Source organism: Parus major, chromosome 4A (assembly GCF_001522545.3).
Source record: "Parus major isolate Abel chromosome 4A, Parus_major1.1, whole genome shotgun sequence".
Lineage (NCBI taxonomy): Eukaryota > Metazoa > Chordata > Aves > Passeriformes > Paridae > Parus > Parus major.
In genome coordinates this window covers 13,554,738-13,626,826 of record NC_031772.1, presented here as the reverse complement: position 1 = coordinate 13,626,826, position 72,089 = coordinate 13,554,738, and the positions used below count along the sequence as shown (strand labels likewise).

The 72,089-nt window shown below is 40.2% G+C and overlaps 2 long non-coding RNA genes across 2 annotated transcripts; one reads left to right on the top strand and one right to left on the bottom strand.

The window, feature by feature from the left end:
* Positions 1–35,241: 35,241 nt before the first annotated feature.
* LOC117244354 lies at positions 35,242–36,960 on the bottom strand. The gene is made up of 2 exons (XR_004497278.1): positions 36,827–36,960; positions 35,242–35,405 (listed from the first exon to the last, which is right to left on the bottom strand). It is a non-coding gene; the product is annotated as an uncharacterized LOC117244354 (long non-coding RNA).
* On the top strand, positions 36,003–38,119 carry LOC117244353. The gene is made up of 3 exons (XR_004497277.1): positions 36,003–36,084; positions 36,776–36,858; positions 37,159–38,119. It is a non-coding gene; the product is annotated as an uncharacterized LOC117244353 (long non-coding RNA).
* Positions 38,120–72,089: the final 33,970 nt, after the last annotated feature.

The following is a 72,089-nucleotide window of genomic DNA, read 5'->3' as shown; positions in this document are numbered from 1 at the left end:
GGTTTTCCATACAAAACCTAATTTGTCTCATGCTTTGTAGATGAACATAAAGAAACTCATCAGTGCTGTTCCATCCTCCAATGAACCTGGAGTTAGAGCACACCACCATGTTTCTGGCTTAGCAATCACCTCACAGAGGGCAATGCCTGAAACACTGTGTTGTGCTCTAACACCAGGTGCCAGGGCTTTTTTCTGCAAATTGAAGGACCATTCTGTGACCATGTAAATGCACTCATACACTGGTTGAATTCTTACTGCCTTGCTTGTCACTCCATAAATCCTGCAAAACAGTGCCACAACTGTGAAGTTGAGTCTATCCAGTTTCAGATATCCATGGTTTGTGTTTTGCAGCAGGCGGATTTCGGGTGATTAATATCTGGAGTTTCTTCATCTTCATGATAGAAAGTTGCTCTGTCCTGACTTTGTTCTCTTGCATTGCAGAATTTGGGCACAGGGTGTCTGAAATGGCAAATTTCAATCTGTTCATGAGAAACACCAGGGATTTAACTGGCCTTTTATTCTTCACCTAGAGAAAACCTGGACCTGTTCTGCTGGAGTGCAAACACCCATTAGCAGCTGTAACTCAAGACCTAGTCTGGATTTTACCCTCCCAGATCTCAATGGGTTGCTGGTGAGCACTCATCCCATACAGAATAAATAGGAAACATCAATAAAAAAGAAGCATCTTTACTTCAGTTTTTCACAACATTTTTCCTGTTAATCTTGTATTCTGTTCACTGTGAGTGAATGACATGTGTGTAAAGCTATTTACACAAATTTATTACCATGAAAAAGGAAAATCCTACCTCTGACAAAATCTAATTGTTAGACTGGAGATATGAGTGCTCATTTCAGTTTCTAAACATCTTTAAGGTTCTTTAAAGCCTGATTTTCTCTCATATTTATTTCTAATTGCATTTACAAACCTTGAATAATTAGAAATAATATTTGAAACAAAGACCTTTGGGGCTATATTAATCAAAGAGAAAAGTGTTACTCATGAAATTTTATGGGATAAGCACAATTATCAATAGATTATTCTTGTATTATTATTATTAATAATAATAATAATAATAATAATTTTATTTTATTTTAATGACTCATGGTTACATATTTTTTCATTGCACAATGTATTCCTAAAATTAAAGAAATATTGTGTTTAACCTCACAGTGTCTTTGGGGGAAAGATTGGTTTCATTCAACTCCTATTACATATGGAAAGTTGCCTGATTTTCAGGGCATATGGCCTAGGAGTGAAACTGCATGTCTTGAATGAGTTCCAGAAAATTTCATGTGCCCTTCTTTTACTGCATCTTTGTTGTTACAGAGGAAAAATAAATTCAGTCTTCCAGGAAAGTAACTGAGTAGATTGAAAGAGTGCCTGACTCCTCTTTTCCTCCCTAATCATGATTTTCCAGGGTATCTGCATTCCACTGGGCATTGAAGTCTTCAAAAATAGCCATAAATTCATGAGCACATAAGAGAGTTTTCTTGAGGAGAGGCCGCACTTTTGGAATACTTACGAGAGAGAAAAATACGATCAGGAATTTTGATATATTGAAAAATATCACCCAATTTCTTTTTGATTATTCTCTTCTATGGCACATTTTTCTCAGCAAATTACTGCTGGTCATGTGTTGCCTTCATTCCTTTTCTTACCTTTATAGATTAAACAAATGGAACAGTATACTGTAGAAAAAATAGAAATACGTGGAGAAAGAGAAGATTGCAGAAGCAACTTGTCGCAGAACGACAGTTTTCACCATCTGTTTATCAATTTTCAAACTGAAATGGAACACATGAAGTACATATGAAAGAGGAGAGAGGTTCTTTGTGGGAGGTGCTACTGAACTTACTCAACAGCAGCCTTTCAAATACAGTCTTCTTACTTTTCATCCTGAGCTTTAGAAGGTAAACATTTGGGTTTACAGATCTACAGCCAGCGTTTTAGGAGTGTATGATACTGCAGTATTTCTTCTGCTTATCAGCTCAACCTGGAGGAATAGTTGGACTTTTTAAATTACTGTCTTCACTGCACTCAGCTTCTGGACACTGATGTATTTTTGCCTTTGTTTCTAAGAATCATCCAGTCTCTTAAATGCTTTTACAAATTAAGCTTGAATGCAAGCTTTCACCACTATCTGAAGTGCAACTTATTATTTCTGATGATCCTTCCTCCTTTTGAAATGCCACTCAACATATCTTTACTGGAACCATTAAATATAACTCAACCAAATAAATAAATAAGAAGACTATTTCTGGCATGCAACCTTGACAAATTTATCTGTTATATTTCAACAACTTTTCAGTTGATAATGAAATTCTCATCTCTGTGTCTTATTATGAAACTTGTTGTGAAGTTTCTTTTCACACTGTTGGTGGTGACGTTACCAGGATGCTTTATTAGCTAATGACTGTTGCATTTATAATTTATTCTAAGCAATTTAAACTGTTGATGGAAAATAGTGTCTTCTGAAGTTTAATGAATATAGTTGAAGGTATATGAATAATTTGAAACTATATATTAATGGATGAGACAAAAATAATGGAAGTCTTGATACTAGTTGTCATTGGAGTGACACCTGTTAAAAATCTCACTTTTTTTGGAACCTGTTGTGATATAGACATTAATTTTCCATGAGTGTTCAACAGAAATCCTACTTCATAGTAAAGTGCTTCTTCTCCAAATCCAAAAGAAAGATTTCTTCCATTCCTTAAATAAAAATATGCTAACCAGATGTTAATTAATTGCATTAAAATTTAAGAGGAAACATGTAATTATAGTACACAGGTGCAAAATTATTAGCCAAATTTTCAGTATTATCTACAGCTTGAAAACTGAATCTCTCATCATTATTTATTATTAATGACTGTGCAGTACTTGGATGCTTCCAAGTTTGAGTTATGTAGTAGTGAATAAAAGCTCTACCTTCTGCTGGTTTTAATCACCCTTCTGTATTTTAATCTGTGATCAGGCTGTGTTTTACACAGAGACTTTGTTTTCAGTTTTTGTCCTGAAGATTTGTGGAGATAAGATGCATAACTTCCAGCTACTACTGGAAACAGAGCATAGGACGGAACCAGAATTTTTCCAACTTCTTAATAGTGTTGTTATGCCAAAAAAAATTATTTGGCACCATTAAATTCAGGCACACTGAAACAGGAATATGATTTTTTTACAGGCGTTTAGATACACAAGTTTAAGGGATGCTGCTCTTGCTTCTTCAGGAAGTCCAAGTGCAACAATCACAAATGCTAGACTTGGGTCACCAGTGTAATGGTGAGATGGCACAAGGTGGGAAAGATTTATGGATGGTATAAAAGCACCACTAAAGTTTAGGAACACATTGAGACTCCTGCCCTCTACCCATGTTTGTAGAAGATTAACATAGGTAAGAGGACATGAATGGAATTGACACCTGAGCAGTCCCACTCCCTGCTTTTAGCATTCTCTGAAATCCTCAGATCAGATTCTTTTGCAAACAGTTAAAATTAATTCAAGTACAGTCATTAAAAATAATGTAAACCAGGTTTGATTGAAAAAACTCTCTACCTGGACTCAGCATCACTGAAGTGATGTTATTTATTCATGTTCTGCAGATTTTATACCCATGCAGTAGAGTGGAGAATCACAGACAAGGTTATTTTTCTTGACTTAGCATGTATTGCACCTTTCTGTAAAAGAGCGAACATCTGGAGAATCACCGGCTGTGAATGTCGCAAGTTTGCAAATGTACATATCTAAACTGAAACCTTCATTTCTTCCATGACTTTTGGGAAGATCTGCACACTGCTAAGTGAAGCTTCTTGTAATGTTTGTTTTGATGAAGTCAGTAAATGTGATTATTTTCCCTTCGTAAATGGGTAAATAGCTGGAAGAGCCAGGAAATGCTGCTCGAGTGGTTTCCATTGACATACTCTGTGCAGCTTTTCCTTTCCATGCAAACTTCCCTGCTGGCCTCTGAGATTTACATGAGAGAGTACAGTTCTGGTACTGAGTTGCCCTTTAAACAGACAAACTGTAATTAAACACTTTGTTTTTCAGAGAAAACAAGTCAAATTTTGCATGAAAAGGGTTGTTATAGTATTGGCTTAAAACTGGTCTTTGGTCTCTTCTCTGCAATCCTAGAAGAAATTGTGAGTGTGTAGATTAAACTTCTATATATAATATTGATCAGTTTGTTTGCTGATGTTTAGCTCATTGCCATATTATTTCAGAACCCGAGGCCTGAAATGTGTCTGTACTTTCTGATCTGCCTTATTAAGACTGTAAAAAATGAAGAGCTGCTTTTTGCCCCTCTCACAGCTCACTTGTAAGATTTCTTTTGTTTCTCCTACTTTTTCTTCATCACTTCAATAGTCCAATGTGCATTTAATTTCAAGCTGAGTACCTTGCATTCCCCTTGCATACATTAAAGAGTAAATTCTGGGTGATTGGACATAACTATTACTTACTGTAATAAGTAGCATATTCATCTCTTCCACAGTCAGATAATTTCATACTGTGCAAGTTTTCTGCTTTCTGAAATGTCACCATTTAACTGCAGCATGGTTTTCCCATGAGGACACATTGAAAAGGCCTTTCCTGAAACACAGCTTGGAAATGTAACCTGTAATGTTATATTTAAACCAACTTAATAGCACTCAAAAATTGGATCAACAGGTACAATACCCGTACAGTAGAGACAATGTATTATTTTTATTTTTTTTCCTAGAAACTGGTCCTGGATTTAATGAATTTTGAATTTGAATTTATTTTGAAGTCACTTGCCTTCTTGGTGAAGGCATTTCTCTATTATTAGGCTTTGCAACTGCAGAAATAGTTACTTTCAGATATCTCTTTGAGATAGTATGCATCAGAGCAAAACTCAGGTACTGCACATGTCATTTCCTAACCTTGAACTAAACAGTGCCAAATTCATCCTGGTGTTCGTTGAATCATGACTTTTTAGGGGAAAGCTGCTCTTATTCTGGTGAAAGATGATGAGGTGTTTGTTTTACAAAGAACTCTGTGAAGATGGAGAAGAGGGAAAATGAATAATCATGTTTAATCTGAAGTGTGTTTGATGCATTTGTCTTGGTTTTTAAGTGAACCACACAGCACTGAGTCTGCAGATACCCAATAGAGCAGAGAACTGTCCTGAAAAAAACTCCACTCATTCTTCTTGCAATATTTAATAAATCCCAGAGAAACTACCAGAAACAGTTTGGAAAAACTCACTAGGAGGAAAACAAATTACAAATTACAAATTAATTAAAAAACAATATTGAATTAAAAATACAAATTGGCTGATTTCTGTCAGCTTCAAACATGGTTATTAAAAGGATCAGCACCAGACCCCACCCCCCCCCAGCATGGCCACTGATGTTCCTCAGAAATAAGTTTGGAAAACTTGGACAAAATATGACATCAACCCCTGCCAAGTAAAGCCAGTGAGGGTTTTTTCTTTAAATTCCTAGAGAATGCCAGATTAAAAAAATTTCAGTCTAGAACTATTCATCATATGCAAGTATTCTTAATGGATTTGAGTATATTTTTCCTGTGTAATAAAATACAGAAGGCACACACTTTCAATTATCTTTGTAATTAATTAAATGGAGCCACCATATTATTTTTCTATAGCACCGAAAAGGAAGAATGAACCTGTTTTCTCTGTGGTATTTATAAACTTTCAGTTGGATTAATGATCAGCACACAAAAATAGGACTAAATTTGAACTGATCTGTCAGCTTGTTGGTTTGGGTTCTGACAGTTGGTATCAGGCAAAGGAAAATTGACATTTTATAAAACTGTGTGACATTGCTCTGGTTCCTTATTTGAAGATGAGTACCATGTCATGTTACAAGTAGGAAGAGAAAACATTGTATATTTGTCACACAAATTACATAAATTACAAAGACATGGCTAAATCACTAATGGTCTTTCATCAAGACTAAATTCTACCCAAAATGTGGAGACCTACAAAGGACAAAGCTCTTTATATGTGGGTTAGATTACCAGTATTCCCAAAACGTTGGCATTCCCATGCCAGCACTGGCGGCTGGCTTATACTTCTGAACCCAGCACTGCACAGAAAAACCTACCCTTGCAGATGGGCTGAACCAAGGGGCTATGAATTTGGGTCACATGTGTGGCCTGACCCAAAGAGCCAACCAGTGAAAGACCACTGAAGTGTCACCTTGGGGTGTAGTTTTTGTCACACAAAAATCACACGAGTGATTCTAGTGCAGCACAGTCACTCATGAGCATGAGATCCTGGAGGAGTGCCAGGCTGGATCTGGCTCTTGTTTTGCCTGTTTCCTTGGGTAGGTTGAAGTTCTTCATGCTTGACCTCTCACATTAAGTTTCTCTCTCCTTGATAAAACCCAGGGATAAGTCAGATTAATGATTTTGGTCTGTTTGTCCATTTTTGACAGGAAGCAATTATAGCTAGTGAATAATATGTAGTGTCCTATGTGTGCTTTTAGTCTGTGTTTATGGTTACCAAAGGAGATTTCCTCTCCACACACTTCCTTTCACTAAAGGAAGAACAGTCTGACATGCAGTTAATCCTTGCAGGTTTAGTCATTTAACTACTGCCATATAGCACTTATTTCTTTTATCTGGATTTATTCCTTCTCTCCTCTGTTCTAATAACTGAACACCTCCAGTTGTGTGGTTATGTTTCATTAACTGGCATTTAAGCTGTAAGTGTTCATGGCTTTAATGGAGAATCCAGCATTGAAAACAAAAGGGGCCTGTGATCTCCATAGGACTCAGTGGCTGGGAGAATTCCAAGATACCAGAGAGCTTCATGCAGGAATTTGTAGGAACTGTTGTCTAGCCCAAGTGTTGGAAGTAAGTCTGTATGACTGTGAAGTAAAAATCAGGGGTGGGATTCCAGAAACATTAAATCCTACTCAAAGCAAGAAGTATTTATACTTTTAGGGCTCTATCTGCCATGAAATCAATGCAGCTTTGGCAGCATGGCATTAACCCTGAATTAGTGCACCTTGAGATGAGCACCCACAGCTACAAAGCTTCTAAGCACTCATCAGTGGTTTGTCCACAAGAGGTTGTGATGGTGCACGGTACGTTGTCTTCAACTTTGGGAATCTTACAATCTCTTTTAAGGTCCATGGAAACTTTCCAACCCAAAATTTCCAAAGGTTCCTAGGACTGCCAAATATTTCATACTTTCCACATGCAGTCAGGTGAGCACTGTATTAGATTTTATTATCCACACTATTGACACAATAATCCATAACCATCTTAGAAGCTGGTAGTGCTGAATTAAACCTAGGACAGTGCTACTGTCTGTGTCTTCCCAAGCCCTTCCAGGGAGCATGTTCTCCACTGGGATGTGTGACACCTACTGCTGCTGAACCTGCTCTGCAGAGCCCAGGACCTCAAAAGGCAGGTGAGTGCATGAACACACCCCTGTGCCTGCATAAATGAGCATCTCTGTGTGACCACAGGACACACGTGAGTGTGTGCTGAGCACACCAGCTGGTCTGGCAGTGCAAACAGCCCAGCCAGAATCTCAGAAGTTGTACCAGTGCCTGTAATTTAAACAACAGGCTCCAACCACTTCAGTCTCTACTGGATTTTTGTTTCCCTGCCTATGCATATGTCAGCTAACCCATGATAAAAGCAGTAGTTTGTTAATTCATCCACCCCGCCCTGCCTTGCCAGAGTGCTAGAAACAGTGCTAGAAACAGCAGTAAGAGTTTAAATTACTCTGGTTGAAAATCCATTTCTGCAAATTACTGGGAGTCTTTTAAACAGATAAATAATGTTTTCCTAAGTGCACATCTGTACTCCAGAGACAGAAAAGAAAGAGTGTAGAAATATGTAGGTCTGATTTTGTTTTCAGTGTCATCCTTAGCAAAATTTCTATGGCAAAATTCTACAGCAGCTTGATGCCAACAGTTTGCATCAAGTGTACTGTATTTGAAGCAATTGAGCTAATGTTTGAGATTCTGACAATCAGAAAAATAGGTTGGCATAATTATATTAAGATATCTGAGAGTATCATGTACTTTTCAAGACTGAATTTTAAACTGTTGATTTAAATTAATGAAGATTCAAGAGTTTATAATTTGTTTATTTATTGAAATCAAATGCAGTCCATGTTTCTAACTAATTGAAAAGTATACTTGTGATAGAGAAAGTATTTAATTTGGGCAGGCAAGCTACCAGACTTCCAAATAAAGATGATGAATTGCAAATTCTCAATCTTAATCCGTGTAGGCTGACAGTTACCCCTCTTAAAGCAGAGTTTGAGTGATATACTATAGCTGGTAATAGCACACAGCTGCAGAGTAGGAAATCCCATTGATACTTTGCAAAGCTTTTGTTTTGCTCCATTCATTATTTTTCAAAATTATATATTCCTTATTTAGAATAAGCAACTTTTTTTTTGCCATTGTGAGTAGACTAGGCCTTTAAAAATCTGTTAATTTTCTGTATGTAAAAATACCTATGATCAGCTCTGGATTTTTCACTTGCATGTAGCATTTTCAGAAGCACAAATGCATGTGTGATTTTTGCAACCTCATACCCCCTCCAAGAGTAAGTAACACGCCTCTGTTATACATCTCAACATTCAGCATACAAGATCAAATGTAAAAAGGTTTTTTCGCTCTCTAATGTATAAAGCATGCGTCCAACAACAGCAGCAAAATCAGTGCCAGAAGAAGCAGCCCATAGGGAAGCAGTAATTTCTGTGTCTGCACATTATTCTGTGTCTATGCACATATTAACCCTGGTATACAGTAAATTGTGTTACCATGGCAGCCCTCACATGGAAAGTTATATACTAGTAGGGTATGTCTAACAACCACCAACAGGAAATAAGCATGTTCTGGCAAATGAAGAAGGGTGTCGTTTCTTTCTGTGAGGAAACAATGCACTAAAACTGAGGATGGAGAAACCAGGTTGCAGAAACAATGAAAAAACACAGCATTTTCCCCAAATGTAAAAAGTAAAATACAAAAAACCCTCAGAACTCCTTCTCTCCCTTCTTCCGTGCATCAGCACCAACATGACTCCCAAGGGCTGGAATACTGTAGGCTTTGCTCAGACAAAGTTCCCATTAAAATCCTGCCTTATGGTTTTCATTCTGTATACTTTTCATTGAGGCTTTTACAGGGCACTTTGCTTACATTAGTTTTTGTGTCCAATTTTGAGACTGAACTTCTTTCTTTATGACGAAGCTGGTTTGTCAAGGGTGAGCTGCTACAGTTCATCAACACTGCATGCTATCATATGCTGTGTTATATTTTTAGTTGTATATACAACTTTGCCAAACTTCAGCTTTATGGCTCACATTTTGAAGCAGATGCTATTTGCCTAAGTTCTTTCCTTTTTTAAATGATTAAACAAAAAAAAGGTTCAACCACTTAGAGGAGTCAGATTAGAGGAAAAATATTTTTTAACCCCATTAGAAATTTTTTGACCATTCTTCTGGAACATTTCACACCTGCTGGTTTGAGTTGGAGTCTCAACATTAGAGATACACATATGGTAACAGCATCACTCAGAGAGAAGGTAGAATAGAAATGAGAGCCCATGACAGTGTTTCATGATGCAAAACTCAACACTGAGTAAAGGGTCAGCAGTTTGCATGAGTCATCAGTGGTTTAGAAAGAAGAGAAGAAAAAAGACATGACAAGATAGAAACTCCCAAGAGCTACAGGCTTGTTGTATTGGCTGAAGTTTAATGAAAAAGTGGTGCTCCTGTCAGCTGGTGTACTACATAATAATGTTAACACCACTACAAACAGGTTGTGGTTTATTGCTTCAATTTCTTATGTACTGGCAAGAGAATTAACAAGATTGATGCATTAGGATCTTAGATCTCAGTCAAATTAGGTGACTAAGAGGGTGATGAAAAAAATGCTTGTTCTTTGAAGGAGCACAATTCCATCAGAAACTTGTTACATCCTAGCATCAGGCCATTTGATGAGCTGCTGATTTAACAGCACACTTAGCAGGCAGTAGTTACATTGAAAGGGGCAACTACTTAATCAGTGCTTTAAAGATATTATGTTCAGAGTGATTTAAAGGGATATTGTGCTTTAGTAAGTGTGCCATGAGTATGAATATTTTCTGCATGAAGTGAATACAAAAATGAGGGTACAAGTGTCATTTATATTGTCGACTTCTTTATTTGGATATATGTTGAAAAAAGAAAAAGCCAGTAAGTACAAAACAAATACTAGCATTTTGGAAATACACTTACTGGAAGGAAATAGCCATCAGTGGAAGAGAACAGGAAAAGAAAATAGCAGTTATTACATTCCATGGATGTCCACAGTAGATGGAGAAAATAAGGAAGTATTATAAAATAGAGGAGAAATATTAGGAGGAAAGTTAACAAAGTGCTTGGTTTCCACTGCTGGGATACTCTGGCCTTAAGCTGAGACAGGGGAGATTCAGATTAGATATTAGAAAAAAGAAAATTTTGCTGTTTGTGTGGCCAGGCATTGGAATAGGTTGCCCAGGTAGATGGTGGAATCACCATTTTTGGAGGTGTTTAAGAGGTATCTGGATCTGGCTCTGGGTTATGTGGTTTAGGGGTTACAGTGATGGTGCTGGATGGATAGTTGGTCTGGATGATCTTGGAGGTCTCTTTCAACCTTGATGATCCTGTGACTTGGGAGACTTCCCTCATCACCATGAATTTATCCAGGAATGCTGACTACCTCTCAATGCCTGCCTGTTGCAACAAGTGGCTCAAGGAATAAACCATGTTTACCTACTGAAACAAGGGCAAACCAGCTTGGTACAGAGGCAGCTGTCAGCACTTTGAGATCTGATACTGCATTTTGTATCTGATAACTATCTGTGGAGAATCAGCATGGGAACTTCTTCCTGAAGCCTCATGGACAACATTTAAAATAACACAGGGAAAAAAGTGAGGCAGCAGTATCAGTGTATTTGGAATATCTGACACTGCAGATATTGGATGGCTGAGGTAAAGGGTGTTTCATGCCAAGTGACAGATCCAAGTCTGACATGACCACAGCTTTTACACAGATTTTAGTTTTGGGCTAGTGATTGTATTCTGTAGCTCACCTGCCTCAGTTTATCAGGGTGTGTAGATTAGGACCCCTTCATGCCCCAGGGCCCGCATGTCCAAGGCTCTGATTTAATTCCCCTCAGCATGCTACAACTATCTGCCTTTGTGTTGCAATTACCCACTTTTGTGCTGCCTGGTTCTTCCCAGTAATATCTGGTCACTGCTAGGGCACTGTGGTGCAGGGGGCAGAGCTGGGGCTCAGTACCAGGGTCCCACAGGTAGCTGTGGTACTGTGGCATGATGGAGCTTTTGCTCAGCACTGAATTCACCAAATTTTGAAAACAGCCGTGTCTTTAACATCCATTACAGAAAGCACAAATATAAAGGAGGGAAAATAAAAACAGGCTTTGATTAGGGCAGGGGATCTATTTATTTTGTTGGGGAAAAAATGAAGGAAGGCAAAGTCATTAGCAGGGCTTCTTATGAAAGCAGGAGTTGCTTGGGAAATTGCAGTGCCATTGACTAGAATACATGGAGCACAAAAGGGAGATATAATAAGACGAAAGCAGTTATGCACCTAAGCCCTGAAATGTAGCATTACATCCATCCTGAGAGGTAATCATTCCTGTCATTACTAAGCTGTAAGATCACTCAGTCCTAGCATGGTAGAAATCCAGGAGCTCAACACATCAGTCAGGTAGCTTTTCATAACTCTCTGCTTCTGTGGCTCAGCTGGAGTTAAAAACAAGCCTCAGATAGTGGCAATCACTCTTATGGCTGCTACCAAAGCTTGTAAGTAATAACTCATAAACCTTCTTAATTGAAATAAATTTAATTTTATCTTCATTACTGCTTTGCTGAGTTATCTGAAAGTGCATTGTTTCTTGTTCAAGAAATGATACATTGGTACATGCACATGTGGCTCGGGAACAAAAATTTTGGGAACAAATGATATATAGTATAACACAGAGTTCTATCTTCTTTTAAGTCACCACTGGTGTCCCCTCCAATTGCCACACAGTTTGTAGTTTGTATGTTCATGTATTACACAGCTGAACCACGTGTGTGCAACTTGTGCAACAGAGGCAGCAGGTGTGACACTGCCAGAGTGAAGGTGGCAGCAGTGAGAGCTGGTGGCTGCCTGAGCAGGGTACAAGGATGTGTCTTCACCAGAGATGGGCAACAGAACAGAAACCCTCAAGGGTGAGTGTTTGACCACTATATTGTCTAAGCACAGCCACTAATGACTTTACCAGTCTTACCCTTTGAAATTGTCTTGTTCCCTGCTATAGAAACCATTCAAATCATTCCTTGTACTGCCTTACAGGACTAGGACATGATATACTGGCTTGGAGAAAAGGTCCTGCACTATATCTGTGAAGCAGCCAGCAAAACAGGAAAGTAAATGTTTGAGTTATTTACCACAGAGTTTGACAAAATGCAGAACCTTCTGACATCCTTAGAGGATAAAAAATTCTGGCAATCCCTGCCAAAATACAGTCTTGGAGAACAAGATGGAAAATCATGTTTTGCTGAAAGATCCAAAGTAAAACTGTGACAGAAAAAATACTGCACGGTGAAGCAAATAATTGAGGATTTCTCCCAAAAGATGCATAGGTTCTTAAAAATATCTTGAACTACTGAGATGACCTGAAGATTACTGGCACTGCAGAGGCATAGACTTGCCCCCATTCATTTCTATGTCCAATCTTTGCTCTCATATTGTCCAAGACAACATCCCAGAGAACAGATATACTTAAAGAACTCAGATGCTGAGGATCCAGCTGTGGATATCAGCCGTGTCTCTTCATTGTCACTATTTATTACCAAAAATATAAAAACTTCTTTCCTCTCTACATGGAAACCTGATTTCTGTGTTTCCACTAAAGCTTTTTTTCCCTAATAAGGATTATTTTTCCTTACTTAAGGAGTATGAGTGAATCATCCGCTGACCTTCTGTGGCATAACCTGAACAGACAGAGTTCAGGTTATGCGACAACCCATCAACAGCAGGATGGGTTCTGGCATCCTGAAATCTTAGAAAAATGTTTCTGGATCATTTCCAGCTTGTCAACAAGCTCCTAAAATGTGTGGATTGAATACTTAGAACTTTACCCTGTATCAGAGGGTAATTTACTAATTTTCTATATCCTGTATCTATCCTTATCTGCCGTACATGCAGCACAGCTCAGTTCCCCAGCTCCAGAACATATAAGTGAGGCAGGCATCTGCTCCAAACACCTGCACCCCAAAACATCTGCCCTCAGCAACCAGATGTGCCTGTCCATAGATAGACACAGAATGCCTGTTCTTTTTTGAGTGAGAGTCCTGTCCATCTTAGGCCATATGCTAGGGAGAAAGAGATCATTTACATTTTCCTTTCTGATTTGTTGACTGAGAACACTAAAATGACTGCTCACCTGGAGAAGGAGATGGTACTGAACCTCATCCCTATGAGGTTTTCCATCTTGGATGCTTGCCATCACTGCACATAGCTTAAGAGGGCCTGACCATCTGTGGAAGGTGGGAGTGTGAAGTCTTAATAATGCTTTGTAAAGGCCAAGATGGCCACCTCAGAAGGGTGTTCACTGAGCAAAAGTTACTTATACCAACCCTCAACTGAGATTGTCAAGAATGTGTCTGAGCTCCCCAAGATGTTGAGAGCTTCAGCTCTGTGCTTCAAGCAAGTCCTATATATTTCTATCCTTTCCAAAGATAATCTAATGTAAAATGTCTGAAAAATGTTGGGAGTGCAGACTAAAAGTCCTCCCCTCTTTAGGGCATCTGAGTCACATATGTTTCAATTTTCTTCCTTTGGAACAGGGAATTGGAAATGTTTTCCTGCACTGAGTTGCAAGTTTAGTTTTAAGAGTGGGAAGTCCCAGAGCCTAGAAGGGGCATTGGTACTCTTGCAAGATGGGAGGAAGGGTTTTAAACTCTGTTTCCCAAAAGGCTGTTTAGCCTGGACCTCCCGTGTGCCGTGCCAGAGGCTGAGCAGAGCTGTGTAGGCAAGATGGATACCACCACCCAGCTGAAGGAAAGCTGCCCTCTCTGCTGGGCTTTTTTGTGCAACTCATTTGCATCTGTACACGCTCAGTTTGGGTTGGGTGTCTGGCTCCAGCTCCTGCAGTGATTTGGACTGTGGTCTGACAAATTGGAGAGTCCCTGAGCAGATGAGGCACCAACTTACTGTGCTGTTCTGGGAGGGCAACACTTCTTGACAGGCAAGTTAAATGCCTATGGACTTTAGAAATGCAAATTTAGATACCTGGGGATTCCAGCTAGGCTTTATGTAGGACGCTTTAGGAATTACGCTCTTCTACATAAATGCCTAAATTCCACACATGTTCCACTTCAGGCTTGTTAGTCCCTCTGTGGATTTAGGCCTGGGAAAAGAAAAGGCAGGATGCAAGTACCGCTAGACTGTACTTAATAATGAATCTCTGAGAAGAGAACACACAGGCTTTGGTTTGAGGTCCAGCCAAAATTGGAGTAAAATAAGAAGAGAAAACACATGTCTTTTGGGATTGCAAATCAGCAAATTGGTGAATAGCAAGAAAGCAATAGAAGAAGCAGCTGAGACAGAGGAGAAGCCAGGGACTTAAAGAAAATTGTCCATTCCCTGACAATCATTACCAACATTTTCTACAAGTGGGACTCTTAAAATGCACACACTCAAAATGTTTCTTTTTGTTTTTCTTGGTAGTGATCTTGAAATTGCAATTTTTATGCATGATGAATGCCTAGTTAGAAACTGCCTAGTGACACTGAAATACTTCACACCTGGATTTCATAAATATTTCTTTATACAGCTGCTTTCCACCAGAATAGCTAATGAGGTGAAAACTTGGAACCTCCTCTCCAGTTAGTTTTATATTGTGCAAGGAAGGGAGTTTCCAATTCAATGGCAAGAGGGCCCACGGTCACGTCAAGGTCACTAGAAATGTTCACCCACTGATTGGAATGAAGCAGCTATAATCCAACCATAAATGCCCAGCTAACGTTTTCCATCTGGAAATGCTCATCTACAGTGTATTTTTACCCACTCTATACTGTTTCTGAGCATTGTTGCCTGCAACTGTGGCAGTAGCCTGCTTGTGCTGAATTGGGAACTGGGAACATCCAAATCAAGGGTGACTTTCCCACAAATCCCCATCTCCCTTAGTCTTTTAAATCAAGTGAAATAATAATAACAATAATAACAATAACAATAACAACAAGAACAATAATTATATTAGTAATAATGGAATCACCAAACTAAGAGCTTTGTTCTCATTTTGTGGACTTTCAGGCTGATGTTCCAGTTCATGCTGAGCAACGCTTTAAGCTACAAATGAACTTGAATTAAGGTAATTGAACAGAAAGCGATTACTCAGAAGCCCTGTGGGACAGCCACCATCTCTGTGCTGTGTTTGCATAACACTTAGAGTCACCAAGGTCCAAGGCTCCTCTGGGGGATCACCATCTGTGCTGAGATAAACTAACTAATCTCTGAGGCGTAATGCCATCAGCACTGGAGAGTCTATTTTCTCTCTTGATTTCTCCTCCACCATTTGTTCAAATACCTTCACCAAAAGCAGGGAGAGTAACAAACACAAGGTTATACAGGAGAATTTTCTATGGTTTTTTGGAGGTGTTGATGCAAAGGAGGGCATCATCTTCAGCTCTGTGCTTTCATTCCTCATAATTTTTCTGCCATTGGTAGAAACCTAAGAGAACATAAGATAGCTGGGCAACTCTTTCCTTTCATGACTCTGAAATTTAAGAGGTCAGAAAAAGATATTAGAGAAATTGTCTCATTGCTAAGAAGCAAGCAGAAATGTCAAAGATGTTTCAGGAAATAAAATGCTAGTTGTCTTGGTCACTGGAGAATAATTTAAAATCTATTTTGTTTTATGATAGCTTACTGTTGTGCGGTTTTCAGTCACTGATTGAATGGCTTTTTATGAGAAAGACTGCATTTTTCCAACAACAAATGCCACATTTTATTCCTTTTAACCAATAAAGAGGAGTATGGATATTAGAGGCATTGAATCCTCTCAGTGTTTGGCCTGTTCCTACTGTTTGCTTTGAAACTCCTCTAACTCTTTAAGTCATAGATCCATAGATGCCATAATGCCAAGATAGAGTGAAATTCAAATTCGTAGGAGTTTCACAGCTGTCCTCATAAATTCAAGTTATGGCAGTATGCACATGTTCTAGGGAGGCCTGGAACTGAATTGGGTGCTGAACAATTGTGGGAAAGGTGATTCCTCATCCTTTCACTACAGGATTATCTAAAGAGGAAACAGAAATACTTTCTTGTGATTAAAATTACCAACAGACCAACAAAGTTTAAATCACAGATATTGTGTTTCGTAGCTGATCTTCAAAATAAAGATTGTAAACAAGTTAATATATACACATATTGTCAAGTTAATTCAATTGAATAATTGGAGAAAATCAGTGTGTTTACATATGCTCTATGAACAGAAAGTATTAAATCATGTAAATTATTCTCTGTGAGCTGTTTACTCTTTTCTAGTAATGATGTTATTTGTCACCCCAAGCCCCTGTATGTGGATGTAAACCAAAGCAAATCTTAGAAAAAGGAAATAACTATACACAACATGAGCTTTTCCTCTCTGAGAAGTCTAGTGCCGCACATTTACTTTGTGGCCTTAATTAAGCAGTGATTGATGCTTATTTGGAGAGCTAAAGATAATTACTACATTTCCAGCGTGAACTGGCTATTCCTTTGACCCCAGTATTTTCGCCAGAGACCATTGTGGGGAGTACAGTTATTTTTTTAATGCAAAAGAAAAAGTGCTCTTTTCTGTTCTTGTCTTGGGTAAGTTTCCCCTTCACCCTGACAGGTGAGTTTCCTGGCTCCTGTGGGACACAACAGAAGGAAAAAGTGCTTCAGGATGATACCTTCTTAAGATGAAGGAAGATCTACATAGACACTGGTCCCCTTCCAAGAGGGGAGAGAAGGAACATCAAAATTTTTGTCTGGTGCTTCTGCCATGTGTTTGGTTGTATATCAAGGCAGACAGAGACTGCACATGGAATGTCCTTACAACTGGCTTTCAAATTTTTTAAAAGTTGAGCACTATCAGTTCCTTCAAAGAAACATCATTAAGCCTCTTTTCCATTTCCGTTACTGGATTTATTTTTTTCATAAATGCACAGGTGTGTTAATGTCTCAATTTTACGGCAAGAAGGAATAAAAAAAAGATTTCACAAGTTTTCTGCCACCATTTCTGCCCATCTGTTTGCTTGCTGTTGGCAAGAAAATAAACTTCTCTGAAATACAATCTCTTTTTCCTCATTCTTTTCCTTTGTTGTTTTCTATATTGACATGATGTGAGGCTCTACAATGGCTATCTCCAAAGCTTGAGCTTCTTGCCTTATCTTGATTTACATTACATGCAGCTAGATGGGCTTTATTTTAAAACATCTGTCTGGAGAAATTTAGCCACCCCCAGCTTGCTTCATGCTTCAAATAAAATATGGCAGACATCTGGGCCAATGACACATTTTATCATTCCAATGGCCATTTCCCGTCCTGATAGCAAACAACTTCACAAGTGCCATCATGCCACCAAGAGTGATGAAAAAATTAATTTGATTCTGATCAAAACAATGGATTGGGTTTTTGTACAACAAGCTATAAGCAGGTTAATTGACTTCTGGGCATCTTCGAAAGTCATGAAAAATCTTTGTGCTTGATATTTTACTCCAGTGTGTGGTTTGCATGCTCCCCTCCACAGCAAAACCTGCTTGCATTCCTGAAGTGCTGTGCTGACAGTCTAAGAAAACACCTCTTTTCAAAAGCACCTTGGGAGATCGCAAATGCTGTGATAAAACAACTGTGGGATAAGAAATTAGAAATCATACCCTAAGTACTCAACTAGGAGTGCTTGAAAAACCTTGGAAGTCTGTGTGTATGTATGTGGAATCATTAGAAACCATTTGGATACCTTCATGATAATTTTTTTTAAAGTTCTGTACTCCTCATTGCATTCTGAAACAAACAAATGGGAGCAAGAGCAGCAGATCCCATCCACAGTTAGGGATGGGACTTAGGGAAATGCCAGTCGCAACCCCATCTCACAGAAGTAGAGGATTGCATTGTACAAGCAATTAGAGGAATTTCTGGAGTTTCCACATGCACTCTTTGATTTGGCAGCATGGCAGAATCAGAGAGATTTTAATGTTAGTGCTGAAAGATTGTAAAATCATGCCCTGTGATGTAGAAAATGGAAGTTCTTTTGCAAGCTGCATTAATGAACTCATTTTACTAAACTTCATTAAACCAGCCATATAATCTGTGCAAACTTACTCTGCTTCTCAATTACATGGAAATGGAGTGTGCTCTGATGAGTTAGGAGCCAGTGGCCATTACTGATTGTGTCATGCCAGGTAGGCTAAGCTGTTGCAGATGTTTCATTTTATGATTTTTTTTAAGCTGTAGGTGAAGAATTTGGCTGAGAAAGGTGGCACGTGGCTGTGGGTGGATAAAGGACCTGTGGGACATGGGGCTGTTGCATGTGTGGGCTCTGAGGCTGAGGCAGACACAGCAGCACCATGTTTGGGCTGGTGCTTGAGCTGGTTCACAGGGCACAGCCTTTAGGGGCAAAGGTGCAAATGGGCCAAGCACAGGGGTATTTCCAGTTCTCATCAGAAATGAACTTAAACCTGTAAAGGTATTAGGAAGATCCTCCGAGACAGTGGGAATGAATCAATATATCACTTAGAAAAAAAATGCAGGCAAAATTCTGTTTAGCTGAACACACTGCTGTTTATCTCCCTCCTACCCTATAACCTCTGCTATTGTCTCCTGGTGTTTTGGGCAAGGGATGGGGGGGTGTTAGCATTGTGCATCCCTCTGCAGAAGGATCGAGGTCCAACAGATGCTCTTCTCTGCTTTATGGGGTACTGTATGGGGTAGATGATTTGCAGGAAGGGTTTTATATCATTTCACATCCTTGAGAGATGCCAATATATCAAATCCAAAATGTTTTGGAAAGAAATAGAGTGTTATGAAACTTTAGAACTCAAAACATTCTTGTCAAAATATATCCCTATTACTGACAATTTTCTATTGTGAAATTTGGGGGATTGACTTAAACTGAAGTAGAATGGAGTAACAGACAAAGACTGAAGCCAAAATATTGATTTAACCTTAACCTTTATGGTTTTCTGACTTCAGTTAGCAAAAAAATTCTGGCAACTAAAATTTTCATCCCATTTGAGGGATTTATTTGAAACCTGTGACATGGGAAATATTGGAAAGAAAGCACTGAAAAACTCAGGTGCCCTGTGAAATGTTCCAGTCCTATCCCTATTGGTTTTCTAGACTAAATTTGTGCCTTGTAATTTTGGGTAGACTATTGTTCAATTGTCTGTTTATTCAAACTGTATTCCAGACCTATTTTATGTATTAATCACTAATCAGATAATCCAAATATCAGGAGCAAATGTGGCTCACTTGCCTACTTTCCCTCTTATTGTATCAAAATGTCCTTTAAGTGTCCAGGTGTTTTTCTTTTCATTATGTACCAGTTGTGCCTTATTCCATCTTGTGGGACACAATGTACTGTAAAAATTAACACCAGAACATCAAAGTTGACTCAGCTTTTATTGGTGAGGGGATCATCATCTAAGTGGTAAAACAGAACTGGGATACCAAAGATCTCCTCCAACCAGAGTCAGTGGAATCAAGGGACATAAAAGAGAACTGGTGACTTGTCCTTTTTCTCAATGTCTTTCAAAGTGACTTAAATAAAAATTGTAAATCTGATACAAGTGTGACAAAATATATAAAATTTAATAATTACTCAATGGGCATAAAATAGTTAAAAGTATCTAAACCCATTTATTGGTTCAGAGATCCCAACGTCAGACACTCAAAAGGGAGGCAGCTTTTAGAGAGAGTTAAGCATCTGTCCATCAAAAGCTTTGCTGTCACTACAGTGCTGAAATGATCTGTGCCCTGACTGTGGTTAGAGACATTGCAGGGTGGCTGATAACTGACAGGCCTGGTGGCCAGCCCTGCACCACACCATGGGCAGATTCACCACAACACCTCTAGCCAGAACAAGTTACATATTTGGGTACAGCCAATGTAGTAATGCAGCCTCCCTATGGAGGATTATAGTTCCTATGCTGCATGTGGTCTGATTATATCCTTAAAACACACTGTATATGGAGTTTGGTCTGATGCAAATGTTGGGAAGAGAGCCAACATTTGCTGAGGTTATGTAAATGAACTGGCTATGCCTGTTCTGCCTGCATGGAGGGTGAGTGGTTTGAGTGTTATTTCCAGAGGAAAGGTCATGTCTTACTGAGAGTTTGAACACAAGATGCATTTAAGGACTATCTGCAAAGCTCTGTGTGCTGTTCTATAAGCCCAGGATATGCACAGCATTATAGTCACGTGTTGTGGCATTATTCATAGCATTAATGTTAGGACAGTGACAGCAAAACTGGCTTTGGAAACACCACAAGGCCACCAGAACAAGGGGAAACACACAATATTTGGATTGGGACATTTTTAAGTCCTTTTAAAACCAGGTTCCTGCACCTGGTTCTATGCACACAAGAGATTTAGGAAGACTGTTTGGAGAAAAGGGGTGGAAGAGAAAGACTGAGAGCTGACCCTCAGGACAGGGTGGCAGAAATGAGGCAACAGTTAAATCATTCCAAGATTGCTCTGGGCCTGGCACAGACTGGTGTATGAAATGGGGAAACTGTAACTGGCTTGTGCTATTCCTCCAGGCCTCTGGGCTGAGCAGATCTTGTTCAGAAAAGGCTCTCGTTGAAGGCAGTAATTATCCAGTAATTAAAGGATGCTGTTGCATATGGTAGATTTCCAAAGTTGGATTGTCCTGGATTAATGTAAGCTTATAGATGAAGAAGGTGAGTGAAATCTTGCAATAAAACTTCCATGCACTTTTTTCTATGTGCTTTCTATAATATAAAGCCAATGTTAAATGAAATTGTAAAGTGAAACAATCAGCTATTTGGCAGTGGTTCAGGCAAGATATACTTTTCAAGGCTAAATTATGTTATAAACATGAAACATCTTTTCTGAATGTCTGTGTTCAAAGAAAAACAATAGCTGTAAAGCTAATAGCATTGGATACAAGGCAAAACAGCATGTTCAATGTGCAATGTGAGTAAACTTCAGAAGCTGATGTGTTAGATATCGTGGTTGTGGAGTGTCAATAAGATATTAAGATCTATCATGAAACTGCTTCACCATCTGCAATTTTTTCCAGAGCTCTCCTGGAATTTAATTTTTTTTTTTTTTTTTTTCAGCAGCAGCAGCAGCAATAGCAGAAGCACTTGCATAGGTTAGTCTACACAAGACTAGATCCAGGCTAGCATGTATTTTTGAACACAAAATGTTAATTTTCTCAAGGCAATGAGATGTTCAAAGACTGGCCTCAACCTGCAATTAGAGCATTTTTGGGTGGTTTCTAATTTTTACCTACTGCAGAAATCAAGTACAATTTACATTAAGAATCCATATTATACTTCCTTTTCTGTCCTTCCAGATAAATAGTGCATCCAACTGAATCTTCCAAATTTTTTTCTTTCTTTTTATCTTTTTTAAATTTTTTAATCTTTTTTTTTTTTTTACTATTTCTAACTTTTTCCACTCTGAAATATTGACATGATTTCCAACACTATTGGATCATTATTTTGAAAAAAATTGTGTGCAGATATAAAGGTTCTGAAGGTCTGATATAAAGTACTGAAGGTCTGAATCAGTGGAAAACTCTGTTCCAGTCCAAGGATTGAGATGAAATGTTTTTCCCAAGGCCCAAAGCCTCTCAGTAACGGGTCAGTTCTAGAGATGAGTCACTGGGGTTGAGCAAGGGCTGACCAAAGTACAGCCAAATCATGCTGCTGATGCAAAAGTGTGTAGGGAGTGATGACAATTTGGGTTAAGAAATGAAGAATGAACTATTCGCTAATCCAATTTTATTCCCAAAGAACAGTACTAAATATAAACCAAAAACTTTCTCAAGAGGTTTATTATACTGTTCCTATCCAAAACAAAGTAGATATGTTGCTACTGAATAAAAATCTTTCCTTTTCCTACATTCTGCAGTGCAGTTTTAATTTCCCAGTCAATACACCCCTTGTTTAGAAAATGCATAATTTCTCCAAGTGTCGGCCACAGTTGTTTAGTTCCTTATCATCTGTGGAGCACAGTCCCACTTCAAAGAGGTAAACTGGTCCTCTGCAAAACATGGGGTGCATTCCTGCAGTTTCTCCTCTGTCATCATGCACAATTTGTTTAGGCTTGGGTTTTCTGCAGAATAATGAGATGGAATACAGACTATGGGCAGGTTTTCAGAGTATCCAGAAAAGTCAGTGCCCATGGCTCCAGCCCTAAAGGCACCTGTTGATAACCCATGTTGACTGCACTAAATGTGGAAATAGGGAGAGGGCAGAAGACCTGGACTCTGCTCCCTACTGATCACAAAACTCCATCAAAAGTCTAAAATCAAATTAAATACACTATCCTTCTATATTCAAATTTTTGTCCACATGGATTGCAATGGCAATGGATGAGGTCCCACTGAAAGCCTTCCTTTTACTCAAATGTCCTGTTAAAGATCAAAACACTTATGGACTGGAACACTTGAAGACAGACACTCCTCAAAGGGTACTTAGACACTTTGGTAGGAGCAGAAGTCAGAGGACTCCAGATCTTCCCTGACCATCCAGGGGAGTGGAGAGAAGAGGATGGGATGTGGATTTTAAAGAGGAGGGACATTTGAATCATGCTCAGCCCTCTATCAGAGAAACAATGTTTTCCCTGGAGATTTAGGGAGATGAATTAAACTCTCTGTGTTCCTTGCTTCATTTTAAGACTACTTCCTGATAGTCTATTTTGGCTTGAAGAGTGAATCTGTACAATTAATTCTGCTGTAATATTTTTTGTTTTTCTATTTTCACTAGTGTAGCTTGAAATATCTAGCAATAAATAACAGCTCAGTAAACTCTGAGCTCCCTCTCGGTGAATCTCTTTTAGTGCCATCTGATTCATTTCTAAGGCTCCAGTTTCTCATTGTGGCTTATTATTACATTTTACTGTTCTGAAAGATGATGTAGGTAATTGTACTGGTCCCTTACCTATCTATAGATTCCTTTTAATTTCTTAATAATAATGAAATTCCCATAGATGCCTTACTATGTTTTTCTTCAGAAATAAACATTTAAGTAGTTCACACAAAGTAATCCTGGGCTGCCCTGTGACAACAATTATAATTAAAATGTAACTGATTATGTAATTGAAATTTCTTCCATTTGATTAGCTTGGATCCTTTCCATGGCCATACCCCTGTTTTTGAAGAGCTCAGCCTTTGTACACTGTACTGCAGGAAATTTACTGCAGTCACAGGCTGAAAAATACCTGCCTGTTTCAACCCACAGGTAAATACTTGTATGTAAGAAGAATTGAATAAAATCTAGTTTGTGTATAATTATATGGCTGCAGAGCTGTACTAGAAATACAGGGCCAGTGCTTAAAAAAACCAAAAAGGTGAAGAGCAGAGCTTGGGTTTCTCCACTCCACCAATGACTGGTCCAGCAGCATGTTCAAGGAGTTATGCTCTCCCTTGCTCATGGGTGTTTTTTACTCCTGTATATATTTATCATCAATAGAGGTCTAGAGATAACCTTCAGAGTTCATCTTGTCCATTACTTTGCCCAAATGGTAGAAAATATGGGCTGCCTGGCCCTCTTTCAGATCTGCCCTGAGAGCACTGGTATGATGTAGTATGGCATGGCATGGCATGCTCCCTGCAAGACAGCCAGAGAGAAGCATCTTCTTTGTGCACACCAGGGAGCTTTAGGGAATGGAGCAACACAAATTTATACACCTCTGGAAAGACTGAGGCATTGCTGTTAGTGGAAGACTTTCCCAGTGGAGCCCGAGTGGACATTACATTCCCCCTCAACAGCTGTGTGGTGAAAGTGTGTAATGTTTAGATTTAGGGACCTGAATATAACTCACCCCAAATCATCCCTGAGAGTAGAGCCAAAGGGCAATTGTTGCTCTTTTACCACAGTACAAGCGAGCTCAGAAACTGTGAAAGGACACAGAATGTAGAGAGTCACTGATTATTTAATTTACACAGTTTGCAATCAAATCAGGTTTATCTGGTAGTAGAAACATAGAGCAGCTCTAAATATTGCTAGAAATGCACAGAAGTAATAAAAGAAATTTGACAGTATAATTACAGCTTCTCTTTATGATTCTATCAACATTATTTAAGTGTATATTAACCTGTGCTTTTACCAAAAAAAGCTTTATAAAAATCCAAAATTGTATTGAAATTTAGAAGAAAAAGAGAAGTCAAAGTCTATGTTTTGATAATTTTATAGTGAATACAGACAGTCTTATCATAGTGCACTGCATACAAATCATGACAAAGCATTGATTAATGATTTCTTCATTTTGTGACAATCATGTAAACAGAAAAGTTGTAACTTAACAAATTAAATAAAGAATTGTGGAACAAATTTCAATTCAGGTTGATAGTTAATAAATTGAAATGTCAAGTCAATCATTTTAAAAACTAGAATTCAATAGTTTAAAATCATTCAATCATTTTTATAATTATTTTGTGACAAGAAAGGAGCAAAGGGTCAAAATATAAAACTGCAAGCATATTTTGGCTAATGTGAATATTGGAATGAATGGTTTAGTTGCATTTCACCTGAAGTACATTAGTAACTTTCCCAATGATTATTTTTCTTGCTTTCAAGGAAATTAAATAATCACCCAGCCAAGACAGTTCTAAAATAAGCAGTGACTTGTCACAGTATAGAAGGATTGATTATTCTATAGTCTTCATTTCACTTCACTAAATACACACCAGAGCAGACCAGAGGAGTCTAAAGGTTAGCTCAGATGTTTTGAGCCCCAGCCTCAAGGCTGTGAATACATTCAGGTCTCAGTGAACTTTCTAGAAGTGAACAAGAGCTGCCGAAGCATCAGCCCTTACTCACCTCCAGACAGTGGCACACTACACGGCACAGCTGTCCCCAGTGGGGTGGGACAGGAAGAATGTGTCAGGAGCCCACAAGTCCTTTGCTTTGGAAACATAAATATTAACAGCCTTGCTAGGAAGTACAAAAATGCCAAACTGTAGCAGGAGTCACCAGGTTGCTTATTATGTGTTTACCATCTTCTAAATACGAGTGGTGATTAATGGAGGAGTGAAAGGGTTGGCTAATCTTCAGTGCAGAGTATGGAAGGAAAACCACATCAGCAGGCTGGGTAGCTCTCAGGTGCTGATGACTTCCTGTTGCTCCACTCAGTAAGAGATGAAGCTCTATTTTTAGAGAGGACATTGATACTACTGCAAAACTTCTGGAAATTTATTTGTGCTTTGCCAAATGCATGGGGGTAATATATTCTTGGTAGTTGCCTGTATAAGAAGAAAGGGTCAGCCACAGAGGGATATCCTTGATCTGTGCTCTGCATGCAGAACATCCAGGGAATTCAGAGAGATCTCTGTGAGGGGCAGCTGAGCTTTTTGCTTGTTAGGGCTCTCTGTGTCCTCCAGTATTTAGAGAACAAATACTAGAGAACATCAAAACCATGCTTTTGGTTTTGTTCTGTGTGGGTTTTTTTCAGAAAAAGAAATTGAGATTTCTCCCTAAGTAATATGATCTCTGACTCCAGTGCTTAGTACTGGTGGTGATATGGAGTTTTGTTAATAGTGGACAGCAGAGAAAATAGCAGGCTTGCTTCCTGGGTACTGTATGATATAATTAAGGATACAACCCCAAAGAATAATTGTCTTTAATGATGATTGGGTAAAGCCAGACTGGTAGTATCAGTACCCAAGCACAGGAAAGCAGAAATGCCCCCCTGAGACAGCAAATGAGATGAACAATCTGAGATACCATTCCATGTGACATCCCCCACCCCAAGACTGTCTCCAGTGTCATGGACAAAAATTAAGTTCTATTGTACAAACCCACACCAACCAATAGTCCCAGAACAGCTTGTATTTGTCTTGCTGTGGTCAGTTTTGGTAATTCATGTATCCTCCACAAATGCTTGTGCTATGTGACAGCTTACAGACTGCATTTAGGAATGACAGGAATTACAGATGGAAAGGAACTGTTAACCTTGGCCCCACAGGACTGCTCTCCACCTCATATTTTAATGCAATGTGCAGTTGGCCCATTCCAGATGATCTGATATACATGTTACTGTCACTTTCCCTCTTAGTCAGAAGAGCTCATCAACGACAATGGGACAGATTATGTTGCTGCCATTAGCAGCAGCAATAGGAGAAATGCCTGCTGAAAATCTGCACCACGAGTCCATAGGTTCTTTTCAAGGAAAACGACTTAATTATAGGGCTAGAAAATTGCCATGCAATAATTAATATGCTTGGTATTTACACTTAGGAATGTGATTGTAACACATAAAATACAGTATTAAATTGGAATTAGCTACACTTATTTCAGTTACTAATATAGCACTCTCCACACCACCTCTTGTGTGACCTCTCTAACATCTGTTTGAAAAAATGAAACCAAATCAGCCCCCAGTTTCTGCATGATCTAATTGTAAATCTCCAGTAACTTCTTGGGCTCTATCCAAAACAACATGAGTTTCAATTTTTTCCAGTTTTTCCTTTATGCTGGGAAGTCAACCACCCATGTTATTACTGGGAAACATGACCCTGTGTTATGTTCCCTCACTGAGGTCCTTGAGTCAATAATCCCAGGAGTGCCTCGGCATTTTTAGGAGTCCTGTTCTCTTCTTTCAACATGCCTTACTCTCAACACAGTGCCAAATGTTACAACAAGTTTTTGGAGGTGCCAGAGTTATGATAATTAATGCTAAGAGAGTCGTAGAAAGGTTGTAAAAGCTCATACCTCTAAATTTCAAACACTTTCCCACTCACAGACATTAAGATGAACCCATGGGGGGTTGGGGGAGGGGTCCAATTATTCTCTTTTTGCCAGAACTGAGATTTCTTATGCCTTTATCCAAGGGACCTGGTTCTGGTTGCTATCAGAGACAGGAAACTGGACTAGGTGGACTCTAGTTCTAATCCCATCTGGCAATTCAGGTGATGGGAAACAAAAAAAAAGTGGGGACAGGCTTGTTCTGTAGCTTGTAGTTTTTATTCACTCTATCACACAAATAGCCATGGCAGCTGCTTCCACAGAAAGGAAAGGCAGCTGTACCAGGTCATTGAGATTTCCTACCCAAAATTTTCAGTTTCACTTCAAAGTGTACAGACCAGTACTTCTGAATTCCCTTTTTAGCCACATCTTTTGCATGTTTAAATGGTTTTGCTCAGAAGACAGCAACCAGAAGTAATTCTGTGAGGAAACAAACCCTGACTGCAGTTTGCACAAGTCAAGAGCCTGTACCCCTTTTCCTCACACCTGTAGCTGTGATGCTCATTGAAGAAGCCCCCGGAGTCTGCCAGCACAGGAGTTAAATATTTTCTCACCAGGAGTTTGCTGCCTTTAGAAAAGGGCTTAACATGTATTTCATATTTGTTTACCTTTTGTGCTTGTCTTGCTCTTTATCAAGCCCCAGAGCAGGTCCTGGTGATGATATTGCCTTTCTCAGGGCCTTTTCCAATGAGAAAGTGCCCAACATATTGTACCAGCATTAGTGGGGAGGGAACCTCCATCATAGGCTGAGGAGGGTTAATCTCTTTGGAAGACTTTCATTTTATTACAGGGTGAGTTCCAACAGTTTTTCAGAATTGAGAAAGAGGTTGTGACCCTTTCAGAAAATTTTGGCTGCAAAATGAAATTTCCTCTCCATGCAGGAAACCACTGGAGAGAATATTTCTATAATACTTCCATTCAAATAAATACAGGTATTCCAGTAATTGTATGGTCTCCAGTAAAAATATCAAATAAACCTGTCATAGGCTTTTCTCCCAGATGCTCAGATAGTCTCCTTTCACTGTGTAGCACAGCCTGCAATGCCAACAGACATCCAAGGTTACACTTCTGCAGCTCGGGCTCCATGGCTTGTCCTGGAAGGAGACAATTGTTTCACTGTGCTCCAGGGGCTGCACCTCAGCACTGCTCCTGCCTGCTCACTAAACAAGGTCAGAGCAGCTCACTCTGCTAATATCTTGGATAACACAGCCTCTGGGAGAGAGCAGTTTGAATGTGAAGCAATCAAAGCTCATCACTATATAATTTATTAACTGGCTTTGTAAGGCAAAACCTGCACGGTATAGAAAAGGTGTGCTCTGCAAGGAACACACATCAGCCACATACAACTGTCTAATAAAATGTTTGTGCTGTTGGAAGGGTTTGCTGCAGAGGAAGATAAAAGACAAAGATCAACAAAATGTAAAAAACTTTACTGGGAAGCCCTCTGTCTTAAGAGGAGACAGGTCTACTTAGCCAAGGTGTGAAGGGCTCGTGTTCTTGTGGCCACCTTTGTACTGAGCCTCAGATCTCGCTGTCTTTGCTCCCTTCAGGGTCACAAAATCTTGTCTTCACCCATGCCAAGATCTTCCAGTGTCACACTCTGATAGAGTTTTTTTGATACGTTTTGAACATTTAACTGACTGTTGGTCATTTCCTTCAATTTGCCTCCACAGCAGACCTCTCCACTCACCACCCAAATGCAGAAAGGCATTTTTAGCCTTTTACATGCGGCTCACAGCCTCAGCACAGCACCACAGTCTCAAGCCCCCCAAACATTTTAAACAAACCACAGATGAAACACTAACACAAGTAGTAAATCTCAAAGACAGCTCAGTGATACCATGTGCTGCTTTAACTATGACATACAGTAGCTTAAAAAATTAGAATTAGTTACGAATAGTAGATTTCTCACACTACCAGACTGTATCATTTATCATACATAATTTACTATATCATTTTCTCTTATAAACAGCTCAGAAGCCAAGACTCAGTTAAAAACAAAACAAAACAAAAACCAGAAATGGATTTAATATTTAACTGTTCCTTGGGACCAAGCTCATTCCTGATAGAAGAGTTTGACCTACTCTGTCCAGTTCCCATCAGCTCTAATAAACTTTATAATAAGTATTTTTTAATAAATTTTAATAAACTTTCCTCAGGGCTGGGCTCCACTCATTTTGTTTTTCAGCTCCTCTCTGGATAATATCCTGTTAAAATTAAAGTACCTTGACCTGCACAGGTAAGAGACAAAAGCCCAGTGTATTTTTCTTACTAATTGGCATAGCCATAATAACTTTCATTTCAATGCAAGCACTTTGGAAATATGAATTGATAGGAAGCAAAGTTCATTGATTAGCACTTGTGTGCAGGCCCCTTTCCTCCTGGTACAGGTTTTGCACATAATCACTCAGTGGTAACCAGCACTTACTTATCAAAGAGAAATCCAGAAACATACAGCTGAACATCTACATGCAGGAAACTCTCATCCAACCACATACTTGAGCATTAATTTTACATAGAGGAAGAGGGATTCTCCTTTTGATGGGGATAGTTCCTGTAACAAAGAGATGGAATGGTCAGAATAGTTTGTACTATTTATTATTATGAAGTAGGCAGGAGAAATTGAGTGACCTTCTGGGTTAATAAGAATTTTGAGCAATGGTTTTATTGAGATATAATTCAGTGTTCTGGAAGCATAAGCCTTACACCTTAATTAATAATATATAGATATTTTAAAATAACATTTTAGGGGTATTAAATCTATTATCACAATAAGACACTTCAGTGTGTGAACCAGTGGGAATTAATTCACACCTAGTTGTATGGATGGCTCTTAGCCCTTTGGCCTCCTACTTGACAATATGTTAGGCTTGAATTAATGCACTGTAATTCACAGCTTGTCATGTCTTTCTGCTGAAGTGGCTTCACCAAAATATAGGCTGGCTTCACACCTTCTCCCAGAAGAATGGCTTCAGCTCCTCCCAGTCACTCCCCAAAGCTGTGACCTCTGAGACGGGCGTCACACCTCCCACTGCCGTCAGCTGCCGTTCCCCATTCACACAACTGCTGCTCCTGCCTGAGCAGCCTCGGTGCTCAGGGCTTCCTGCAAAAAAAACCAACAAAAAACAGACTGCATTCAGCCTCCTTGCTTCCAACATGGATGGGCTGCTTGGAAAACTACAGACTCATTGAGACATCAGACTGTACCTGAGTGGAGCTGTGGAATGTATTGCATCAGGGCATGATGATCTGAGGCAAATCTGAGGGCTTACAGACAGGGGAGAATAAGACTTCTCCATTCTTACTGAACAGAAATAATTCTGAATAAACCAGCCAAGACAGACAGTGACTCATCCACTGCAGGAATTGCTGAAGAGAACTTCATTTTTTTGTGTGGGAAAATACTACCCCTCTAATACTACAGACTGCAGCATCTTCATTTATCCTCATTCTAGAAGCACAAGTGTTATTTTTTGCATCCACCTGAATGGTGGCCTCACAGAATCTGCTTAGTTTTTTGCTTATTCATTTGTTTAGTCAGCTGGCTGGTTGTGTTTCAGATGCAGTTGATTCCATTTGACATTGCCAATTTGGAGCTTTATATGAAAGTAGCAGAGTTGCTCCAGCACCCCAAAAGAGTAGAAAATATCTCAGTTTTGTAGTAAGTCCTCAGAAAAACAGCTTCACTTCAAAGTAAAGTCTGAGAAGGGAAAAAAAGAGAAAGGAAACATGTAAAAGCAAAGAGTTTGATAGGTGTGGTGATAAATCTGAATAAATAGATGAGAGTTGCTGCAAGACACAGAGGTAGCAGTTTTGCTGAGCTATGTTGGAAGAAAGCCCTGATTGTGTGCCAAGGCAAGAGAGCAGCTGTGAAATGCTGGGTGTGGGTACTCAGCAGTAATCTGGTTTAACCCTCTACATAATGGTATAATGCACTGTCCAGTGTTAAAGCTCACTAAGTAGGTACCACACCAGCATAAAATATGAATAACCTGCTTGTTTCCTTTTTCAGTAATCCACATGAAGACAGTATTCATTCCTCTGTCCATTTTGGGAACCATGGGAAGATAAGGCTGAAGTCTTGGTGTGATCAAATCCTCTCTCCACACTGTGTCACAGGGCTGTGCTCTTCCCTGGTGCTCTCCCCAACATTTCCATCTCATGGATCACCAAAGCTACCCTTCAGTAACAGAGTGAAGATATCTAGAAAGTGGTAAAATACAACTACTACAACAACAGAGTTTATTAAGTTGCAAATTCTACAAATTCTACAGACATATGCATTTTACCAGGAAAAAAAAAAATTACAGTGGAATTATTCAAATATAAGGGCATTCACAAGGTTTTCAGCTCTGGTTTTTGTTGTTTTTGAGTTGTTAAAATCTGTTTTCAAATGTTCATCTACAAAATAATTTATCAGCACCTTAATATAGATGGTTTTATTTTTCCTAAGCTGCCACTGATATCACCTGTACAGAAAGTAAAGACCTATTTTGTTAACAAAATTAAGTACATATTTAGAAAGATGGTATCGGGTATTTTGTTTTGAAAATGTTGTTGACATTGTTTTTGTTTCAAGGCACACCCCTGCTAATGCAGTATGCATATACAAAAGACTATATATATCATGTCTGAATATATACACAACTTCAGTATTTCTATTTACAGGGTAAAGTAATGCAGTCGGTCTGATCTGTGAGGTTCTGCATGTAATTTCAGGGAATCTATGTTTAATTTAATAGGTCATGTATCTGTCTCAAGTGGGGATTACAGTATCTGGTTTAAAGTGATCTACAGTATCAGGCTTATTATGTAGCTTTTATTTTTAGCAAGGAATGGATTTAACAGTTGACAGTCCTACTTAAGTATGAAATACATCAAATTTACAACCCAGGCCAGCCTGCTGGCTGTATTACACACACCAGCTTACAAACAACCTTGGGACCTAAACTGGCTGGGTAGTTAGGGGCAGTGGGAAGTGGCAGGCTGGAGTTATAAAACCATCATGATCCTGCGGCAACCTGGGCTGATCTATGGAGCAGTATTGTTGGTGAGGTTGTAAAGCCGATTGGAGGACGGGTTGATCACTGCACTGGGAAAAGTTATGAAACAAAACAGGGCAGAGGGAATCCAGAGTGAAAAATAGTTCATGCCTGAATGCCCTGAAAAAGTGTATCGTGCACTCTGCTTTATGCCTGATACAGCCAGAGCTGGGCTGCAGTGAAGGAAAGAAAAACAAACAAGCAATAAAGAAATAACATGGGTATAAGACGTCTGAGGGCTGAAGGGGAACATAAAAATGGTTGCAAGGCACATCAGGGCAGAGTGCAAGTTTTCATATGATACTGTTGTTCTCAGTTGCAATGTTTAAATGATTTGGATACAGCAAAAGATCAAAAGATTGTAATATTTCCTGTGATGACTGGCCACTCCCTGTATCTCTCCTTGTCTGTACCTGTCTATTCTTCATTACATCCATCAATGTAGATGGTTTCCAGCTAGAAACCCATAGCAGGAAGCTGAGTGTGGTACAGTTTTAGCATAATGAGATGACTTTCATTTTGCTCATGTAATAAAAGTGGCAAAACAGAGGTAAGTAGTAGTGTTCATCTGTATTCTAATTAACTCAACTTTTGCTTCTGGCCTGGTCTGAAGGTTTTGTTGGCACAGGAATGAATCCTCTCAGGTGCAGAGAGAGAGGAGTGTAATATCTAGTCATCACGATTGCACCAGTGAAAGCTGCTATATAAACAGAAATATTCTGCTAAAACTGCACTTCTTCTAGGAAGCTTATCCTATTCTACTTCTGCAAGTGGCTTCACCAGAGTGATATGAAACTTTCCTTGTGTGGCCTGCCCACATGAAGACTGCTGTGGCAGGACTGAAAAACTCTAGCTTGCCCACATGAGCAAAAGGCTTCTATAGAAAGCATTACTTTGGACATCAGGATAAAGTTTAGGATTTTCTTCCCCTTTATTTTAATTCATATCTAGATGAAAAATCAATATCTCATGATGAGAAATAGAGCCACAAAATTTCTAATAAATCCATTTTCAAGTGAAAGTTCCACTACTGAAAATGATTCTGTAACAGGTTCATCACACAGTTCCATGTCTATCACTGAACAAATATTCCTCATCTGCAATTAAAATTTAGCTTTTCTAGTTGCCAGCTGCAGCAGCTCTCTACCCAGCCCAGCCATGGTCAACCTTCTTCACACATCTTTTCCAGGCAATGACTTTCCAAGTAGCATTCTGCCCTGCCTTAAGTGGATTGTCGAACAGATGCACTGAAATAGTGAGAATGGATGGGGCATAATTTCAGCTTTCACATCTGTTTTATACAAAAGGGAGTAAACCTGGTTCAGGTGCCTCACTTCTTTGGCTTGTAAGATTTATTCATTGACATATCTAGTCAGGCCCACTATCTCCCTGGCATTGACTCTCTGAGATACCACAGGCAAGGTGGCCAGTCTATTTCCATGGGCTGATCACTTTGACAGGGTCAGTCATGGGAGCAACTGAAATCTGTCTTTAGTCTTCTTGTGCTCTCTGAAAGTATACAGCCCTAAATTGATGCCTTCATCATTATGCATCAAACTAAACTCCAGTTTCCCAGGCAAGGGGCTATATTGGTGGCAGGAGGACACTGCCAAGCAAATGATGTCCAGGAAAGTTTAATTGGCTCCCCACAGGTCCTATACTTCCAATATCGCTTTTGTAATAAATCCAAAATGTCACTTGTTAAATAACCCGAGACCTTTCTTGTAATCACACAGGATTACATTAGAACATTATATCAGACATAATTGGACTGTCCCATTTAGACATAATTTTAAAGTAAAAATAAAAAAAAAATAAAAATCAGACAGTAGTGTATTAATATGTAATGAGAAATTTATTGCAGTTCCAAAAATATCTTCACTGAAAGTATAAAGAAATTTACAGGCTAATTTTGTTCAAGAATATAGAAAAAAATAACGAGTGTTTTAATCTGCAGCACTCTTTCTGACACAAAAGGTTTGTTTTTACTAACAGCAATTATATCTTTAGTCACCTGTAGAAGATAATATTCAAATGTTCTGTTCTTCACTGGTCTTAACTCTTTAACTTACACTTTCTACTTGTTCTTGAAATAGCATCAACATTCCAGAATCACAGAATCACAAAATGGCCTAAGTTGGAACAGACCTTTGAAATCATCAAGTCCAACCTATGACCTATCACCTCCTCGTCAACTGAACCATGCCACTGGGTACCATGTCCAGTCTTTTTTTGAACATGTCCAGGGACAGTGACTCCACCACCTCCCTGGGCAGACAATTCATTGGCTTGTATATTTTGACATATAATCAACATCACAAATGGTTTCTCAAATGAAGGGCTTAGAATTAAACTGGAGCCTGTTGAACTAATATGTATAAGAATATTAATTTCCTTTCTGTAAAGTTTATTGTTATTTATAATCAATAAATATATACATTCACTACTAAACTGGTGCAACTGCTGCAACAGAGGTTGAGAAAAGGCAGAACTAGTAACTTTGCCTGGAAATTTATGTTGTGTAGGTATGTTCAGAGGAGTTTTTGACAGCGCCATCCCATCTGAGAAAATGAGAATGATCAGGTATAGGAAACTATTCAGCCAGAGAGACATTGTGCTCCCAGGGCAACTCTGACACCAGTGTGTGTGCACAGGATTTGGCAAGTCAAAAAAATGCTGGCAGGATGTCCTGGGCCATGTCACACCAGCAGTGTCACCTCGCAAGGCTGTCCCCACGTGGCACCGCTCCTTGTGGCACAGGAGCAGGGTGGGCACTGGGACACTGAGAGGATTCACCTGAGGATGCCCCTGTCCTGGTGGGGTAATGCCTTCTCACGACGGTAAAACTAATCAGTGTGCAGGAGGTTTTGCTTAAGGTCTCATGAAAATTAAACACGAGCTTGATGGCCTTGTATACCTGCTAGTCTCTGCCTTCAAACAGTTTTGTTGAAATGTGGCTCGAAGAGAAAATCTGCACTTTGGGGAGAGTACTGACACTTGAGTCTTTTTCTCATGCTTTCTCTTTTTGGTGTGCTTTGCATTAGTTTTAAATGAGGTGGTTTGGAACTTATGAATGTACTTCCATCTGTGTTTTACAGTCTGAAGGTTACTAAATGCATACACTTCATATTTATGTAATAAAAAAATTTATAACCTTGTGTTATTATCATTTATTCCAGCTTGGCATAAATCAGGAGCCAAACGAAAGGGAGGAGAGATATTTTTGAGGGTTTAACTAGGTTGCTTCACGTTGCTTGACATTCTCCATGACTTTATTTAAAAGCTTCCCTCCAGCTTTGACAGGCAGTACTTGAATAACACGTGCACACACACATAGGTATGTATGTATTCATTTGAATTTGGGCTCTTTCCCACCAGTCTCTGGTAATTATGATTTGTATCTGGAGAGATGAACTGCCTAAAAAATAATAAATAAGGGGCCATGAGAATTGAAAGCCAGTGTTCAGGTTCATCTAGAAAGAAATTAGGCAAATCAAGTTCAGGTTTATAAAGGGAAGCAAATTACCCTGGGGTCTCCATACACACTGGACTGACTTGACATATTTAATTATTTTGCGGGTTCCTGCCCTTCTAAATAAAATTGCACCACTTTTCCTACAGCCACCTGGGGAGGTGACAACGAGGTTATCAGGCAATCTAGAACTGCTGCAATTGCTCCTTAAATACACTCAGCCAGGGAGGGTTCCTCGAGCTAATGACACCTCCCTATAACCACAAATTAAAGCCCAGCTGGCCGTGAACCACCCCATCACTGACTGAAAGCCTCAGCCTTTCACAGGATGAAAATCATTCACAGGATGCTTCCTGAGGAGATACAGGAAGAAGAGGTGGCTGGCAGCCAGCAGCGGGAGAAGCTGTAGATCACTCGAGATGTGCCTTCCAAGGGGCGGTGGGCAGGCGTGGGGCCGCCGCTGCCTGCCCCGCCGGGCTGCGCTCCCAGCCGGGCTGCGCTCCCAGCGCTGCGCCTGCTGCTCCGGAATGCTGGGAATGCCGTGCTCCCAGAGGTATGCAAAGGAGATGACTCAACACCGCTCCGATCATGATCCTACAAGCACCTTGGGGGGTTGGTCTTGATGGTGAGCTGATTATTATTTTATCTCTTACCAAACTGCATAATTCACAGCAGTCTAATATTTGCATGTTTTCATTGTAAGCCGCTCTTGCTATTTCATTAGTAGCTGTGCTAAAAGAGAAAAATACCTTTCCTCCCCGCAAAAACTATTTACTCTCTTTCATGCAGACCGCTCCCAGCCTTTCTACCTCTCCACAAAACTCCGAGCCCTCTTGAAGGGTTGTATTTCTGTAATCACTAAACAATCTATTTCAGCTGGATGGAGAAAACCATCTTTGATTTCAATTCCCCCTGAAGTGACTTAACTAGGCTCCCAGTTGAGAAAATACTTTTAAGAGGTGTCTAGAGTGGTTTTCTGAACTCAGCCACCCAGATGAGAAAGCTCAATTTAAAGATGTTTGTGAGTGTGCCCTCACAAGCCCATAGTCACCAGCTGCAGTGAGGGGTTAATTGCCAACATCTGCATGTCTCTATCTCTACTGGGTGCTCTGAAGCTCAGCAGCATCTCCCCCAGTGCCTGCTGAGGTTTTGACCTTGCTTTTGATAAGAATTTGACTGAAGTAAATATGTAAGCAAATAAATTATTGATGCAACCGGTCTTTGCATAGTTACCTGGAGTGAAATGATGATTCTGGTTATTTAAGGGTTTGAATGTGATACAGATTTTTGTGTGTGTTTTCAAATTGTGACCTAAGGTGTTACCTGAAGCAGTGCAAATACGACTCCTCAGACAGTGACCCGCTTACCTTGCTTCAAGGAGAGGAAGGAATCAGACAAGGTATGAACCTGTGTGTTCTCAGGCTGTCCAGGCTGCACCGTCACATTTCTCCTGCCTTCGGTTAGTGATGCTGATAATATCATGACACCTTCTGTGAGTGTTCACACTGATAAATAGTACTTGGTAGTTATTTTAACAATATTTACCAGCATCCAAGGCCAGGAAATAATCAGTAGCAATGTCCCTGTCCTGCCACATGTTTTGGTCTAAGACAAAGAGGGGGTTTTCTGCAGTTGTTGCCTGTTTTGTCAGTTCAGCAGCACAAGCAACAATAGTTCACAATTTTCCATCTGAATGCAGGATCAGAATCTGCCAGCTGAAGGACCAGTGACAGGGTCTATGCAAAAGGAGGAATAATGAAGAAGCATGGCCACCAACTTTTGCTAGTCAATACACTTCTGGTAGAGCCAGGCTTTGAGCACAACTTTTGGATCACAGTTGTTTTCATGGGGTTTTCAGACTCTCAAACTGCACCAGGACCCTGCATATTTTGTGGGCAAAACTGTACTTTTCTTACCCTGCCTGGATTTCGATGTTAAGGTCAATTTTTAAAAGCATGCAAAAACTCCCAGCCAACCTATCTAAAGGTAATTTAATCTGCTTATATGACCCTATGTGTAGAAATACTTTTTTTTAAGGAGAGTGGTAGTGTCCAACCAGAACCACCAGTTTCAAACAACCTTAAGTATCTCAGGAAAGCCCTCAAAATTCTATCTCTGTTGTGGAATAGAAGTTACCTTCAGCTCAGGGCTTGTATCTTGGCACACTCTTGGGTTTGCCTTTGAGCCCAGTTGATGTCTGAAGAGACTCACCCAAGACTGCACATTGGGGGTTCTACAGGTACAACAAGCTCAGAGGAGGGCAAACAGGTTTGCCAGGTTAGCAAGTGGATTAACAGAGCTGTTCATTCTAGGCCTGAGCACCAGGTGCAACAAAATGAGGACTCTTGGCCTACAGAATGTTGTTATTGCCAGTAATGATAATCCATTATACAGGCCTGAGGACAAGCCAAATCCTGCTCACCCTCATTCTGTGATGAGAAACAATACTGACAGCTGAGAAAAAAAGCATGGTATGTGCTGCTTTCTTAATGGGAACATCATTTGGCTGAATGACATTCAGCTGCTCCTGAAGGATTTGGGAAGCAATGCTGTGAATGTGCTGACTGCCAGGAAGGGTGGAAAAAGGAAGCTCCTTCTGAAAAGTGGGCTTCTCTTCAGCACCTTCTTTAAACGGCTGACTCACATTTCATTTGGTTTTTGAGGAGTATTTCTACATTTGCTTTTTTAAAAGTAAAAACACAAAAGTAGTAATGTACTGTAGCTCATCAGTAAGAGCCATGTTCTGCTCAGTTTGCTCTTTCAACTAGTCTCTAAAACTTAGTATTTACTGTATGCCCTATGAAATGTGTTTAAACTGTTCCCTTGGTTTTGGTGGGTTTTTTGTTCTGAGCGTTGCATATTTTTACAGCCACAGCTTGTGCCAGTTCCTAGGCGTTCCTACTTTACTCACAAATGAGACTTTCACTTTCAAATTCTTTACCAAATTGTGCAATACACATTCTTTGAGACTCTGAGTTAGCATTTAAAAAAAAAAATTGGCAGTGGAAAGACTGTTATAGTTGTGTGACAGAATTCCAGTTGGAAGGAAATAGTTCACAAAAGCATGAATTAAACATCTAATTAAAAGTGTAAAGTCTCACTTTAATTTTTTTAAAACACCAAAGACTGAAAAGCAGCTGCTTTCCTGAAGAATGTGGTATGATAGAAGCCAGTTAAGCATGAACACAGAACTGATGCAGAGTGCTTAAGGAAACATTTATGGAAAATGTGGGTTTTTGGGTTGTTCAAAAAAGATGATTTATCACAAAGCAGATGCTTGTAAGGACTGCTTATGAAATGGGATCTGAAATAGGAGTGGCATAATGATGTTTTTTCCTTACTTCTGGTCAACAAATATATATTAACTTCATTTTTTCAATTAGCAATGACACTCATGCATCATCTTAGACCATGCCTCTACTGTTGGACTAATGGGTTCATAGGGGTCTGGAATAAATATAAAAATATGAAGTGACTACTTTGAAGATATGTATTTGTTGCAGTTCAGTGTTGCAGTGTCCTGAAAGCAGTGGTTTGAAAATATTGAGAAAAAATTGGCTTATTCTCCTGTTAGAATTACAGTTTGAAGCCTGAAGAAAAAATTATATGAAAACCCCTTTTAATTTAAATTATTTAATTAAATAAAATTAACTAACTCTAAAAGAACCTTTCTTTTAGTATTTATGATTGTCTTCTTGAAAAGAACATACAGTGTGACCTAGGGTTGTTATCTATTGTTCAATAATGTAACTGCACAGTCTAATATTTGCTCTATGAATATAAAAATTAGAACACAAAATTGCTTGAGCCATTTTATGTGATTGTGGGGAAAAAAATCTGCTTGCTTAATTACAATTGTAATTCAAAATGTGTTAAAATATTAAAAAGTTATCTGCACTTGCAAGACTCAATCAAACCAGAAAAAAAGTGTACTTGTAACTCTCCCTGAGGGCTGTCTTCTGTCAGGTTCAGAGAGATGACCAGTGGAACTGTGTGAAATGCAGCTCTCTCCTTGTTTCAGTTTCAAACTGCAAAAAGCCAACCAGTCCAGCCTGGATGGAGTCCAGGTGCTTCTTGAAGTTGAAAGACTAGACTTGGATCTGCCCTCTAAAGTGGTTTTACACTGGAGCTACTGGAATGGAGCTCCTGATTTACACCAGTTGCTAAGAATTAAGAAATGGGCTGTTGAAATCAAAGAAACTTTCTTTTCAAGCCCACTCTGATGTAGGGATGGCCCCTGTGCAGAGTTTCCTGCTGAAATAACCGGTGCTTCTAAGGTAGCAGCACCAGCAAAGGGCTGTGCAAGGCTTTGGTGAGAGCCAAAGCACACATGCAGACTTACATAAGTGCTGCTGTACTTGTGTGTGGTCTTTCTTTGCAGTAGAAACTTTCTTTTTTTATTACTTCAAATTGCTGTTTCTGTGTTGGAGATACTAAAGAAGGTAATCAGTAAAATGCTGGGCAGGTTGTTGGCACATCTGGGGGACACAATTTGATCTTAGTTTGGAGGAATGCATAAGCTTATTTTGCTTTTATGTGATGAGAACCTGTAGGGCTTTGCATTTTACTTTTAGAAAATAGCTGGGGTCTAATTAACTGCACATCAATTAGTACACAATTGCCACAGTAGCTCCAGGTGAATTTTATTCTGTGTTTGCAGGCACTGAAGCCCAACAGGCCAGGCTCTTGGTTTATGCTTTGCATGTCTGAAAAGCTGTGACCAACAGTGAAACCACACAGTGGAACTGTTCTGCCCCAGTTCCTCCTCCTCCCTGAGACAGTGATGCAGCTGCCTATGGCTAAGTGTTCCCACGTGTGGCTTGGGGAATCAAGCAGAGCAATACATGAATTTCAATAAGTGTGCCCCCCTTTCATGCACAGTCCCACATGCCTTTCTCAATTTTGTTTCTGGTTGCAACAATTAATGTGCATGGGGTGTGTGAAGCCATGGGCAGCCAGAATATGGGTGTAATTTACCACTGCAGACACAGCTCTTGTAGACAGGCCTGTCAGGTAGAGAATAAAATTCAGTACTTCTGTTATGAAGTTCCTGGGCAATAGACTATATAGGTAGAATACGTGCATTAAAATGCATTGAACATTACCACGGGTCATTCTTTATAAATACTCTGAGCTGGTTTAGGTCTATAAAGGTTGCCTTATGGTATAGCAGAGGAATCATCATGCACACCTTGGAGAGGAGGGAGCATAGTGTTCTAAGAAAAATCAATGAAATATTTAAGTAGGAAAAAGTAATTTTGTCTCTTTGATTTCATCTGGTAGCAAGTGAAATACACTTCAGAAGCCTTTAAAGTACATCTAATTTCTCGTTCACTGACATAAAAGAAATTTCTCTGGCTTTTCATAAATACAGAAGCAGATTGCAGTGGTTACTCATTTATTCAATATGTTATTGCACAACACTGTTCTAAAGTAAGAGGTTTAAAGGGGCTGGGAATACAAAGCATTGAAGCACAGCAATGGTAATATTAATTTGCAGAGGGCAGCTGTATATGACTCTAACAACTGAAAACAGGACAGGGGAAATGGGTCGGATCATAAGCTTATAAACTGAACTTTCCTCCCCCTCTCCCTCGCTCCCTCAAGGGAAAAAAACAACCAAAAATCTTCAGTGAACCAGAAACTTTGGAAATTAAAATATCAAACCAAACCAGGAGAGAGAAGTGAGAGAATTGGCTAAGACAGGGCTAGAGAACGGGGTAACACTTATTTCTGGCAGAATGATCATGTGCTGCTCATATACCTATCACCAGCAACACAAGTAAATGGCTGATAAAATGAGATTGCTGCAATAGTTCATAAAATTATGATTTCTGGAAGCAGATTGCATTTGATGAAGTTTACCTGGTCTTTTTTTTTGTTCATGAAGTAAGATGACTCTGATAATCTTGCCTTTTTTCCCCACATTTATACAAAGACCAATGATTAGTCACAGTTATTAAAACCACACAGAATTAAAAACAAAAAACAAACAAATGAAAAAACCAACAAAACCAAATAAAAACCCCAAAACAAATAAAAACAACAACAAAAAACCCCTCAAAAAACCTCAACCCAAAACAAACAAAACAACAACAACAAAAAACCAAAAACCAAACCAACCAAATCCCCAGAATCAAATTTAGGCCAATCTCCTTTAACTTCTGATGTGTCTGTAGCTCTGCATTTTGTCTTGGTCATTACCCAGAGGACACTACTCATAAATTGCAAGGCAGAGTATTAGTTTTGTTAAGAGTTACCTAACTCATTAGAATTCAATTTGTTTTATTTGAAGCCCCACTTGTAATTAAGATGAATGGGAGCAAACTCACATGTACTAGAAACAGCGTTGGTGTAGGCACTATTGTTTAGAAAACAACCAAATCTTTACAGTGCTCTCCAAGCTTTTGATATCTGTTCAAAAAAGGTGGCACATAAGATTAGGTACCATTTGGCCTTCTTTTTATGTAAATTAGAGTGTTTGAGGATTGTGGCTATTAATATATTTTTAATTGAGAATATGTTGACTAGGCAAGAAGAGAGAGGTTTGCAGAAATGCTACCAGCAGTCTTGTCTCCAAAGAGCATAGACCAGGAAAAGACAAAAAATTGGTGGCATAACAGTTTCACAACTTAGATACATTTTGAAGTAGAACATAAAATTCAGGGCAGGCTCATAAAAGCAGAAGTTTCTATTGCATTGTCTTGCATGGCCTGTCCCAAAGAAAACAGTGTTAATCCTGGCCCAGCATGGAGAGCAAAGCTGCCCAGAAGAATTTGCCATGACTGTGTCTTTTGTCATAGTGCTTTAGTTTGCCACCTAGCAGTAGCACCTTGTGCTGGCCCCTGCTATTCATATTTCAAGAATACAGAAATACGAATATCTGTAAATTGGTGTATGGAGAGCAAGAGTAACTTAAATTAACCCTGATCCAAAAGTGTGTGGAGTCACTGGGCTGAACCCACCCCCATTTCCAGCAGTGAAATACCCGGCCCCATGGGGCTGTGCTGCCAAAGTGCTTTGTCACAGCCAATAAACCTTAATGAACACTGATGAGACACCTCACACACATGGCTCATCCCCCTGGATCTGGGCTCCTGTGCCAGTCTGGGCTCCTCCGCTTTGATGTACGTTGCACAGCACAAGTACATCTGAGGTCAGGCTTTACCCCTGTGAATAAACTTGTGATAGGTTTCTCTCTAGTCATTCTACCTAAGGACTTACTTCAGTCACAAAGAGAGTTAAATGTGTTGCATATTGAACTTTTGTATCAATATATATGACAATAAAATCTTGATAACCACTTGTTATTTGTATTCTAGGTTTTATACAGCACGAGGACATTACTGTTATTTCTTTGTAAAGCATATTTTATTTTTATAACTATACTTAACTGAGTTATTTTGGTTTTTCAACCATGAGAGTTTTATATTATTATATTTTCCAGCCTAGATAAAAGAGGTTTGGTTGTCTTGCACAGTATAAAATAAAGTTACAAGTAGGGCCACCCCACAACATTGGCTCTCATTATGTTTGCTTTGGATTACACAAAAAGCAAAATTCCTGGTGAGGAGAGAGTTGGCCTTATGTCTGGGTGTGGGGGATTTCCCCTGTGTCAGGTGGAGGGAGAAGATTAGTAGGGGGAAGGTGTTTGTACCTCAGAAGCTGAAAGATAATCAAGGAAGCATTCTCCCTCTCCAGTAAAATAAAAATTCACCCTAATACTTTAGAAATTAGGCTGCAAGTGTGGCAAGGAAGTGTAAGTGCTCGTGGCAGAGTTTGAAGCTTCAAGGATGCAATTGTGACAGATATGTCATAAGAATAGGGAAAATTATGATAAACAGGCCAAAAATCCCATAGCTTTTCCTTAAAAAATGCTCATTTGTTCCTGAACCCTGTCAGAGTAATACTGGGGACATCATACCTTGTTTTAGTTTCCTAAATGGATGGACTTGCATTCTGGATAAGAGAGTGGCAATAAAGGCAGGTTTCAAAGTAGAACAGGTCCTATGAGTCTTAGGAAATAAATCAACCATAACACAAATGAAGCTCTGTGCTAAATCTCAGCATAGGTGAATAAATGTCATCTCTCGGTGTTGGGGTGGCTGCCTCCAAAATACTGCAAATTTTAGAAGCAGTTTGATCTAGGAAGTTGGTGCTAGCTCTGCAGGAGGAGCAAGTGCTGTAAATCAGCCCATATCATTCTTACAAGGGAAGTGTTTATCCAAAGGATAACTTATATCTTTCACTACTGGAGAAGCTTGTCATGCTGGAGAAGTACTGATCCAGCTACAAAGGGGGTCAGGTTGGAGTGATTGGTTGTGTTCAACATGGAATATATGATGAAACTGAAAATTAATGCTTTGCTATGAATTGTACAGCTCAAAATCAGAACAGAGTGAAATAGTGGTACTCAAGGGATACTGAAGTGGGACTTGAAGGAAGTAGGAAAACTCCAGCAATGAAATAAAACATAATTAAGTAGAAGAGTGCTGTGTCAGTGTAAAGAATAATTTCTAAATTGCCACAATATTTTGTTAAGTGAGAACAGGCCCATTAACAAAGAGGGAAAGAAACATCCTGGTTTGTTAATTAATTCCTGAACTATGGGATTTTTTTATGACAGAAAAAAACGGGACTGAACTTCAAGAGGGAATAAGGATAAGGAAGGAAAGTATTTTTATCACTGTGGAAGTGCTCTGTATGTACAGCAGAAAAGTAGTTTCAATTTCATGCCATTTGCTGTTTGTTGCCTGGGCAGTAGTGGTTCAAATACGGTCACATCTGGACTTTTTGGCCTATCATAAAGTGTTAGTGTTTCAATTAATGCTTCTGATCTTAAAAAAAAATCTTGTTACTTTTTCTCAGTTTAGACACTTTGTCCTCCTGGAGCTGATTTGTCCCCTCTGATTCTGCAGTATTAGATATGAATTTCCTGCATATCATCTATGGCCTTTAATTACATCAGGGTTAATCTGCCTCATAAAGGGAGGCCATCTCTGTTACCAGACCAGTCTGCATGGAATAGAAAGTCTGTTTGTGTGACTGGTTCCTTGGGGCACTGCAGGCAGGAGGGGCATGAGTTGTGCTGCTGAGGTGCTCTCCCACAGAACTTGGGAATGTGCAGCAGCAGAAGCTCTGCTGCCCAGTTCACCCCACTCTGCCTGTCCCCGGCAGATGCACACCCATGAACCATCACCCACCACTGGCATTTTACTACTCTGTGCCTCTATTCTGAGATCTCCAATGGCAGAAGGCAAGATAAATGAGCTGTTAATTTTATCCCACGTTATGTCACTGTGCAGCTAAAGAATTTCTTCACTGGAGACTGCCATAAGCTAAAGGTCCTTCTGGGCTCCTTCTTTCCCATGAGCTGAATTTTAACACTGTACATGATTTTTAATGCTGTGCAGTAACTGATGGATTGGTTCTGGATAAAGCTATGCAGGGAGAAGCCACTTGCAATTAAAAAACTTCAAGATGTTGCTGTGATGAAAAAAGGTCACTTTGCTGAAGATTGGTTTTCTTCCCTACAATTCTAATCTGGAAAACATTAGCTGGATTTGGTTTTCATATATTTATCCATTAGTTATTTTTCAATGTCATAATTTCCTAAAGCAATGAGATGGTAAGGTTGTGCAATTAACAATAGAAACATACAAAGTGACAAAGCAGGGCTTGTCAGAATGGTTAAACACAATTTGGCATCTCTGATGTTACCATGTACTCTATGATGGGTAAAGGTAGGCATGAAGTAATAAAAACAGTAAGTTGATTTGCACTTTGTCACAAAAGCTTTTTCTTTTTAAGTGTCACATCTTAATCTGGAGTTATGAAAACTACACATTTCATACTGGAAATGTGAAAATGAGTGAAAATGGTGACTGTGACTTTACATACCAGTCATGTCAGTAGCTTAATCTCCCTAGAAGCAAAGAATTAAGCAGGATACTTGTAAAGTCAATCAAAATTAATTAACAAATTACAAATCAATCAATAACACCCCAAAAAGTCTTGTTATGACCTCAGCTACTTGTTTAAGCATAAACAAGCTAATTGGCTGCATTTCCTGTCTAGAAATACGATCATTGCCAATTAACTTAGGACTTAATTAACTCTCTAAGGTGCTGAACTTTAGATATATCATAAGCTGTGTCTTAATGTTATTATTAGTTATTGCAGTGACTCTAGTACATTCTTGATTTATTCTTATTGTTATATAACTATTACATTTACACTTATGATGCTATTAAAAAAAACCCCAAAGCCTTCAATATTACATTAAAGTTAATGCCACATAAAGGACAGAGACATTAAATAAAAGTGGAATTAAGCAGGATGCCATAAGTTTACACTGGAAACTCACCAGTCCAGCTTCTGTTCTCTGCTGGGAGGCACCAGCATAAGAGATTATACATTTAAAGGTATCAATTTTCTTTTGCCTAGTTACAATTGGTCTTTATTTCTGGTCATGAGCTACTGGATTTGCCATCCCTTTGGCAGATGGGAGAAGTTACAGTATTAGCTCCATATTGTTATCCTTACCTTCATTTGAAGATCCTGCTTGTCTCTTCTATAACAAAACTTGGGACAATCTTGATTTTTTTATATTTTTTTCTTCTTTCATGATATCCAAGCAATTTCTTTTTTTTGCCCCCGACACCTCAGTGACCCAGTTTTCTTCTTTTACTTGTCTTTTTGTCTTAATAACTACAAGCTGCTTTTTTTCCAAGGCTGAGAAGAATTTCTTCCATGTTTTCCAGGAATAAACAGTCCAGCAGAACAAGTGATGTGTCTGCTAAACAGAAGAGAGAAAAAGTTGGATCAGCAGAGACATTTAAATCTGTTTCTTTGTTCAAAGCGGATGTTAACGTTAGTTTGGTGGTGTTTGATAAATGTCTCCAGAACACAGAGTGTCTGGAAATAAACCTATACTGGAAGTAATATGCAAGTATTGCTATTGCATCGCAGGCTGGCAATAATGCCACCAGCACACATCCTTGGTAAATGGGTATTTTGTCTTCTGACACTGAAAAAGTCATCATGAAAGTATTCCAATCTTTTATTTCAGAAATACTGTCACCATGTCCATAAGTCAAATCCTTTTTCAGGGCCTTTATTCACTCTTTGATCCAGAAGGACAGTATAATCTAGTCTTCACTGGTGGCTTTGCCACAGTTTTAGCTGGCATCTAGGCTTTGGCTTCTTTACCATTTTATGACTAAGCTGGACAAATGAGGCTAGGAAAGCCAATGTACTTTTTGGCAATGATTACTGCAACAGTAGGCAAACAGAAATATTTTGTTTTATGAAATAATCATTTCAGCTTTACAAAAAGCTCACATCTCCCATGGGTATTACTTTGCGGGTTTGGGCTGGTTTGGGTTTTCTTTGTTTGTTTGCTATGTCCAAACTTAGGAAGTAAATCTGGTATCTGCTTCAAACCTGGCAACCTATACATAGGTGGATTTAGGATTTGAAGGGCTTGTTTTGAGAAAGGAACAGGCTCACAGAGAACCCTTTGATAGGATTGATCCCACTCCTTACAGTTTCTGAGGATCAGGGTACCTGTTTTGTGACTGACTGACACAGGCATACTCATGGCAATGTTACCACAAGTGAACTGAAGCTTCTGCATCTCTCTATCCACTGGTCCGAGTCTGGAGCTACAGTTAAGGTCTAGAACTGCACAGCATCCTGGACAGGCATTATATATATTTTAAACACTTCATGCACATATTTTCTTTTAACTCATGTCTAGATTGGTCACATAATATTTTACCTGGACTTAAAGAGGGTGACTACCCAGGGAAGAGGATTTGGCACTATATGCCAAATATAACAGGTGAGCTATTGTTTCTAAAAAGACTAACGGAATCCAAAATGAAGTATTTGTGTCCTAGAATAGAAATATCCACCCTGGGAGTATCCTTTCTGGAAGTGAGACAGGAATAACTCCTTGGAATAATGCTCTGAGGGCTCACCCCTTTCTGTTTTCTCATAGGTTTTTCCTTCAAAATGTGAAGCAGCCAACACAAACCTAGTGCTGCACACAGAGATGGGCTTGATTATCTTAGCCTACAGTCTCTTAGTTTCTCTCAGACTTGTTATTAAACACTGTTTCACAAAGCTCCTGGTGTTACCCAAATTCATTTATTAAGTGTGCTTTCCACAGAGGCCATGCTGTTATTTCTTTGTAGGAAAAGAGCAGACAATGAAGAATGCATTTTTCTTTTCAGATGTAACTCTAAGTGCCATAGATAAATGGATAATTAGAGTAACATTGTGGGACAAATGGATCACTTCTCATATGCATGTCTGCCTTGGTTTGTCTGTGTGTAACTTTTAGAAAAAACAGGCCTGGGAGAAGACTGAGAACTGGTTGTGCTCATGCAGATCACATTCTTGAGTGCTATGACTTTCTTCTAAGTCCTTTGCCCTTTCCTCTTCTAACTCTGAGGGAATGGTGTCCATTGCTAATGTCCAGGATCCCATCAGTCTCTGTTCTCATGCTCTGTGGTTCAGCTGCTACTTTGCCTCTCCTTGGCCCCAACACTGGGCCAAGCAGGGAAGCAGCTTCTGGACAGGCCTGCCCATGGTTCCTGATGTACAGGGAGAAAATAATGATGTTACTGCTATTGCTGGTTGTTACTGCTAGTGCAGAAGTACAAATATCTTTACAGGCATGTAAGAATTGAGTTATGCCCAGGCATTTACTAGTTATGTATTTGCTTACAGTCATGCAAAGAAACAGTTCAGAGATGGAACAGGGTACATCTATTTACTCTGCTTCCCATTCCTGTGATTTAAAGGATACTCTTAATCATGACTTTATTATACCTGCCACACAATGCTTGTATGTCTGAAAGGAGCTTGGCTGAGAGTACTGACATTTCTTAATGATATTTTGATAATTTTTCTGTAAATTACACTGTTAGGAAATATGCCATGAGGAACTTTCAGCCAAATTTAGATGGGTAAACTTGGACACAGCCCTGGCTGCTCCAAGATGTGTTAAAGATGTTAGGGACCATATTTGAAATTTCTACTGAATTTAAGTAAGCTTAGGGTTAGACCCTTGAAAATTTAATATTTTTTTGGTTTTTTTTTAAATAGACTGGGGAGGCTCTGGAGCCCCAAGGGCAGTAATGGTGTGGAAGGAAGTCTCCAAGGTGTAAGGTAAAAGAAAAGGCTTTCTTCCATGTGAAAACCTAAGGAAGAAGTCTTCCCCTATAGTTCTTTGCACAGCCATTTTAATGTACCCCAGTTCTATATACCCAGTTGGCCTGTTGGCCATCCCTCCCCTTTCTACCTTTTACATCTTACCCCCAGAAGGTTCTCCCTTCCCTGTTGCCCCATTGGTCCTCTTCTGGTGCAATCCTCTGTCCCTGTTATCCCATTGGTTCCCTGACGTGGTGCCGGAATCGCCCGCTAGCTCCCGACAGTGTGCCAAAAGGGGCTGTTCTCTGATATAATTCCATCTGGGTAACACCAGAGCGGGGCTTGCTCTCTCTGGCACAGTGGTGTGCTGAAGCACCAAAGGCAGAGGCAAGGACAAGGGAGAGGTCTATCGTATAGATTCCAAGGTGGCCTATTACCCAAGAGGGTCCAGGGATGAAAGACAAAGAACACAACTGTGCAGAAACTTAAATACAGGGGAGGTCTCAGGGGGAGGGTACAATCTTTAACCAATAAGGGGAAGACTGGGGAGGAGCACAAGGTGGGGTTTGCAATGCACTAACTGATGAGGAGGTCAAGGGGAGGGGAACAGAATAAACAAACCAAAGGAGCCTTGAATATTAAGAGAGTTCCAGAACAGGGGACTAGTACCAAGGGATTTTGACAATGCAGAAGGAGGAGGGGCAAGGAACAATATGGATTAAGAGGTAGACAACTAGGTGGGAGGGTACAACCGGGACTAATCTAAAAATACAGGGGGAAATGGAACAAACCATTCTAAATGAAACACATCCCAAGAGTTGCCCCTACCCCTAACCCCTCCTGTGCACCACTTTACCTTACCCCTATTGGTAAGCTAAAGTGATCTGACCCCTTGAACCTGTATATAACCCTGGACCTTCCTTTGTTCCCTGCTTTTGGTCCCTCTCTGTCGCTGAAGGAGACAAAGTGTTGCTGCTTTGGGAGGCCAAAAGCCTTTATGTAGGGTTTTCTCAACTCTTCTATCCTTCTCCAACCAGGTCACCCTGACTGGTAGAAGGAACAACACCTCTCTTATCTCATTGGTGGGATAAGAGAGAACACACCAAGAATATCTGTTCAGTATTGTTTTGAGAAATATAATCTGTTTACAATAAAACAATCCTTGAGAGAAAACTGTTCACAGGAACTTTTCCCCTGGGAAACAGATGAGCGCTTGACAGGCTGAAACTCTCTCAGGCTCAGAAATCATGTCTATACCCCTCTGGACCGTCATACCAAAAGCCCCTTTCGTTATTCCACTGCTGTGAGCTGAGTGTGTTAGAGTGTGTGTGTCTGTAGAGTGTCTGCTGCCTGGCTGAGGAGCTCCTCGCTGGAGATGACTTTCAGAAAATAGTGTCACCCTACTTTCTGCGCACAAAGCTACAATAGACTGTCACCATACTACTTTTGTAATCTTTAGCTTACCATGTTCTCATAGCCTCATGAGCAAAATTATGTGGGAGTTTGTCTCGGTTCTAGAAGACAGGTGTCTGCTAGGGAGAGCAGGAGCCTCCCTTGGGATGAATGAATGTAGACCCCCTCCCTCCGAATTATTATAAATTTGAAATCAAGGGGCTTTCAGGCAGAGATCTGGGGATAGGAATAACAGTTCTTTACTAGTATAACCAGGCAAACAAACAACAATAACTACAGCAATAACAAGAACACAGAACCAGGGACCCCGGGACAGCTTTCTTGGCTGAGATGGGATGGAGGAGAGGCTTCGTTTTCACAAACCCCTCAGGCAGTCAGTCCCGGTGCTCCTGCAGGGCTCCGAGGAACAGTCGGCTGGAAACAGCAGGGACGAGCTGAGATCCTGGGCTGGTGGCTGAGGTGTATCAGCAGCTCTGCGGTGGTGGCTGGCACTGCCACACGTCCCGGCAGGACAGGGGGTGCGAGGCTACCAACAAAGAGGGGAGAAGGAGAAGAAGCAGCCGCTCCGTCTGGGTGATGGCGAAAATTCCCTTCTCTCCACCGCAGCAGCTTCGCGACTCAGCACACCAACGTCCTTCCCCGAAGCCGAAGAAGGCCCAGCTAAAAAAACCGTCCCCACCCTCTTTTTCTGCCCCCTTTCCCTCCCCGGCCACTCTTTGTCCATTGTGAGCACCCTTAAGTACCGGTAGTTAGCTTGTCTCAGCACATAATGGGTAAAAAATTCCCCGGGCAGGCCAGAAGGACAAAACAAACAAAAAAAAAAGGACACCTAACCCTCAACACTATCCACCCCGAATTTTTTTCCCATACCAAAATGTTACATCAAATATTAAATCTTTAAATTATACACAAACACATACTACTTTAACTATATACATATGTACATGCAGATACAGATACAAGCACAATGTCATAGGTAGTTCACCCTAAAACCAGGTCCCCTTGGGGTATGCACCGGGTCTCTCCATCTTTTTGCATCACCCACCAAGTGCAACCCGGTCCTTGAGCAAAGACAACCCCACGGATTGGACTGTCTTTGCTGGAGGCAGAATTAACCCAAACAGTTTTTCCCAGCATACCTCTCATATGTTCTACTGGAACCTTATCTCCATCTGTCATTCTAAAGGGCTCAGATTGGGCAGGGCCTGCTCGGTTAGTGGAACCTCAGGTGTTCACTAACCATGTGGCTTTTGCTAAATTAATCTCCCAGTTCTTGAAAGTTCCCCCACCCAGTGCCTTCAAGCTGATTTTAAGCAAGCCATTGCACCGTTCAACTTTTCCAGCAGCGGGTGCATGGTAGGGGATATGGTACACCCACTCAATGCCATGTTCCCTAGCCCAGCTGTTNGAGCACCCTTAAGTACCGGCAGTTAGGTTGTCTCAGCACATAATGGGTAAAAAATTCCCCGGGCAGGCCAGAAGGACAAAACAAACAAAAAAAAAGGACACCTAACCCTCAACAGAGTTAAACTGATTGGAATAGATAGTGAGCTAGCCTCAACAAATTGCCCAGGAAGCATCAGCTTAAGGCCCTGGGAAACAGAACACTGAGATGGGACACACTTAGATTAAGGAGAGTAGAATAGAATCATGGGAATTGTTGTGTAGATAAGGTTACTCCACATATAGTTATGTTTCTAGTTCCTGTTCTTGACTGGTTCATAATGTTTCTTATTCTTGTTAATGATTGGTCCCCTGCCCTCAGATTATACCCTTTATATTGTTATATTTATCTTGTTACTGGGTCTTTGGAGTTTGACCCATACTGTGCATAGCTTATGTTCTTCTGTTGTTTTACTTGTTGATAAAGTTCTTTTCCAGGCTACTTCATCATACCTGTCCCTATTTCATTTTGCTACTCCTGGCTGGTCTGGTTCTAAGGTCGCAACACCAACGTGACAAGTGGTGCCCGAACAGGGACCGTGATATTCAGGGTTCTGTTGGGATCAGATCAGTGGAGAGAAGCTGACCGGTAGGACATTCCTTTCCAGAACGGAGAATAAACTAGGTCTGTCAAATAGGGCAGATTAAGGGAGACAGGAAGTTGACCTGATGAGGATCCCTGCAACAGATTGCAGGTGAGCAGAAAGTGGGGACATTCACCCATTGCACCTAGCTTTAACTGGGGGTATGCCCTTTCCAATCAAATTTCCCCAGATGGGTTCATGAACATCCGGAATGCAGATGGATGTATATGGACAGTTTAAGTTACTTTTAGCAGCTCATGGTAAAGAAGTGCAGAAAAGGGAAGTGAAAAGCATCTTAAAGTGTGTTTTTTGTAACATCCCCAATGTCTCGGGTAGAAATATTTTTACAGCGTATTTTTGGGACTCGGTGGGGGTGAAGCTCCCGGCGGGGGGAGAGAGACTCCACAGCACTTGGCATGGTCCTCACCTTCTGTATGATATTAGAGACACTGAAATCAGAGGAAAAGCTTTGTGGTTCCCAGTTCTGTTATTACCTCTTCCCAACCCGAAGACCCTGGAAGTGGGATAAGGGAGGGAACGATCTAACACGGATGAGGTGCTGTCCATCTGCCCTCCTGTGTCCTCCTCCTTCTTGCCCCTTAGACTGCCCTGGAGTGTGATACGGGGTAGAGAATGCCACCGCACACAGATGAAGTCTTGGTTGTTTTTGTTACTCTGCTATGCTGTGCCCCCCTCCACTTAGGACCCAAAATGATGATGGCCATGCCATCTTGGACCCTTTCTGCTCTGCCCCACCTCTTTTCCCATGCTTTTTCCCCAACCTCCTTCTTCTGCCAGAAACTATCTTATTACATCATCCACCCAAGCTGCCATTCCATCCCAAGTCTCTTCCCTCAGCTCTACCCTTTCCACTTTGAGCTACACCCCTTCCAGGGGAACCAGAACCCCACCCACCATGGTTCTAGATGCATTGCCTTCCAACATAGCGGTGCCCAAGCAGCCCTTGTTGAGATCTTTGCTGGAGGCTGAGCACCTCTACCGCTAACCTACCAGTAATAAACTGCTATTCCTCTTCATTCTCCTTGGAAGATGTTCTAAGTCCTCCTGGATCCAGTGCTGCCAAAGACCCCTGGGAGAGGATCCGAGTGACAGTGGTAAAGGAGGGGGACTGGGAAACGTTGTCTGAATTTACAGTTGCTCCAGTTTGCTACAGAAGCGGGGGGGCACAAATCCTGGATGGGAACCACTAATGTATGGGGAGATAAAAGAACTATGCAAAGCAGGTAAGGACTACAGGAGGGAGTCTCCATATTTTAACAACTTCGTTTGGGCTACCTTCATGTGCACGTTTTGATGCTACATGATTTAAAGTACATAATGACTTGTTATTCCCCATGCAGTATATGCTGTGGGAAGTGGGGGTGGAAAAGATTATTAAATTACTTACTTCTGGAATATACTAGTGATCAAACTCGGGCAGCACTAACAAACAGCCACCTTGCACGTGATGGGGTGCAAAGCCAACCTGATGATCAGGCCATGAATCTTCCTAGGCCTGTGCTAGACAACATCAAAAATACAGTCAGGAAAGCACTCATACAGGTACCTGACAGCAACACACCAGCACTCAGCTTTGCTGATATAAGGCAAGGGCCCAGTGAAACGTATATGCTATTCATTGAGTGTCTTAAGCCCTTGACAGACAAATAATCCAAGACAGAGATAAGGATTACTGAAAAAATTGCTATATCAGATGCAAACCCTGAGTGTAAAAGGGTGTTGCGTGCTCTCTCACCTGAACCAGAACGAATATTGACACAAATGATCGAGGCCTGCAACTGCCTTGGCACACTGGAACAGTCTGCCACCTTACACGCACAAGTGGTAGGACAAGAGGTTGCAGAAACTTTAGCTGCTATATGGATAATTCCCCCAAGGGCAAAACAGCAGAGCCCAAGACTATGCTTTGGATGTGGTAAGCATGGACATTTCAGAAACGACTGCCCTCGACGAGGAGCAAAATCCCTTCCTAGGACCTGTGGGTGCAAAAAGGACTTCAGGCACACTAACCAATTTCATCCCAGACAGGAAAATTGTAGCAAGCTGCTTTTGGGAAGCTTCCAGCAGCATGTGGGATGGCCCTGTGCAAGGACACAAATGCTCCAGCTGACTATGCCCACTGTCACTGAAGAACAAGTGACCCAGAACTATACCATCTCCTCACAGGACTTCTAGCAGCCTTGCCCCTAGGTGGCAAGTTGAAGTTGGCAAGTGCCAAACCAGTAATGGTGACAGACTGTTTTACACATGCTTTGTCTACAGATCGACTAGACCTGGAAGATCGACCCTGTGACCTGTTAATTTTGGGGAATTGCAGATTAAGGCCCAAAGGATTTTTTTGTGTTACCATCTGTGCTGACAGTGACATCACAGCAAGAAATCACAGTATTAGCTATGTGTCCTGACCCACCTTGTTATATTCCCCAAGAACTAATAATCACATAGGCAATCTTACTCCCCCCAAAAAAACATAGACTGCACACCGGAATCCCTGCTAATGTGGACACAGGTAATCAGCCACAACAGACCTCAATTAACCTGCACATTGGAACTTAATACAGAAAGGGTTGTTTTAATAGGACTTGTAGACATAGGTGTGGATGTGATGGTCATCTCGCAATCAATGGCCTTCCAAGTGAATGTTTATACCAGCTTCAAGAGTGCTATCAGGGATGGGAGGTAACAGCAACAACGTTAAGAGCGTGCCAATCAAGTTCAAATGACCTAAAGGTCATCTTGCTACCACCAGACCCTTCGTGGTAAGGGCCCCCATAGTTTTGTGTGGAAGAGGTGCTTTGTCCCAGTGGGGAGAATGCCTAGAAACAGATTTTTAACTGGGGCCATTGAGCAGTGTGACACCCTTAAATTAACCTGGAAAACAGAAACCCCTATGTGGGTAGATGAGTGGCCCCTTCCTGAAGAAGAACTGGTCATGCTTGAGTCTCTAATGCAAGAACAACTCCAAACAGGACACATTGTACCAACCACAAGTCTGTGGAACAAGCCTGTTTTTGTTATCCAGAAGCAAAATAAGTGGTGCCTCTTACAAGATCTGTGAAAAATCAATGTGTTCTTAGAAAACAGGAGCCCATTACAACTCAGCCGCCCTTCACCAACCATGATTCCCAGGAAGTGGAAGTTAACTGTCATTGACCTCAAGGACTGCTTTTTTAGAATACCACTGCAGCCTGAGGATGCTCCATGATTCGCCTCCTCCATCCTGAGTATCAACAGGCACCTTTTCAGCTTTACCACTGGACAGTGTTACCCGAAGTGATGAAGAACAGCCCAACCATGTGCCAGTGGTTCAAAATCAAGATTTTAGTTCCAGTCCATAAGAACCACACACAGAGTGTGATCTATCAATATATGGACAACATCCTGATTGTTATGGAAGCCAACTTGACTCTGAATGTCATGCTGGAGAGCACCACCATGGCTAACCGGCAAGCCGGCCTCACAACTGCTGATGGAAAAAATACAATGGATACTGCCGTGGCAGTATCTTGGATTTCAGCTCTCTTCTTAGACTATACAGCCACAGCTGCTCCAACTAAATGAAGATTCTCAGACATTATATGACTTGCAAAACTACTTGGGACCATCAATTGAGTCAGACCCCTACTCAGAATTACAAATGGAGATCTAGCCCCACTATTTATGTTGTTGAAAGGAAATTCTGAACTGAACTCATCCAGGCAACTATCTAAGGAGGCAAAAGATGTCCTGGATGAAGTGTCTCGAGCACTTTATCCAGGGCACTCCAAACCTGCCAAGCACACAGAATGAATCCAACTTTTCCCTTTCTGTTGGTCATTTTGGGAACTGGACCCCAGTTATATGCCCTAATTTTTCAGTGGGATCTTGAAATACCTGACCCTTTGTTAATTTTAGAATGGGTTTTTCTACCATACCAAACAGTAAAAACCCTAATGGACGAAATCGGAAGTGATGGCTCAGCTCATCATAAGAACCAGGTCGTGATTGAATTCCCTTTCAGGAAGGGATTTCCTTACTATATTTTTATGAGTTACTACAATATAATTAAATTAAATAATACTTCAACAATCAGAACATCTACAAATTGCACTAGAAAATTTTTCAGGTCAAATTTCAACACATTATCCTAAACATAAGTTGTTACATTCTTCCTTTAATTTAATTCCTAAGCCATTGAAAAGTGAAGTGCCCTTAGGCACAATCACCTTATTCACAGATGGGTCAGGAAAATCCCATAAATCAGTCATTGTTTGGGAAGCCTACACTACACAAACTTGGGAATCAGATATCGAAAACATAGAAGGCTCTCCTCAAGTTGTTAAGTTGGCTGCAGTTGTCAGAACATTTTCAAAATTTACGTGCCCTTTTAATTTGGTTACAGATTCTGTTTATGTTGCAGGAATCATGGAAAGAGCAGAAAATTCAATTTTGAAGACCATTTCTAATGATCAGTTGTTACTTTACTTAAAATTTAATTTTCATCCTTTCCCAGAGACAGCATCCCTACTTTGTTACGCATGTACGTTCACACGCTTCCTTACCAGGAATCATCATGGAAGGAAATACACAAATGACAGCCTTGCCATGACGGTACAGCCCACATTGCCAAATATTTTTGAGCAAGGGTGTTTAAGTCAGTTCTTTTTCCACCAGAACACTGCTGCTCTAAACCAAATGTTTAACATCACAAGTGACCAGGCCCAAGCAATTGTTGTCACATGCCCCAGCTGTCAAAAGTTCTCTTACCATCAGTAGGGGCAGGAGTAACTCCTACAGAGCTTCGTAGTTTACAAAGCTGGCAAAGTGACATTACTCATTATGCACCCTTTGTTCACTTCAAGTATCTGCATGTCTCAATAGATATCTTTTCCGGAGTAGTTTTTGCTTCTGTTCATATAGGTGAAGCAGCCAAGGACATTATTAAGAATTTTTTGCATGCCTTTTCAGCCTTGGGCATTCCTCAAGAAATTAAGGCTGATAATAGACCTGCCTATATCTCCCAAAAGACATGATACTTTTTCAATCAATAGGGAATAGAACGCACTACAGGTATCCCACATTCCCCCATAGGCCAATCCATCAATGAAAGAGCACATAGATCCCTCAAACAGCTCTTTGAAAAACAAAAAGGGGGAGTAGAGACACTCTTCTCTACAGAGCATATTAATAAGGCTGTATACATATTTAATATTTTTAATAACCCATTTATGGCATCAAACCCTCCTATAAGACACTTCACTAACATCAGACAATTTAAAAGGGACCACCAGTCCTGATTAAAGACTTAGGCCAAATTTTGGGACCCTTTCTACTAATAACTTGGGGAAAAGGTTATGCTTGTGTTTCAACAGGTGGAGGACCTCAGTGGGTTCCAGCTAAGAACATCAAGCCTTACCTACAGCCACTGCAAGAACATCAAGATGACAAACAGGAAGACTGCCAGGGAAATCCCAAGGAGAAGACCTTGGGTCTATCTTAAGACCTATAGATAATAACCCCTAACTGTTTACCCATTACCGAATTTTTTAGTAGTACTTTCCAGATCTGACAAATCACTTTTCCAGATATGATTCTCAAATACTCCAGTTCATTGTATCCATCCTAATCAAGATCATGCTCCTCACCAAAGCCTAGATAATCCCACAGCTGAAACAGAATGCTTGGGTAACCTTAGCCAACATTTTGCAGCAGGAAACCCTATGTCTTTCTGCTGCCACCCCAGATAACCCCTTTTCCACCTGCTTGGTAGGATTGCCAATGGATGCATGGCCAGTACTGGAGGATGCCATTCATATCATGCAAGGCAATAGTCCCAATGACAAATGGGTCTACAACCCCATAAATTCCTGGGACTATTGGACCCTTAGATTTACACACACACCACTAGAACCTCCAGATTTAAGAGTCCTTGGTTCTATTAAATTGGATTTTTGCATTAAACTCTATTATAAGAAAAAATCCCAATTAAAGAGAAAACATGGTGGGCAACTTCAGTTTATAGAGGAAGATGAAATAACCTTGCAGGATGTTTCCCACAATCACCCCATCTATAGGAACAAGAGCTTTTGGTGCAATTATTCCTCACCTGAACCCTCTCATTCAATGACCACCCCTTGCTGCTACCACCTGGGACATTTGAATTTGCAAAGATAGGGTATGGCCTGCCATCCCTTCACACATCAAGGGTGGACTGTGTAGCTTGGGAAGAATTACTTTATCAATACCTAACATTACAATGATTCATAATAAGAAGGCACAATGATTGGCATGGACAAAAACGTGTACCCACCAATTCAAAAAGGATTGCAATGACAAAATTACTTACTGGAGCAGTGCAAAAAGGATTGCAGCATCTGCCCTGTTACCATGGGTGGCTGCAGCAAAAGCATTAAGACAGTTAGATGTTCTTGGGCGTCAATTAAGTAAGCAAACCAATGCTACATCCATTGCCCTAAACGAGCTACTAACAGATGTCGACAGTATCTGTCATGCCACACTGCAAAATAGGGTTGCAATTGATTTCCCGCTGCTGGCACAAGGACATGGCTGCCAGGACTTTGAGGGGCTATTTTGCATTAACCTATCTGACCACAGTTAGTCAATTCACTGGAGCATTCAAATCCTCAAGGATGGAGTAAAGAAACTTCAAATTGAAAATGAGAAGGACTGTTTTAATGGACTATTCAAAAGTTTGGGTTTACCAAGTTGGTTGTTATCTTTAATGAAGATGGAATCGTTAGTTCTTGTTGTTATTATAGGTGTATTAAGGTTGTTCCCATGTTTAGTGGGTTGTATGTTTAAGATTTTAAAATCTTTGAAGTCAGTGTTATATTGTTAAACAGAAAGGGGGAGATATGAGATTTCAGCTGATTGGGATAGATAGTGAGCTATCCTCAATGGATTGCTTGGGAAGCATCAACTTAAGGCCTTGAGAAATGGAACACTGAGATGGGAGACACTTAGGTTAGGGAGAGAAGAATAGAATCATGGGAATTCTTATGTAGATAAGGTTACTCCACATGTTTCTAGTTCCCGTTCCTGTTCTTGATTGGTTCATAGCATGTTACATATAAAGTAACGTTTCTTGTTCTCATTAATGGTTGGTCCCCTGCCCTCAGATTATACCCTATATATTGTTATGCCTATCTTGGTACCGGCTCTTTGGTGTTCAATCCATACCATGCATAGCTTATGTTCTTTTGTTGTTTTACTTGTTAATAAAGTTCTTTTCTGGGCTACTCCATTGTACCCATCTGTATTTCATTTTGCCACTCCTGGCTGGTCTGGTTCTAAGGTTACGATGTTGATGCAACATGATGTCACCACCGCTGCAGCTCAGAAGTGATTATTGTGATGGGTACAGCAGCACTGAATTTGGAGATTAATGCCGAGTGAGGAGGAAGGCAGCCTCTGATGGGAGGTCAGGCTGGTGGCAATTAATGGCCTTTTCATCACATTCAAGTACTTTGGTCTATTCTGGTAGCTGGTGGCTTAGGCTGGAGAGATTAAATTTCTGGGAGATAAAGTATAAGGGAGGGAGAAGAAAAGGGGAGGCAAAATATGAGATGTGTGACACATTGCAATGATGCAGTTATCCTGGCAGTTCATGAATGACACAGCAAATCCCAGACACCATGGTGTTGATTCTGTGGGCTGTGATACAGACTCCTTGCTCTCAGCCTACTCAGATCAGAGGATCTATCATCAGTAACTGTCACAGACAGAAGCCAAATCTGTTAAAAACAGTCTAACATCAACGCATGGTAGGACTGGAGCTTGCAGCAATTTTGGAAGGGTTGTTTTATTTGTATTTTGTTCCATGATGTGAAGCTGCATGGACCTGAATCTGGGGGTCTGTTGAGATTCACCTCTCCTACCCAGTAGTATTAATGGTGCGAAGGGACTTCTCTCTGTAAGGGAGAGAAATCTCCACTGACAGAAACAGCTTTGCAAGTTGAACAGAAACAACTGAGTCCTTTATCAATAACACATACTGGATGTTTGCAAAACCACACACCTATCTGAAGTCAGGATAATCTTTCAAAATCTCCTTCAGCATCACCCTGAGGCTGGGATTTTACTGTTAACTTAATAAAATGGTCTTTTGTTTTCATGACATGATTTACGGAGGAGACTGCATAACCTTACTGGGTTTTTGGTTGTAGCCTGCATGGTCAAATCCTCTTTTCTTCCAGCCCTTGGTAAGCAGGCACAACCTGATCAAACATGTTGGCCCATCCTGCAGCTCCACTTTTGGTTATATGGGTCAGCACTTAGAATATGAAAAAGCTTGTTTTACCTTATATGTTCCTAAATGAAGCAGGAAAAAGGTAATTCTTGACATTTAAGTTCTACTTCCAGATGTTTTTATATAGAACTATCCAGCCCAGACAATCTTATCAAAATCACGTGTACTTAATGGCATTTAATTTAGCCACTTTTTTCCTTCCATAAGAAAATACTAAAGCTCTCCATTTCTCCCATGAGCACATTTTAGCAGAGTTCAATTCCAAAATAAAAACCACAAAAAGCTGCAGCAACTGCAAATCTAAGGAGCAGCTGGGAAATACAAAATAACTTCTGGATTTCCTAAAGAATAACATAAGTGGGAATATCACACTTGCTATTGTTGTATCCCAAATCAATGTACCTATTGCCATTTGCAAGTAGTGGTTCAGCCCTTCTGATTCAAAATTCTTTAGTCAAGCTGGCCACACATACATAAATTGAGGTTACAGGAAACAAATATTGCCTCTCCATTTTTACCCCTCTAAAATCTTTAAATATTTCAGGTACATTTAAAAGGTAGCTTAGCAGAATTCATACCATTATTGGTGACTAGAGCCAAACAATCAATCTTAGAATCATCCCTGGAGTGCACTAGCATTTCCTTGCACATGGGTGCTTTCAGAAAGCAAGTAAATTACCTGTTTAGTGAGATTAAAATGAGTTGATGTATTAACCTGCAAACTATAATTTAGGGAGTCAAAAGCCTTTCTCTCCCCATCCCCATCCACAGAAATTAACAACTCCAGTAGCATAATGGGTTTTTGTACTGCTGCTCTCTTTCCAGTAAAATATACTTTAATACTATTTGGAGGCTTTATCCCTTTATGACAACCAGTATCAAGAGTAATATTATGCCAATAACTTGGTTTGCTAAGTATTAATACAAGAGAAATTATGCTAAGAGCACTGTGTGAGTTTAATTGCAATTCAAACTTTAATTTTTTGATGCAGTAAAAATGTAGAATGAGAAACATTACAATTCTATTAGATACTAATAAATTGTGTTGTGGAGGAGGATATGAGCTGTACTTGCCATAATGAAGCATATTCTACTTCCCATCTCTGTTTTGATTCTGCGTGTGCATGATTTCATAGAGAGGTTCAGAAAAGTTTCTGTAGAATAATTTAGAAATTAATGCAGGTTGTATGGTTTTATATCAAATTTATATGATTATTTATATCAAATAATCAGAAACAAAGTGAAAATAATGTAAATCTTTCTTATGAAGTGTTTATGTCAAACACTTCATTTTCTTTATGTAAAATGTGTGATTGTTTGGAATGGATCCTATTAGGTTTAATTTTTTTTTTCTTTTTTTCTAGGCTTAAGATTTCCAGATTGGATGCTTTTAATAAAACGGCATTCTGAGAAATATTCAGAGATTCATCCTCTTCCATTTTTTCCTAATAGTAGAAATTACATTTTTAAACTGCTGTGCTTTCTTTGATCCTTCTATTCGTAAATGCGAGACACAGTGTCATAGCAATGTTTCCATGTAGCTGAATCATAGATTTGTTTAGGTTGGAAAAGACCTGTTGGATCATCGAGTCCAAATATTACCCAAACACTGCCAAGCCCATCACTAAACCATGTTCCCAAGGCCCACATTTACATCTTGTAAATACCTCCAGTGACACCACCACTTCCCTGGGCAGCCTGTTCAATGCTTGACAGCCCTTTCAGTGAGGAAATCTTTCCCAATACCCAGTCTAAACCCTCTCCTGGCACAACTTGAGGCTCTTTCTTCTTGCCCTATTGCTTGATCTGACATTAAGACTGAAGTGTGTAGAACTTTATGATTTCAGGAACATCACTCAAGCTCTTCTCAGCTTTTGTCTCAGTAGCTAGGAGTCAGAAATAAAAATCTTTCACTATCCCCAGGCTATTTTACTGATTAGATAAGGACATTACTTGTATCCATTTTCCTCCTAGATTACCCTATTTTCAGAGAAGTGCATGTACAGGTGAGAATGACCACTTACGCAGAGGGAACACAGTTTACAGTAGTAACACCTTCCTTAATTTATCAGTCACAAAGATGAGATAGCCACAAGTTATTTTAGTGTCAGCACTTTGGTGTGGCACTCCTGACAGCAATACTAGACTTCATGGAAGTCTAAAGATCCATCTCATATCCCCACAGAGGACAGATGTCACCACTAGAACAGATCTGCTGACCAGCTACGCGCAGCAGATATTAAATAGTGGTTTACTCCTTTTCCTTTGAATGTATGTGAATCATGTGCAGGCAGAGGATGATGCAAGAGAGTGGGTTAATTTGTTCTCCTTTATGAAATATATATTCAGAGTGAAACCAGGGCTTAACCACATTTTTCTTATCAGGCTTGACTTTCAAAGGGCAGTGTAGTTTTCCACTGGCTTCAGTGCATTTTTTTTTTCAGGGGGTGAGAACGACTTCAGCAAACACATATTTGTACACTACATTGCCAGCCTGAATATTCTTATTTGCAAATTATATCCTTTAACATCTCCTGGCTTGCAACACCTTGCCTTTTCCTCTCCAAATTCTCCTGCCCCTCCCGATTTGGGTACTTTGTTGTACCTGCTTCTTTGCCTTCTGCCTGCACTCTCAGGCTGAGCACAGCTGACTGCACATTTCTCTCATTCTCAAATCTAAACCCATCCCTGTGTCTTGAATGAGCAACTTAGACAGGGATCTTCTCAATTAAAATGTTCACAGAGTCATTAAACTAACTAATGGTGGAAACTTCAGTAGAAATGATGCTGTAATGAGACAAGGTTTCATCATCTTGCTGAGGAAAACATATTTCACTTGATTCAGATAAATTATATGCCCCCACATATTATGATCAATATTTTAGCAAGAGTTAGCATTTAACTATGTCACTTCTGAGTAATGAATAATCATGTCGAGTATATGAAAAATGAGTAATGACAGATATCACTGGACTGGTACATTTTCTGCTTCTCAAAATGATGTTTAAATTTTTACAAAAATGTTGTATGAAGGATTCAATGACTCTAACTTGTTCCTTCTAATGGGTATCTATCATTTAATACTGTGACTGTTCTTGAAGTACAGGTTAGCATAGCTAATTTTAAAATATATTCAAATAATTCTATATTGTGATAGAGGAAAATGGAACTCAGTTGTCAGGAAATGCATTCAATAAAACTGGATTTCAGAAATTGAAGACCTGAAGCAACCTCTAAAATGACTCTTCTTGCATAGTGGCACTAGTACTCCGGAGTTTGTGGCTTAACTACTAATAGGAAATGTGAAAGGTATAAAATACTTTTATCAGGAAAAATATTGAAAATAAATAAAGATTTTTAAAATAACATTCAGGAAACTACAGCAGCTGTCCTGACCCAAGCATGATTTAACTTATTTAGTCACTTGCATCTGCTTCCTGTATTGTGTCTCTTTTGTGTACAGCCGTCCCAAAGGCTCTTGCCCTAATTTTTAAAACTTTTTTTCTTGAAACTACGTTCACAAACCAGGACCAAAGGAATTGTTTTGATTTTCTTCTAAAAATGCCAATGCGGTTTCAAGCACCTACTTAAGAAAATCTTTGCCTCTTGTAAGGGGTGTTGAATCAACCATCAGCAAATGTGTGCAGGTCTTAGAAAGATCAGGAAGCATTTGTCACTGTGATCCAAGAAGAAACCTCTCTATGCATGGTGTACTAATTTTTTCCTCAGTCAGATAATCAGTCTCTTGGTTACATTGGTCTGTTGTTGACTTTTTTTTCTCCCAACAATGATCTGCTATGCAATTTTAAGGTTGCAATTGGGGTGATAGATATTGTTCTATATTTTTAACACCTATATGCTGGTACTTGGCATTTCTGCTCTTGATTGAGTTTTGTTTTTTTTTTTTTTCATGTCTTCCAGGAGTCTGGTCTCTAGACATATGAAACTAATTTGCAAGTATGAGCACTGACTTGGTGACTTGCTCTTGTAACTGGGTGTAGTGGTGCAATATTGTTCTTCTACCTTTTAAAAAACATATAAATATGGTATACTCATGAATACCATGTTTCAGTTGCATTAAAGAAATACATCATTGGCCTCAATTTTTATTTCTGAGTCTTCAAAATTCAAACAGTGTGAACAAGCAATATAAGGGTTTGTGATCACTTAGGTCAATTCTTCCACTGGCTGCTGCTTGGTGCACTGTTACCTGTAACAAACTCTGGTTTTAGTCGCCTGCAATGTACAAAGAGTTTATCTATTCCTAACAGGGTGGACAATAGGCTTTTAAGGTGTTGCCCCAGTGTAGCTGGCTGTAAGGTTTCCTTTCAATATTTAGCTGTTTTATAGCATAGTTCAGATATCCCAGACATTTCTAATGTTTCCATCATATGATGGAAGAATAACGTCAAGAAGATCAGCTATAATCTTCTCATTATATTTACATAAATACTATTCTGCTTTTAAACTCCTTGCCAAGTGTGGCTTTTCCACTCAAAGTGAAATTCTCCCTTTGTCAATATCAGTGTTTTCCTTAGGGATGAAACAGCTAATAATCTATACTATATAATAGGAAAATTCACACTAGTACTATCAGAAGGATGATGATTACTGACTCTTACAGCACAAGTTTTCCACACTGACAGAATGACATTCTAAAATGTATTTTCCTAAATTAGGTAATTTAAAAATCAGTTCAATATGTAAGTCACAGTAGCAAATTTTTCACTTGGCAGCTCTTCATTATGTAGCTTGGATTAATTCTGATTTAAGAATTCTGTTTCATTATTCACCTTTTTCCTCAAAATTTAATTTTCAATAAATGCAGTGACATCACAAAATTATAAAAAATCTTTTGGTGCCACCCTCCTTTTCTAGCTGTGGATATGATTTCATGAGGCATCATCACTGTAAGCAGCAGAGTCACAAGTGGACTAGGTAAGTGACTAGGCAGTAATTTTTTCATCAGGAATGAGATAAAAAAAAAAAAAAGGCAAGTGGGAGTGGAATTGCACCCCAGGCCCAATGAGGGGAGTAAATGGAAGTTATTCTACTCACTTTTGGAAATAATTTTTAAGAGTATAAGTCATTTAACCACTTTTAAAGACTACTCTGGGGTGCCTCAGTGCTAGAGCTGTGCAGACACATGTTAAAAGACAGTCCATGCCCCAGTGAGCTTAACAGCCTTCTTGGTTTCCCTGCGGCAATGCCATTATGTTCCAGCCCTCTTCTCTTGTGCAGGATGAAGGCCTTGCCTCCTCCTCCTGATTATTTCAGCAGACCTCTGTTTAGCGCATGGAATGAGCCCTCCAGACTCTGCCATCAGCACTACAATCCATTCCAAGATCACCTGGCAGGTTTCCCAGAAAAGCAAGACATGGTCGTTTAAGTTGGTTGCCAGGAAAAAGACTGAATAATACTCATTCTAGCTATTTGTTTGGGATACTGGTTCTCAATTTATAAAATAAATATGCCAGACATTCATCTCTTGAATTAAAAGAAATTGCTGCAATGATCTTCCACTGTTCTCAGCAGAACCTTTCCAAGACTTCTCAAGGCCTTTGATGGACCATCTCAGATGCCCTAATCCTGATACTATTTCTGTATTTAGTACCAATTGCACCAGGTCCTCCAGGGCTCAGGAGTGCAAATGCAGAGTTCTCTGCTCATGTCTTCTAAATGGGCCTGAATATCTTCTTAAGTCAGAATTGGCTTTTGTTTCTTATAAGAAGCTGGGAAAGTATGAACACCCACACCCACTGATGGTCATGCAGTGTTCGAGTTTGTCAAATGGGTATGTGGGCAGGCAGCCTAAAGGTGTATTCTATACCATAACATTTGTCACATCATAGCAAACTAGGATGTAACATGTCTATACGATGTATCCATTAATGGCCAAAGTATTTGGAGAACTGGCTGTGTCTGCCCATGGAAAGCTGACACTTTGTTTTTCTTGCAACTGACTCAAGTCTATTGTATCCCCTCCGCCCCCCCAATGCCCCTGTAAAATGTCAAAAAATACTGTGAAATTGATCAAATATGTGAACAAAAGCAGAAGATACCTTCACTGGGAATCTATTTGTGAAAACACAAGGATCCTGAAACTAATTTGACATAATTTATTATTTATTTTTTTTTTTACCAGAAAAGTAACAGTATTTGTCAATCTCCTTTTGGGGAAAAGTTCTTATGAGTTTCAGTTTTGTCTGCCCTTTTCGCTGTACACATGGACTATTTTATGTATGTGGATAGTATTTGCACTTTTTAGTGCTTTATACTTATCATCAAATTTCTTTGTTTGGTATTAGGCATCTAGACAAATACCTGAGCTCTTGCTTGAATTATGTTGGTCCCTCATGGTTAATCCTGAACAGCTACAGGATCTGCTCTGAATATGTTTGTTAGAGATACCATGTTCTAATGTTAGTAGAAGACAGGAAGGTCTTATTTTCCTAACATAGGATGACCAGAAAAATGAGGTTGAAAGGGATGAAAATAATGGAGTGATCTTATCAGAATAAAAGAAGAAAAGGGGGAAAGAGAAAGGAAACAAGATCAGCTTTTGTCGTCTGATAGTCCATCTCCATGCTAATGCTATGTGCCATATAATATTCTTTTTGTTTCCTTCATAAAAAAGAAGCTTTGCCTAGTGTTAGATTTCTGTAAAGTGCATTAGAGAATATGATCATAAAAATCACTGAAGACAAGACAGTACTTCAGCAACTTTTGTATAGACATCATTGCTGTAAAGTGCTGTAAAGTGTTTCTGCCTTTTGAAAACAACATGGCAGAAAGAAGGAAACGTGATGTGAAAAGCCTTTTTACCATGCTTTTGGGTGTGTTTGTGTTCCAAAGTTGGTTTGGTAGTTTTGTTTTACACTGTGTGTGACCTTTAGTTCCACTCATAAGGAACATATGGTCATGTAATTGGTTAAAACTACTACAGGGATTGTTTCTGTGTGCCAGGCTAGGAGATGGTGAGAGCCATACTTAAGTTCTAAGCAGTTGAACTTAACTAAAGGGAAGGATTGCAACACATGGCCAACTCTTCAACTGCTCCCTATGACCCATTGTTCACAATCAGTTGGTAAGCATGACATAAAGTTTTGTTCCTTAAATCTTAGAAGAAGATAGCCAGCTGCTTTAAATCCTGCAAAGCAAAACATTGGTAATTAATGAAATGTCTACTTGAAAGTCAAGTTGGTTTTGATTTCTCATAAAGCCTCTGTACTTCAGGCCAGTGGTATCCTGCAAATTCCTAGTCCTGTGATTCTCCCTTTTGCTTTTCACAGCTGATTCACATCTGCTTTCCAGTAGATCTTTTTGGTTACTTGTTTCTGAAGTTACTTTACTGGAGCTTTTGACTACAGTCTCTGTCTTGCCTAGTTTTGAAAGTTTAGACTATCCTGACAGTGTTTTAAGAGCTGCCTCACTAGTGTGCTGTTTGACAGTAATAATCTTACTGTTGCCTTTTCTCCTCTTCATTTTTCTGACAGTGGCAAAACATCAAGTGTACCTGTACCTTGGTCAGGTAGGGTCACAGATTGTCACAGTCTAAGCACCACAACACTTCTAGCACAACTGCTGAGTTATCGATGTGTGTCTCTTGAAAGCATTAGTTTGTGACCTGTATCAAGGAGGACTTTCTCCCCACCTGAATGGCATCCCTGGGGCTTTTGGTGATGTGGTCAAGAAACAGATACCAAAAGAGGGAGTTGAAAAGCCTATGGCAAATTCACATCCAAACATTGTGGGACCTTATAATATCCACAGTGAGGCCTGTGGGACCAGAGTGTGGTGAAACTCAGCGTGTCCTGGCAGGTGGCTGTAGACCCATCCTACATGAGATATTTAAGAGTGTCCACATTGCCATTATGAAATCCACTATAACAAAAATGCCAAAATGCCATGTTTCCTAAAGGAGTCTGGAGAAACTTACTGAAGGAAGGATTATTCAACAGGACATGAAAACATTACCCTTTCTTACAGTAAAAATACATTATCAATATATTTCTAGAAGTGGTTATTTTAAATTAATCTTGTTTAATGAAATAGGAGTAGCAAATAATAAGAATAGTTGTGAACAGTTAAATTAATTTCTCTGGCAGTGCAGAATTGTAATTACAATTAAGATGGTAGGAAAAGAAAGATTGCCTATACATACACACCTGAGATTGGGTAACAACATGCTTTCAGTAGCTAAAATCCTTATGTACTTCTGAAGAGGAAATTTAGCCATATAGGCAGAACATGATGGGTTTCAAATTTATGTATGCACATCTCAATGGTGGTTTTTTTGTGATATAGCAGCTTTAGGATACGTAAGATTTATGCCAATGCTGCCTGTTCTCACAGAGTTGAGCTAAATTTTCTTGTGCCTACCTTCAAACAGATGCTAATATTAACCTAATTTTCAATATATTAATGTAATCTGTGTGCTTTATCTAAGGTGTAAGTTTGTTCTCTATACATGTTTAGTGCTGTATGAATGAGGCACAGAAAGAAAAATCAATCATTGCTTCACAGAGAAATATGAACTCTGTTAGCTTCATTTTTCACACTGTGAAAATGACTTGACCTTCCTTTCCTCAGAAATCCAAATATCTCCAATCTGTATTCATAGCTGGGCACAAATTTTCCATTAACATTTTCTGGATAGAAAACTGTGATTTCATTATTCTTGTTTTGGGGGAAAATAAGCTTTTCTTTGGATAAAATGGAGTGTTCTCAGAAAAAAGGTTTCCGTGCTGTGTCACGAGGGGTGCAGTTCAGTTAACTTTTGCCTCTGTGGTTGTGGACTGCTGGCCTCTGCCTGTCTCATCTGACCCACCATGGACAGTCTTATCTCTCCTCCTTCAGGAACAGGGACATTGGGGCAGATGGTGGCAGCTGCACCCTGGCCTTTGAAGCACTACACAGGCCATTGTTACTAGCTCACATTTTTCTCATTGCCTTTATATGTTCCCTTGCATACTGGTTACAAATGTACTTTGGGTGAGGAGATTATCAAGGGATGTAGGTAGGCATGAAAGAGAAAGGATGAGGCTGGGATGTCCCTTCCCTGTTTCAAACTCTCTTCTCCATTGTTTGTTGCTGAACCTGAAGAAGGAGGGGGGAAGTTTGACTGTTTTGGTGCAACCCTAACAGCTGCAGTAGTTGCAAATCGTTTTCAGCTTGTGAGTTCACCCATGCCTCGGCCATACCAGCTATCAGAGGGGTCTAGGCATCTGTGCCTTCATCAGAGAGACACTCCAGGAGGACTCCTTCTCCTCTAACCCTAAATGAGGACAACCACCCAAGCCACCCACGAGGAGCATCTTGCTGGGAAGTCAGCTCTGGGCTTGTAGAGCAGGCAGGGCAGGGGCAGGGGCAGGGCAGCAGGCAAAGGGCAGAGGGCAGGGCCAGGCTGATGGAATGGCAGCAGGGTTTCCACCTGCAGCCTCATAGGCAAAATCAGAGCCTGAGCTGAGCTGTGCTGAGGCTCCATTCTGTAGCAAGCTGCAGGACTGGGCGACAGTGCACAGGGCCAGGAGACCTTGCTGATCTTATTATCCCCATTCTGAGCTGTTGCAGGTGCTGGGAACCACAGTTTTATTTTCCACTATAACTGTAAAAGAGGTCAGGCTGAGGGCAGCTGAATTTTCTATTCCTGGCAGTTCAGGTAAATGAACCCTTCACTGTACGTGGAGCCAGAGCTGGGACAGCCTCATGCTTGCACTTGCCTCTGAGCTGGGGCCTTGTAGAAGGTGCTGGATCCCTGTGCCAGCAGCTGGGCACTGTGGGAATGGCTAGACCCAGACATATCCCCTCAGCCCTTTGCTTCTGTGGGCCAGATCTCGGTGAGCAGGCCAGCTCAGTGTCCAGGTCACCTGTAGCCAAGTGTGGCTGCTGGCAGCAGGGCTGCTGTGTCCCTGGGGAGAGGGCTGGGCAAAGCACTGTTCCTCCACCCTGGTGGTAACAGATGTGTGTCTGTCACAGGGCTCCAGTGGAGCATGGGCTGGGTGTCCAGAGTGGTGACACTCAGGTGCATCCTTAGGGGTTTGAAACTGACTGCAAAAAGCTGTTTGAAACTGACAAAAAACCCCAAACTGTAACTGATTGTAAAAAGCTGTTTCATTCACGAACTTTGTTACAGACCTGAGGGCACAGGGTGCTTGGAGAGCTCCAGGTGCCAAACATGCAACTTCTGAGGAGATTGATTACTTCTGCTATTGCATGTCATGGGGACAAGAGATTTGCTTGGTGATGAAGGATCTCCTACCCCTTGCTGGAATAAGTTTCTTTTCAGGATCTGTTCTGTGCATCTTTTGCTAGTTTCTGAAGAATTGAAGAGTTTGCTTTAAGAAAGTTAAGGTGCTTATACCTGAGAAGTGATTTTTCTTTCTGTTGGGTAAGAGCCTTTGGCCTCTTGCAGGCTGCTTTGGTGCAGGGGTGACCAGATGGTAGCCAAAAGACCCTCTGCGAAAACAGAAAACAGAACTGCCACCTTTTGCAAGTCTCAGTGCTTTTAGTAAGTTCTTTGAGTTTAATGGTTGAAGTTTAATGTACTGAAAATAGGCAAGATATTGAATGCAAGTGATTAAGTGGCAGACTAGGCTTTTAGTTTTACTAATGGTAATTTTTTTTAAAAAAACCTCTCTGTACCTGTGTCTGGAGAAATATTTCAAAAGTGTGACTCCACCTCCCATTGGTCTGTACATGGCCACAAAATATGATTTTGAATGGGGCCTTTAAAGCCAACAATGGTGCTAAAATAAGAAACAGTAAAGAGAGGGGCCTAATTAATGATATTTTAATTATTTAAAGAGTAGTGTGTTTGAGTCAGTGGTGAAAACAGAGATGCTAGAAAGGAAACGCTGTGTGCTCCTGCCTGTTGTGGCAGGGAGAGGAGCAGTGCTTTGGGGTTTGCTGGGCATGAGCATGGACTGTCAGCTGCGCAGCCTTGCCTAAGGTCCCTCCCTTTGGGGGGCCACAAGACACATGATGCAGATGCAGTGAAGCCCAAGATAAGATGAACTCTATCATGTTTGACTTCCACTGATAACAGTGCCACAGCTTTTCCTATTTTAACACAATAGCGCTTATAAAACAATTGTATACTCCTTAGGAAAGCAAAAAAATGTGGATTTCATTAGCTGCTCTGCTAGTGATGTAATTTATAATCTCAGATTTGTTTCTTAATTCTCAGGAATACCATAAAGATGTATCTGCCTGAGGGTTCATTGGAGCCTTTTCTGTGGTGGCAGAGCTGGCTGCTGTGACCAGCTGTGTTGAGTCTCCTGGGGCTGTGACACAGCTGTGGAGATGGGACCTTACCAAAATAAGGGTCATTTCAAATTTCACCAAGTCCTCAAGACTTGCAGGGAAGTTCAGGGAGTGATTGGTTTTATGGAAGACTGGAGTAAAAATGAGGATGGCTTTGCAAAACCAATGTATGCACTTGTTTGCTCAGTGGGTATATATATTTGAAGTATTATAAATACAATAGTGATATAAAAAGTCATAAGATATCAGTTACTGTTAAGAAGACAATTCAGATACGAAACTGTGAATCTGAGTAGAGAATAATTTCATTTAGGGGATGGAGGGAGCAGTGGGGCCCTTTCTACTTCTGTGTATGGGCAGCCTGGGACTTGTGCTTGTCTTCTCCCTGGGATTGGTGGGGGGAGTGGGGTGGACTTTGTAGGGGGCTCTGGGATGCCCCTGTACTGACTCATGTCTGCAGGTGAGCTGTGCAGGGCGAGCGGGAAGGGTCATCAT